The sequence below is a fragment of the Equus caballus genome, chromosome 3 (assembly GCF_041296265.1).
Source record: "Equus caballus isolate H_3958 breed thoroughbred chromosome 3, TB-T2T, whole genome shotgun sequence".
Classification (NCBI taxonomy): domain Eukaryota; kingdom Metazoa; phylum Chordata; class Mammalia; order Perissodactyla; family Equidae; genus Equus; species Equus caballus.
This window is the reverse complement of record NC_091686.1, coordinates 55873860-55945948: the sequence shown is the minus strand read 5'-3', so window position 1 is coordinate 55945948 and position 72089 is coordinate 55873860. Positions and strand designations below refer to the sequence as shown.

Below are 72089 nucleotides of genomic sequence, written 5' to 3'. Positions count from 1 at the left end.
CTCCTCTGCCACCTGAAGCATTTCTAGGTTTCTATCTTCAAGGTCCCTAATTCTCTCCTCCATAAAGTCTACTCTACTTTTTTATCCTTTCTACATTATTTTTTACCTCATTAATTGTGTTCTTCATATACAGAATTTCTATTTGTTTTTCTTTTTAGAGCTTCAATCTCTTTGGTAAAGTATTCCTTCTGTTCATTAATTTTATTCTTGAGCTCCTTGAACTGTCTTTCTGAGTTTTCTTGTAACTCGTGGAGTTTCTCTGTCATTCTCATTGAATTCTCTGTCATTTAGATTGTAATCTTCTCTGACTTCAGGTTTGGTTTCTGGAGAGTTGTCATCTTCCTTCTGTTCTGCAGTGTTATTGCAATTCTTCATGGTGTTTGATGAATTGATCCTCTGCTGGTGCATTTGTGGTAGTAACCACCTTTTCTTATTTTGGTACGTCTTTGGTTACTTTGGTTCTGGTCACCTGGGTCTTGTGTTCCTCCAGTGGCTCTTCTTGGGTTCATTCTGCTGTCCCATGCACCACCCACACTGCTGTTCTAAGGCTGTCTTGGGGTGCTGGTTGCACTGCTGCCAGGGGTGCAGAGTTCACGGGTGTCACTGTCACTTCTGAGGTCCTGGAGACCCAGGAACTTGTATACAGCCCCCATTGCTGGTGGAGCTGGTGTTGGTGTTGCTACCACTGGGGGTAGGGTCACTGGTTCTGTTGTGATTCCTGTTGCTTCTGGTCACAGATTCCACCTGCCATAGCTTGAGGTGGAAAGGGGCTGTTTTTGTTGTTCCTGCCCCATCTGCTCATAGTTGTGCTGGTAAAGCCACTGTACGTTTGCATGGGCCAGAGCTGCACTCACTGAAGCACCTTCATGCAGTCTGAACCTTCACCATGCACCATCAGCAAGCTGTTTCTGTGGGCAAGGCCACTGTGGCACAGTGGGAGTTCCCATGGGCCAGGCTACTGCCACTCCACAAGTGTTCGTGCGTGGGCTGGGCTGCCCCCACCTCCACTCAGTCATGCTGGCTGCTGTGTGAGGATCTGTGACCTGGATCACTGCCACTGGGGAGGGAGAGGGAGCCACTCCCCTAGTTCCACTGGTTCCTGGGCATCCATTCCACTCACCTTCAGATGTATAGCTGCATGGATCTCTCAGGCATCCTGTTTTGCTGTGTAGGGAATCCTCTGTTGGTTAATGGATGTCCATTTAGTTGTAACTTAGAGAATAGAGACAAAGGGAACAACTCTCCCCACCGTGATGCTGATTTGGATCCTTGGGAATTATTTTATAAATGAGAAGACTGAGGCTCAGAGTGGTCAATTAATTTATCTTAAGTTACTGAGCCAAAACTTAACCAAAGTACACCTGGCTTGAAGTATGTTTTTCCACAGTACAGTTCTAACAGATGTCTACTCACTCCCATGACAGCTCCCAGTGCAATTGGGTTGAAGTGCTTGTAGCAGATGTGAGAGCACTGCATATGGAGCCTTTGGTGTGTTCTGGAGTTTCCCCTGGTTATAGACCCTATTAAATGCATTGCACTGGCCCTTGTCCATCTCCTTTATGCTCTGATTCTACTCAAGGTAGCCACATAATTAAAGTTTAAGTATCAATGGTCTAACTTCATTACAGTTTAAATTTAAAATTAAACTTATCATATATCCATAAAAAGATGGGTACACCAATGTTCACTGCAACTTTTTTCATGATAGGAAAAAAATGTAAATAAACCAAATGTCCATCAACAGTAGTATAAATACCCAAATTACAGTATATTTGTATAATGGAATATTACTTATCAATAAAACAATGAGCTACTGATACATGCCTCAAAATGGATGGTTATAAAAAGTATTATGCTTGGTGAAAGAAGTCAGACACAAAAGATTAGTTATGATTCCATTTCTATAAAGTTCAAGAGAAAGCAAAACTAACCTATGGGATAAAAATCAGAATAGTAGTTGTCTCTGGCAGACAGAGGGGAATATACCAGAAAAGGATATGAAGGAACTTTCTACAGTAATGGAAATTGGGGTATAAACATTTATCAAAACTTATTGAACTGTGAACTTAAGATCTATGTATTTTACTATATGTATTTATACCTAAATTTAACAAATAAGTTTGCTAAAGGCCCTAAGGTTTATCTATATTCTAATGCTACTTTAAGCCCTAACAGCTGTGAAACCATGCTAAGTGAATCTCAGCAAGTAGGTTTCATTTACTGCACCAACTCTGCCTTACCTGAATGCAACCACAGAATCATTGGCCAAAGTGTTGTATAATTCTGAGGGAAAACAAAATGAAAAAGTACTCTTCTGAGTTAGATGGTCTACAGCATTCAATTTGAAATGACCCCATAGTTGTCCATACAGTGCTGTCTGGCAGGTTGGATGCTGCAGTCAGCCACTGCTCTCCTTATATTTAAGGGTGTCTGAAAGCTTGAAGTGGACCACAGGTTTTTTCCTTGCTGTGCGTGATAAAAGAAGTAATTTGTAGAGCTTGGAACTTTGTTCTGGTTCTAAAGAATAAGGTGAATGTGAACTTGATGGTAGGATAATAGAAGAAAATCTGTAGTAAGAGGAAGGAAAATTGATTTCCAGTGCTCTGAAAATGAAACATATTTGTGTATTTTGGAGTTGGTGAGAACATTTTTCATAAGTCCGAAACAGTGAAAATGTATCTGTCATGTGAACTAATTCTCACTTAACGCCTACTCTGGAATCTTACAGAATTTTCCTGAGAATGTATTTAGTTTTGATCAGTTTGCTGCCTGCTCTTTGAGAAAGCAAAAAAATGTTAAGTGAAGAAATAGTGTAAAAGGCATTGTTTGATGGTTTGTTTAGGCATCTTAGAAGATAGATATCAAAATGTCACTAATAAGCTTACTTTAGTCTCTTCACAAAGAAATCATGGACAAAGTTCTTGTCTTAATTACCTTTGTATCCCCAGCATTCATTTGGCACTGTGCCTGGTACATAGTAGGTGTTGAAAACAATGGCTGGCTGGATGGATCGATGAATAACAAACTTTAGAGAGTCTATTCCTTGCAACATCACAGACTTACACTTAAGTTCTTAAGAAGAACCTAAGCATGGAAGAACTGGCTTCTATTACTACTGACTCATAGAAATGTCAATATTGACCTTATGATAAGGCTGAAATTAAGAGGCTACAAATATCTTACTTCAACGGTGCCTTTGCAGCCGTTAGGTAGATAAATAAGTCTGCAGGCTGTTGGTGTGTGGAATATTATTGCTTGGCAAGAATATGTTACTGAGAATTGTAATCTTTCTTTCTTCAAATGTTGGTACAAATGAATAGATTGTGTTAATAAAATTCTCTCTTGAAATATGAATTTAAACTTTTAGGAAACAAATGGGGCAAAAAATTTTCTCCCACTAGTGTCATGGACAAGCTTTATCAAGCTTTGAATTTTTTGTGCCTTTCTTGTGATTAGGCACAGTAAGGCGTTTAGTTTCCCCATTAGAACCATCTTTTTCTGCCACCATCTTTACCCCCACCTCCCACCCCCACCTCTGCTACCCCAGCTATTGTTGGTATTATGCTTGTAACTTTTCCATGGGCCCCTGAGCTGGACAGTGATCCCTTGCAATTCAATGCCTCATTCGACACACTCTGCAGCCTTCTTCGTAGTGTCATACATTTGGTTGTTCTCAAATAACCTGTTCTTTTGTGAGGCCCCCTCTAGTTCTGAACAGAATCTACTACCAAATTTAAAACATCCAAATCCATAGGAAACTTCTGTCTCTCATGGTGGCCAACACTTGTTCTACCACGAAAACCAATTCTGGTCTCTATGGGTGGCAGCTTCTCACTGTTTGACACCGTAGCACCAACAAAAGCAAAGTCTCTGCCCATTTACTTTCATAAAGTATGAACTTGAATATGGAGCAGGAGCTTTTGAGCTATTACAGGAAAACATAATTACAAGGAGGACTTGGCTCTGGTTTTGAATCAGCCTGAAATTGTAGGCAAATCCCCGACCCTAGACATAAAGCCACAAGACCAAGGGAGGCCATCATGTCTTCATGCCAGCTCATCAGATTTAAGGAAAAATAAGGAATTCCACGTGCTCTAAAAGATTTTATATCTTTGTTGAATTTGATCACAAAACTTGAATTTTAATGGGCTCTCAAGTCCACCGTCCCATATTTGTACTTACCATTATCCTTATACTATGGGAATATTGAATCCGGCCTATTTTGGCAGTTACTTAATTTTATATTTCTATCAAGGAATGACTATTTCTAGGTTTTTAGATATTTCTATCTAAAAGTGCAAGAAAAAACCCACCGTATTTTACATATAGAGATTACTTTTCCAAAAGAGAGACTTTGCAGGCATCGGGTGAAAATAGGCATGTCAACATTTTTGATAGCGATAGTGATGATAGTGACAAAAGATCATGTTTTCCTTTAGATTTTAAAAATTGTGGGAAAACATGTCATCTCATCTTTTGCCTCTGAGCATAGCTGTGCCTGAAGAATACAAAGATATAGGTAACCACCTTAAGTTTAAAAATTCCTCTAAGAAATGCATTTCTCAGGCATTTAAAACTTTGAATATAAATAGCTGATATTTATTCTTGGAGGTGGTGGGTAGGATTAGGAGGAAGGAGAAACTTATGTCCCTAGCTTCAATTCTGGTATAGTAGGAAGATTTCATCCTCAGTAACAAGGGTCACATACAAGAAAATCGTTTAGTCAGTATCCAATATTTAACAATTCTTTCTAAATGTGCAGTAACACAACAGCAATACAGAGAGTTATTTGGGAATAGAAAAAAACAATGAGTTAACTAGAAAATATCAAAAGAGAAATTAAAAACCTAAAACTAGAAATTTTTAGGACAGAGAATTGAGATGAAAGCTCAGGTAGGAGAAAAAAATCAGCTGCAAGAAAATGAGACTTACATATAGACATTATTCTTCTAAAAGAAAAAAACTTGTTGGGAATACGCTAGGCCAGAGGCATCCCTAAGAATCCACACTGGACACATTCAAGCAAAAAATACCAAAGTAAATCCCAATAAATGTCCACTAAGTGACCAGCTGGCCTCAGATGTCCAACGGGTGTTGTAATCTTTACAGTTGATGCAATAGAGTGAGCTGTATCATATAAAAGTACAACTGACCACAACTAAAGACTGGCAGGGATTTGTTTTTGTGGAATCACAAACTGTTATTATTGCAGATCATTGCAGAAGGTCCAACGCAATGGAAAACCTAAGGACTCCAAAAATAGAACCTCAGCTAGAAACTAAAAACTGTATTTGTCAATTGTGGAATCCCTGAAATGATGATTTCTGAGAACATATTTCTCAGTTCTTCACTAAAGAATGTGCTGATTTGACAAAAATATTAGGCATTTTAACATCACAAAACAAACATTCGTGAAACGTTCAGGTAATTCACAAAGTAACTGAATAATTGGGTAACAGCATGAAACAGAAGGTTCTCTGTTACTCTGGTAAGTAAAAATTTGTTTCTAGCTGAAAACACAAAAAGGGTTAAAGAAAATTATTAAATAAAGAGTAAGGTTATTCCTCAGTCTGTCCATATGAAGAAAAGAGTTCTTGTTTCCTTGATCTTTCCTTAACTCTGGCTGGTATAGATAAAGACAGGACAACCTTCTAGAAATCATTATAGATTTCCTTCCTCATTCTTAGATATTGCAATGGATTGTGGCCCTTCGAAGCTCAACTCTGTCCAACAAAATGTTATTCCTCAGTATTTAATTTCTCTCCTTAGAGGAGACATTAAATTAAATTCAATTTTTCTCCTTAGTGGGTAATAATGAAAAAGAAAGTTGAGAAACACTGACATAGATGGTCTTCCATTCATTCATTCTTAGTCAGTCAGCCATTATTTCAAGAATATTTCTTGAATAAATGCCCTACTTCAGGCAGTGTGATGAGATGTTAGAGATATAATGGTAAATAGGACTCCTCCCCTATACTCCACAACTCCTAATGTATCCAGAGGGCATGAAAGATAAGCAGGCAGCCATGATAGAAAAGGATCAGTCCTGTCATAAGAATGCTTTGGAAACACATAGAAGAGGGATCCAACCCAGCCAACGTGGGGATAGGAATCAGGACAGGCTTCCTGAAGGATGTGACTTCAGAACTGAGTCCTGAGTGACACATCAGAGTTAGACAGACAAAGATAGTACGTACAAAGACTCTAGGGAAAAGACATAGTGTGCAGGGAGGGAAATGAGATATTTCAGTACGACTTGAGCTTAGTGCGAGGCAGGATAGTGTAAGAGGTGGGGCTGGAGTCATACATAAGACCCAGATCCTGAAGGACTTCTGTGCAACTCTGAGAAGTTTAAGTTTTATCCTGAAACTATTAGAGCCATGGAGGGTTTTAAGTAGAGATTGAAAACATATTATTGGTGTTTTAGAAAGTTTATTTTGGCCATAGTGTGAAAGACAGATTGGAGAGAAAGATAGTAAAGAAGTTCTCATAAATAACCCAGGTGAGACAAGTGGTCTCAAGTAAGACAACAGTGGTACTGGAGGTGTATGGAAGCAAGATCTGAGGGGTGTAGAATTAACAGTAATTAATAGGGCTACATTGATGTGGGAGGGGTAAGAAACAGATAGGTGATAAGGATGACATCCGATTTCTAGCTTGAATAACTGGTCAAACAACAGGAGGTAGGGCAATTGAGAATTTGAGGAAATTTTGGCCCTTCCAGGTAGAGATTCCCATTAGAAGTTTGATAGAGGACCTTGAAGCACAGGAGGAAAATCCATAATAAAAAAACAGATGGGTAAGTGAAGCCATGGGAATAAAAGAGATCACCCAGAGAGACTCTGGAGCATGAGAAGAGGAAATGCACAAGCACAGAACCCTGAAAGCATAAACATCTGACAGCTAGAGTAGCCCATAAGAGCAGTTGAGAAATAGCAGGCAGGGAGGGAAGAGAAAACCAGAGAATGCAGTACCATGCATACCATGCTTGTGGTAGGTAGGTAGGTAGAGCTTTTGAAAGAGGAGGAAAAGTGGCATCAATGGCTATCCACACCACCTCGGAAAGTGACTGCAAAGTGTTCGTTCCAGTTAACAAGCAAGAACTCATTGGTTAACGAGAATGAAGTCATTGGGAACATTTATGAGACAAGTTTCCAAAAAGTTGTGGGGGCAAAGGTCATGTTGTCGTGGGTTGAAAAATGAGTAGAAGATGAAGAAATTGGGTCATTAAATGTTGACAACTCTTAAACTTGGTTGTGAAAGGAAGAGAGAAATATATGAGTAGCTGGGTGGGAATATGTATGGATGAAGAAGTGTTTTTGTTTCTTTGTTTTATGAAAGAGACTTGAAAATTACATGCCAATGAAAGAGAGCCACTAGGGAGAAGCAGATGATACAGTAGGGAGAGAAAGTACCAGGGAAGGCTATAGAGAGATCCACCAGATTGAACCTTCGTTTTCTCTTCCCAAAGCTTGAATAAAGAAGACTTGGAAAGAGATAAACAAGTTCAGAACCTTTCTTTGGAGAAAGGAAACACATCACAGAGAAGAGTCTAGATGTAATCTTCCCTTAAATCTACTACCTGGTAACAGCTATCTGTGTGTTATCCTTTGCCTTCTTTTTGAGAAAGGGCAAGGAATTAATTGATACATCTCGCTAATGTTTACCTGATGTCAGACTCTGTGAGAACTTCCAGTCTTGTGTAAATATCCATAGATGTGGTTTCCCTCACTCCATATACAGCAAGTTAAGTAGAAACAGTCCTTGCCCTCCAGAAACTCACAATAAAAAACAGATGACATGGACATACGCATCCACCACCACCATTACAACACAAGGGCAAATATTATAGTAAGAGAGTATGATGGTTCTTAAACAAGAAATTATATTAGGTACAAGTTCAGTATTTGTTTTTCAAATTCATTTCAAATTCATTTTCAAATTCATTAGGGTTTAGTAATGAATGTTGGCACAGTCAAGATTTGAGCATTTTTCTGATGAAGGGGAGGAAATTTTTCATTTATTCCCGAAAATTCTAGGTTATTAAGCTTTCAATTAAGAGCTACCAAGAGACTTAATGTGAAAATATATTTTTTAAGTAGTTATCTACTTTTTAAACTTGGCTATTTATAAGTCTTATATAGAGCATCTTGAAAGGTATTCTGGCAGGCAAGAAGTAATAAACACATCGGAAAGGAAAGTTGAGATCAGACTTTTTCAGGTTGACAGTTTTACCAGAGGTCAAAAGCTAGCAAGAGACAGCACCAGGACTCACCTCAGTCTTTGATTCTAAATCCTGTTGTCACAGAATTGTTCGGAAGGGGAAATAGACAACATGCCCATGATTAGAATATTACTACTATAACCCTACAGGAAGTAATGGAGATGTGAACAAAGACACAGGCACCAAGGAAGGAGAAAGAAGGTTGGATTCCAAAGAAACTGTGTAGGTGGTGTTACCAGGATTTGAAAACAGTTTACGTGGCAGGTAAGAAAGAGGGACACATCACAATGAGTGTGAGTTTTCCCAGAAATGACTCCTTACACAGCGTAACTGTGGTATGCCAATGAGACGAAGGTGTGTTCATATGCTAAGAGAATCCATTTATAACAAATACTTAAATGAAGAAGAGTATTATAATAATAAGATTGCATCAAAAAATGTTATTGGGATAGCCCTGATTATAGAAAAAGCAGAATTTGTAAGGGTTTGTGATTTTTTTCCTCCAGCACTACTCCTTAGCAAGAATATTCCAATGAACATACATGAATAAATCTAGTCAGTGTATAGGTAGAGCTTGACTGGATTAACCAGAGGGCTATTGGAAAGGATATATTAGGCTTAGATAACATTGAAAATGAGAGATTATGGAATAGTCAAAATTTTAAAAATCTTAGAGATCACTTAGTTCAATCATTTCCATTAAAAAAACTGTTTATAGACTATTTCAAATATATATGCAAAAGTGAAGAGAATAGTATCACGAATTGCCATTGATCTATCACCAAATCAACAATTTTCAGTTTACGGCCAAACTTGTTTTATCTTAATCCCATCCCCAAATAACGTTTCATCCATAAATATTTTAGTATGAATCCCTAAAAGATAAGAATTCTTTTTTAGAACATAATAATAATAATATCATCACACCTAAAAAATTAATAACAATTTCTTAATACCATAAAATATCCAGTCAGCATTGAACATTTCTCCAATTGTTTCAGGATTTCTTTAGATATATCTCTGAAGTCTTTTTAATCTATAGTTTCCCTTTCTTTCTTTTTTATTTTTCCTGCTAATAAAATAGAAGCTAGGTACTATGTCTTAATAAGATTCCTGCATTCTGGATTTTGCTGAATGTGTAACCACAGGCCCATTTAGAGCCAGTTCAAACAGATCCCAACTCTTATTAACAAAGAGATTAAGAATTTTCTTTCAGAAAATTTGCAAAGTCGTGTAGCCAGAGCATGCACGGAAGAAAAAGTCTTGACTTAGAATGACCTCAGAACAAAAGATTCTCCTCCCCGTAAAACCAAAGGACCGGGACATGACCAGCACTTAAAAATCAGACTCTTATTAGAAGTGAGGAGTTCATTGTTCAGAAAGATTCAGTGTGAAAATTCCTTCTCTACCTTACCATAAAGGTTTAGAACCTCTTCATAAATGTTTAGAACCTTATCATAAATGTTTAGAGCCTCATCATAAATGCTTGAAGCCCACAAATCAAAACCAGTCCTGCCAGCACTTCCACATGCAGCCTGTTCTCACTAACCTCTTAAATTTCACCCCAAATCCTGAATCTGGGAGACAGATCTGAGGGCACATGCCCCCTGTCTCCCTGCAGAACAATCTTGCAGAATAAAGCTGATTTCTCTCCCACAAGCTGATGCAATAATTAATTGACTTTTTTAAGCACATCAAGTAGGGGAACCCCATTTTTGTGTGGTAATAAATGCATCTCAATGGTGTCATTTTACATATTCTTCTGTACCCTGTATTTCCTCTAACCTGGTAAATATAGAGGCTTCATCAGATTCAAGTTAGATTGTTTGGCAAGAATACTTCACAGGTGATCGAGGCACACAATGCTGGTTCTTTTTTGTTTTGAAAACCTCCTTATTTTTCAAAGATGGATTAAATTGAACTCTCAGTGTGGTTAAGTGGTTCATATAATGGTAGAAACAAGAACAAAACCCCAGTTTTTGGTTCTCAGTTCTCTACTCCCTTCATTATATCATATACTGTTAACAACTTGCCGAGTGATTATAATATACCAGTTACTCTGCTAGATATCTCATGAGATATGGTCCCACCACTCACAAAATTAACCAAAGCCATAAATCCAGAAGTCATCCTAGGCTTCTGCACTTCTCTTTTACTAAGTCCTATTAATTTTACCCACTTAACTTATCTTTCATTTGTTCCATCCTTCCCATCCCCACTGCTACTGCTTTAGTTCAGACCTTTCAGTGCTGTACCACTAAAATAGCTTGTTGAAGCTCCCATTCTCTGTAATAACATTGCCTTCTTCAACCTAGCTCTGCCTTGTCAATAAAAGATTTTTCCAAAGTGCAAACCTAAGTATATTATTTTTCTGCTTTAACCCTGTGGTAGTCTCTCATTTCTATCATGGAGTCCCTCCTCCTTAGTACAACCTACAGCCTACTCCGTCGTCTAGTCTTTGCCTATCTGACCACCCTCATCTGTCACTACTTCTACTCACTATATTCCAATCTATTGAATCATTGAAATTTTCTGAATGTGCCAGCAAGGATATATAGTGATTAAAAGCAGGCTCTAGAAAATTGACCATTCTTTTTCACCATTCACAAAAATAAATGCAAAATGGATCAAAGACCTAAAGATTAAACCTGAAACAATAAGTCTTCTAGAAAAGAATATAGGCAGTGCACTCTGTGACATCAATTTCAAAAGAATCTTTTCGGACACCATAACTCCTCAGACAAGGGAAACAATAGAAAGAATAAACAAATGGGACTTAATCAGACTAAAGAGCTTCTTCAAGGCAAGGGAAAACAGGATTGAAACAAAAAAATCCCACTAATTGGGAAAAAATATTTACAAGTTATATATCCGACAAAGGGTTAATCTCCATAATATATAAAGAGCTCACATAGCTCAACAAGAAAAATCAAACAAGCAATCAAAAAATGGGCAGGGGACGTGAACAGACATTTCTCCGAAGAAGATATACGGATGGCCAATAGACACATGAAAAGATGCTTATCATCACTAATCATCAGGGAAATGCAAATCAAAACTACACTGAGATTTCACCTTACACCTGTTAGAATGGCACAAATATCCAAAACAAAAAGTGACAAATGTTGGAGAGGTTGTGGAGAAAAAGGAACCCTCATACACTGTTGGTGGGAATGCAAACTGGTGCAGCCACTATGGAAAACAGTATGGAGATTCCTCAAAAAGTTAAAAATAGAAATACCTTATGAACCAGCCATCCCACTACTGGGTATCTATCCAAAGAACTTGAAATCAGCAATTCCAAAAGTCCCATGCACCCCTATGTCCGTTGCAGCATTATTTACAATAGCCAAGACATGGAAGCAACCTAAGTGTCCATCAACTGATGATTGGATAAAGAAGATGTGGTATATATATAAAATGGAATACTACTCAGCCTTAAAAAAGGATAAAATTGTCCCATTCACAACAACATGGATGGACCTTGAGGGTATTATGTTAAGTGAAATAAGCCAGAGGGAGAAAGATGAACTCTGTATGACTCCGCTCATAGGTGGAAGTTAAACATATGGACAAAGAGAAGTGATTGGTGGCTAGCAGGGGAAAGGAGAGGTGGAGGGAGGGCACAAAGGGTGAAGTGGTGCACTTACAACATGACTGACAATAATGTACAAGTGAAATTTCACCGGGTTGTAAACTATCATAATCTTAATAAAAAGTTAAGAAAAAAAAAAAAAAGCAGGCTCTGGAATTAGATAGACTTGACTTTGACCCCTAGATTCCCCTGTTTATTAGCTCTGCAACCCAGGTCATACTTCCATCACTGTGCTTCACTTACCTCACCTGTAGAATGGGAATGACCTCATATTTTCCGTGTGTGAGGAATGAGTGAAACAGCACAAGTCAAGGACTAGCATGAGAGGACTCAACACATCCTAGATGGTGTTGTCACGTTGTTCATATATTTCTGTATTCTATAAACCCGTTCCCAGGGAAGGTTTCCTGCTCCTTCTAGATAAGTTCTTCCCTATTGATACTGTAGCCGATTCCTATTCTGATGTAAGGGCGCAGCTGCGCTGCTCTTTCGTCATTTAGAATTAAACCTCCCTACTTCCACAGCACCTCTAAACCTTGTAGATATCTGATTGCTGTGCCCTGGGGCCATAAGTCTGTCTCTTTACACAACTGTGAAATTACTAAAGAGGGGGACCAGATCTTTCTTATATTTGGCTCTCCGTTGTTCTGGTTCACTGGAAACCTCAATCTTTCGAGGTTTGGTAAATTGAACTAAATTGATGGGGTTAAATTGAATCCAAAGAGCCTCTCCAGCTTCTCTTTTTATGAGCCTATATTTTCGAAACAACTTTTCTGAAATAAAAGATGATTTATCCAAAACATCTAACAGAGTGACTGGCACACACGCTTAAAAATGATATTTATTAATTTTTGATTTCTCGGGTAGACTTTACACCTAGGGGAAGAATAAAATTACTGGACAAGGAGAAATGCTGGCTATTAAGCTAAATTTCCCTTTTCTAATTAAAAAATTAGTACTTTAGTTTGTCAATCAATTCCTTGTGGATTTGGTTTTCGTGAATCATTTCAATAACAACAGATCACCCTTGCCAGCTCTAATCATTTTTTTCTATAACATAGAGAAAAAACGAAATATGAAAATGAACAGAAAAGAGGTATACAGTGACCCCAGAAAATAAAATGAGGTGACATCACCTACACAACCGGAAGGAAACATTTAATAGATACTCTAAAGAGGTTTATTTCACAAATTGAAAAGTGAAACCTACCTCTCAGTAGCATGATGCTCAAAACTTCTAACTTTGATACTCAGCAATATGTTTTAGCAAATATGCCTTATAAATCCTGACATTTAATTATATCAATTTTAATTTATGAGCTACTGACACATATTTCAGGAAAAAATATAAAATAATTGATATTCAAATATTAATTGTTCATCAGCTTTCTTCTTTTATTGTTTAGTTTCTTTATATTTTTTTACTAAACTAATAATGTAGGATTGTGTCTGATGACATAGTGAAAACTTGGATAATTATGAAATTTTTAAGTGGTTAAATCTTTGCTGTTTATTTTAATTCGGATTCGGTATATTATTATATATATTCAGATCTCAAGCCATTCATCTACATCTCACCCTTCAATTAAGTTCCACAATGCAAACCTCTTGGCACTAGAACCACATTTCATGTTTACTCAACTGAGCCTGTGTCTTGAAAAAGTGTTGAAGCTTGAGGTTTTCCTGGTGAGAATCCACGGTCTGACATCACCTTGGCCATGACAGTGATTGGCTGTTGGAAGGCAAAGAAGAGTTTATAGGCAGCAAGAGCAAGTGAATGAGTGAGTGAGCGAGCAGAGGAAATAGTCAATCTGTGTCCCTCACTCCTGTGAGCCTGCCTCCTCCCTCCGGGACTGCACACGGGTAAGATCTAATACGACAGCTTCATTACCTGAAAAAAATGCTCCACGTCTTACATCTCTGAACATGGCTTTGAATTTTTTATTTAAATGTTGATATCATTGCCTTGTATAGAATGGCTCTGAAATTTAATACTTGTTTACCATTAAACTAGTATCTCAGATTTTAGATTCTTTCTAAAAGGCTATTTCTTAACCTATGCATGTAAATAAGTTCTTAATATTCTGCACATAAACTAGGAAATTATGCTTCCTATTTTCTGTCTCTGCACCTCATAGATAACTATTTGTTTCCTCATCCTGGTGCATTCAAAATAACCTATTGAAATACTGTTTTGCATTTGCAAATCTGCCTTGATGTAAGCAGACTTCTCCATAAATTATGCTTAATCTGTAGTTCAGTTATACACAATATCTTTTCAGTACATTGTACATTCGGTTTCAAAGTGTTCATATCCTATAGCTTTAAAATCAGTACAGAGGAAAATATGTAGAAGTAGAGAAAGAAATAATGTTGGCAGTTTATCAGACTCTTCCCCGAAAAACTTGCAATTAGATTCTCAAGGCTATCCTTTAAGAATGTTTGACTTGTTGTCTGGGTTAGCAGTGGTCACTATAGAGGTCTTTGCTTTTGGTGAATCACAAAGTAAATAAAATGACATTTATGCAGGCAGCCAATTGCTGCTTACGTGCACCACTTGGTTCTTTTAATATTATCCCTGCTATGATTGCATCTAGTTGTTTTTATGGTTTGTTATGAGAAATTTATGTAATCAGAACTCTTTCTACAGTTCTATATATTTAAGTTTTTAGCTCTTTAAGATATTATAGGGGCTGGACAGTGGCACAGTGGTTAAGTTCTCACATTCTGCTTCTCGGCGGCCCAGGGTTCGCCGGTTGGGATCCTGGGTATGGACATGGCACCACTTGGCAAGCCATGCTGTGGTAGGCGTCCCACATATAACACAGAGGAAGATGGGCATGGATGTTAGCTCAGGGCCAGTCTTCCTCAGCAAAATGAGGAGGACTGGCAGTAGTTAGCTCAGGGTTAATCTTCCTCAAAAAAAAAAAGATATTATAAATACTTCACATATTCCAACTCCTTTCATAAGGTTGCAGAGCAATTATCTTCCTCCTGAGTTGATGAGCTTGACCATGGGCAGCAGAGTTCAAAGTATTATTCTGAGCACCTCAATAGCAATGGAACTTCTTAAACAGATGGGCCCCCTTCAGGAGCAAAGCTGCTTTGTCCCATGTGGCCGTCAAGAACTTTTACCAAAGTAGAGAGGACTGTGAGGAAGTGTGTGGCATCAAAATCAAAAGACCCACTCTGCCACACATAGTGTGTGACTTAGGACCCAGGACAGCTTCTCCAGTCCTCAAGTCTTACTCTATGTAATACTTATTTTAGTGTCAGATACTCAATAAGGATGCAGGAAATCTTGGCTAATGATGACAAAATGCAGAATCAACCTTCAGGGTACAGTATACGACATGGGTCTTATACATTTAATATATTACTTTTCCAAGTGTGTGTATGGGGAAATTGCCACCACCATTACACACTGCTTCTAGAATGTTACCGAAGCTGTCACTCTGCACGAGAAAGCACTCTCAGTTAACCATGTATGTCAGTGCAAGTAGGTGGCTGTCAAGTTTTCAGCTAAGTTTGTTTAACCTCTATTAAAATGGAATTTTATCAAATAGAATAAAATTAAAATAGGATAGGATTTCAATCTCCCTCCTTTTAGTTATGAGAAGTCTACGTGGAACTGAGATCTTCGCATGGCTGCAAACCCCAGGACTGTTCGGGAACTATTTGCACTCTGAGAGTTGCATCTTCAATTCTCCTATAGAATTGAAGTGTCCTTCATGCCTATTGCCCTGACACTGAGAGCCCCTGATCCATTCCATGAAAGTCTCCCACACCAGTGATGGAAAACTTCAGTGGAGCTGGAGAATGACCTAATTTGAGGAAATTTGCTCCTGATAACCCCAGGTGAAACTCTGATGAACTCCTCTCACAGAATTACCCTTAGACATGGCCATTCAGTGCCACATGCTAGGAGAAGAGTATTTCACATATTATGGATCATTTCACACAAAAAAAAAGCACTAAGTATTCCAAGATATTCATAGGGAAATGGCTCTTAGTCTCCATTTCGCAAGTGAATTTTTAGTTCAAAATCTATGTAGAAGCTGAAAATTGCTTGTAGGGTCATTGGTGTAAAAGCAATCGTTAAATGTAATCAATTTTGCTTAATTTTTAGTTACAAACAAAGCAAACAGGCCACATAATTACACTAACAATTCAACTCAGCCAATATTCATATGTCAATGATATTAGGAGGCCTCGTTGCCCAAGTGTGAAGGATGCTAAGCATGCAAGCTCCTTGCAGTAATGAAATGGGCTTCCAATGACAGGTCACAGCAGATAGGTTAAAGCCAAATATGGAGCTCCAGATTATCAAACAAATGGGTAAAGTCAGTCTTCTAGCACTTAAATAGAAGAATTTTAAAGCAAAAGTAGAAATTTGGGCTTAATTAGTCAAAACTATAATTGAATAGAGATATAAACAAATTAAATACTTAATCTAATATGAGCAAGAAAATTACACTCAGTTTTAATATTTCTTAACTTTACCACTTCTTTAATTCCAGAAACAATCACCAAAATGAAGACTGCTTTCATTTTGCTCAGCATTTTGGGAATGACCTGTGCTCTCTCAGTAAGTTCTTTATTAAAAACCTGTAGTTCTTTCCATTTTCTTTTTCTGTAAGAGAGAGAATATATGATAACTAAATGTTCTTTCAAACAGATGAAAAATTTGCATCGAAGAGCCAAATTAGAGGATTCTGAAGAAAATGGGGTAATTAATTTTAGTACATTTCCTTGGCCTGACTGTACTTACTCTGGATTTATTGCACATTAAACATGGATATACCATTTATTTTGTTTATGCAGGTCTATAAGTACAGGCCACGATATTCTCTTTACAAGCATGCCTACTTTTATCCTCCTCTAAAACGATTTCCAGTTCAGGTAAGTAGAAAAATTAATTTTCCTTCTCATCTACTACAACTTAAAGGGAATAAAATTTAACTACAAAACACCTCAATTCAACTCTCACTGAAATTCAGCCAGAAAGACCACTTACTACAAAATGTTTGTTTTTACTCTAATAAAATAAAATTTATTCCTAATTTATCTTTTAAAGCAGGTACACACACACACAGTAAACTCATTTGAGCCCGGTCAAGAATGATATAATAAAAGCAAACACCTTGGCACATTGAGTTCAGGTATTTTCACTAACTCTGACAAAAGTAGACAATTTTATCAGTTGTTGACAATTGAGTCAGTGCTAAGGCCACTAATAGTCATGTTATGGCTGGCTCAATGCTGTCATACAGCTGTTTTACATCCAATAATTTTGAATCCTTTAATTGGTAGGAAAGGAAATTGACTTTATACACAGCAAAGACCACTAGAAAAAATATTCTTGATAATCAATGGTAATTGCTGAAGGTTTTCTGAACCTTTGACCTGTGTGGGTCACTACAGCAATATGTTAGAGCATAGTTGTAATGGAAGTGTGGCTCAAGAACCGCAGAGGAAAGAGAGAAATTCATGAGGTGAACTAAAAAGCTTGTGAGAAAAGCAAAACGTCCTTAAAATTTGTAAACAAAAAGGAAAATAACTAAACACTAAAAATAAGAGTTTCTCTTTTTACTGGATTACCTGTGAAGAGGGCCTTTGAAAACTGGAGGGTGTGGTGTTGATTTTAAATATACAACAGACTAGATCTGTGCTATTTTTATTACTACACAGTTTGGGTTCAGAGCACCAATTATGCACCATTTGACCCAGGACTCCTGAGACACTAAAAACAGTCAGGATGCTGAAAACGATGCCTCAGCACAGTGGCTTGGCATACCATCCTACCATATGTTGGGCTAACCCATTTCCAACTCATACAATGATAGGAAATGGTAATCTTAAAGTATTTCTAGCACCATAATCATTATGGGAAATGTGTGCAGCCACAGAAATATGAGCACAAATGATACAAGAGTTGTGGGTTTTCAGAATTGTCTTCCATTCTTTGGTTCACCTCAGGCCCATAGATAAACAGTGCTCATTTGAAACTTCACTTTGTTTTCTTTCTTAAACTAAATGGAAATGATAATCACTTTAAGTCTTGAGTAGCTCCTCGACTTTTCTAAAATACAAGGTACTTACAGATATTCCTATCTAGAAATTTTTGTAGATACATATGTGTGGTCCGTTTTAAATGTCCATAGTGAAAAGATATTAGGAGAGATTATATTTTTCATCACTCATAGACTCAAAGTTCATATATCTTTAATATATAAAATTTCCTCAAATTATATGCAGATAGGTCCATCTCAACCAATATAGAATTTGCAAGAGAGTTGTTTTAAAATAGAATCCAGCAAAATATATCTCCTGATCCAGCAGTCTGACCTAGTATTTATGATCTCTCCTCTTACTCTACAAAGTTTGATTTCCAAGATTTTCCCCCTTTCATGTCTACTAATACATTTTCCATGGCTCTTAATTATTATTTATTCTCTTAAGTCTATTAAGTGTTTAGTGCCCACATTGCCACCCAAAAAGGCATATTGGCTTTGAAATTCATAGTGTGTTCAAACAAGTCTGTGTTTATGTATAATCATTTCTAAAATACCAACTTGCACTAAATGTGTTAAATTGATTGCAAAACCATCAATAGTCTACCACAGCTTATTTATGTACTTGGCTATAGAAATCGAAGTATAAATCAGCTTAACACCTTCAGCATTTCTAATTGAGGAAATTGCTTTTTTATGATTCAAATGATACTTGATTAGTGTGTGAACTCTTAGAAGGCAGGAACTTTATTTTATATTCCTTTTATTAGACTCATCTCAGCTATCACAATGCTTGACATGGGGAAACTGCCAATATTTCCAGTTTCATTTCTTACTACAACCCTCACTCCCAGTACAATACCTGGAATGTATATTTTGGGATTGAATAAATGGAGTGATAGAAGTTGGAAGGAATAATGGTAAAAATATCTATATCTATATGAAAGGCTCCCGGAAGAATCAATAAGACTTAGTGAGAAATTAGTAATAAGGCATAAATGACAGAAAAGAAAATAAGAAAATGCCAAGGCTTCAAGGCATTTCACGCAGTTTTAAAGTTGTTCTCACTGCAGATACTAATTGAAGAGTAATGTGGTTGGGGCAGGAAGAAGGCTAGAGGTGAGGAGGCTTGTAAAATGACTAAAACACTCCCACTGAGACAAAATATGCTGCATAAATATGCTTTCCTCTATATATAATTTAACTAACAAATAGAAATAGTTCAAATATAATATGATGGTTTATTCACCCTCTGAGCTGAATAGGGACGACTCAACCATGAAGGTCATGGCAGTGGAAAAGCAGGTCTAATTATTCTCTTTTCCACCCAAGGTTATTCTTGGCTCAAGGGGACAAGCATTCCCTTTTCTTCAGTGCATGGTGTGGCCACCTGAAGAATGAGCCCAACAGGGACAGCCCTGAGCAGGACTGGGGCATGATGTTTCCTCGTATCTGATCTCTAATCCCGAGGTTCCCCTGCAGCTATATTTTCTAAGACCCCAGGTACTTAACTGGGTCATCAGAATCAAAACCAAAATTTGCAGAGCAGAAAATGACAGAATCTTAAGTTGGGTATCCATTTGTATACCTGGTGCCATTATGAGTGGTTGCAGAAAAAGAAGGAAAATTCAATTTGGGTTACCATTGGGAGAAAGATGAGGAATCTCCTCTACTGTCTTCGAGGCTCTGATAACAGATGTTCAGAGTGACATTTCCTTTAAAAAAGCAGCAAGGCTCATTAACCTATAATTATATTTTTATATACAGATTCCTTGGTTTAATTCATTCTCATCCAATATTGAGAACTTTAGAGCGATGGTACTCTGTAAATCTCCTAAATGAGTAAATGAATTAAGTTTTATCCTATCTAATTTTTACTTTATATATATATATAAAACCTTATTTATATATATACATAAGACCTTATATATATATATATATATATATATATACACATATCTCCTTATCTTAGGGATTAGCTTTATCTAGATTGAAAGATACTAAAAATTATACACAAATTTAATTTCAAGTCAAATTCTAATTTAAATTCACCAGGAGAGCTGATTATTTAAGAGAATCATCCAGTAACAACTTACATTTTGTAGTAAGCCTAATCATCGTTTCATTTATATTTTATAAAGAAAATAAAACAGCGTGATCTATGTCTTAGCCCAAGATTTGCCTTGAATTGCTTAAAGTCACAACTGTTCTGGGCTTCAGGTTCCTTCTCTGTAAAATAAATTGGACCAGAGAATCTTCTCGTGCTCTCAGAGTTAAGCAATTCTGTGATTCGTTACTCTGATTTTTACATACAAAATGTTTCAACATGCCATCTATGCTTTGAGGGTTGAAAATGGAGTATGTCACTTCATATCTGGATTATCGTAAAATTCCTGTTTCTCTCTAATCTCCTTTTACGTATGCCCAATCTCCTCATATCTTTCTCACATTTGCATGAGAATTTTTCTAAGTACATAAATCAATCAAGATGGTAATACTAATTAGTTTGAGTAAATATTTGTGTGTATTTTATCTTATTTCAGTCAGAAGGAAATTTTCTTTGGTGTTGAATATATGTGTACATATATATGTATGTATACGTGTATATATATGTGCGTATACACAAACATGCATATATGTTTGTATATATGTATATGGACATGTATATATGTACACCTATATGCATGTTTACATTATATACATATAGGTGTACATATATATATATATTCATATGTGTATGAATTCATATTTTTTTTTCAGACCAGTAGTGATTCCTCTGAAGAAAATGGAGATGGTGATAGCTCAGAAGAGGAGGAGGAAGAAGAGGTAAGGAAATTTCTGCAGGCTTTTTCATGACAAACCAGGCAGCACAAAAAACAAATAGGAAAGCAGTCTTCTGCAGTCTGGACTCAGCACATAGCTATTGCCAGTTTACCAACTGCCCACAGTCTTCTATTTTGGACGAATGAAATGTTATTTAAATTAGAATCAACTAAAATGACTTGTTTAAAACACTGTTGCAGTTTGGGATTAAAGTTACCTGTAAGTGGTACACAAAAACAAAAGTGTCTCCATTTTAAGTAGAAGACATGTGAATTCTGATAAAAAGAAAAGGAAGTATTATTTATATTTAGGTGGATAGAACACGATGGTAAAAGACAAATACGTAACAATCCTAAACTCAGTGCAATACTTGTTTTAAGGACTGAACTTAAAAAACTCAGTTTACTAAATAGGTAGTATGTGAAAGCTAATCTTGTATCCTTATCATCTGCCCTTATTGACCCACAAAGTAGGGTTTTTTTTTTAAATAGGAATTTCATATGTCTTTTTGTCTAATAGTAAAATTCGTGTTCTTAAAGAAATGTAAATACTCAAGGTGTATAAATATCATCCTATGTAGTACTACAAATTAGTGTCATTCACGGCTAAAATTCATTTATACCTCTTGGAAATTGTGCTAACATGTTTGTAACTGACACTCTTGCCCAAGAAAACGTACTAATTAGGTACATTTTCCTGGATAGTCAATTATAGCTATCCACTGGTTTGGGAACTTTCTAAATTCAGGTATTCTTAGGTGCTATTTACGAATGGGGCAATGACAGTCAAAAATGGATCATGGGTAAACATCTGCTATCTTGAAAACAAAATGGTGTGGGAACTTTAAAAGCGACAAATCATTAGTTTGATTTTTTTAACCATAAAAGTAACATTTCCAGTACCATAATTTACCCTAATAGCTTAAAGGAAGGCCTTACAGGAACATTAAGCCAGTACCAGGAAAAATGCCACCTACCAAATCTCACAAAATTTTGCCTGGAGTTTCACATAATAATTTTACATAACAAGTAAGCTAGGATAATCCATTTCATTACAGCTATTTGCTGTACAGTGATTGTAAAATTGCCTTGCCAGCTAGATTTCCCAATTAGAATGGGTAACTTTTGCAATGAGTCTTCATTTGTTGTGATGCTGGTTGGGGATGGAGGAAGATTAGGATTCCTATAGGACTCTAGTGAAATCACACACCCACCATTTTGCCAACAATCTCTGAACATATATGGTCCTCCCAAAACTTATCTGCCAACTCCCCATGACCCAGGGGACTAGACAGTGCAGTTGCCATCCCTGCTTTGGGGAGGAAGTGTGCTGCACCCTCTTTTGCATGTCCTCACACTGCCTAGCACAGAGTCTTACACATACATGGTGCCCAGTCAATATTTGGTGGTTTGGTTATGAAACTTCAGAAGAATAAATGCTCCAAAAATCATCCACTAAAAGTGATCATGGAAAAGTAGATAAATAAAACTGGGAGTCTTCCATACTGAAGAGATTTTAGAACCTCTTTTTTTTCCTCATTTCTTCCCTAAAATTTCACTGGCAATTCAGGTTCATTGCAGAGTCCCCAGGAACTGTATTCACATGAGAAGGTGCTTAGACGTATTTTTTATTTGGTAATTATACATTTTTTTCTCACTCCTGAACTATTTAGCTTCACTTTTAAAAAACTTTTATTGGAATATGATATACATAGCACAATTATCATAAGTATATAGATCATTGAAATTTCAAAAACCGAACACACAAGTGTAACCAGCACCCATGTGGAAAAGCAGCACATGCTTTGTGCTCCATTCCACTCATTCATTAAGCTCCACCAAGGGCAACTGCTATTTTGACTCCTAAAAGATAGATTGCTTTTGCATCTTTTTATGTATTATATACATTAAATCATAGAGAATATACTCTTTTGTATGTGGCCTCTTCCACCCCCAACTTCAGAGATTGATCCATATTGTTCTGTAGTTGTAAATTGTTCATTCTCATTTGGGTAGTTTCCGAGTTTGGGCTATTACAAATTGTGCTGCTACGAACATTCCAGCAGTACTCCTTCTCGTGAACACATGCATTCTTTTTTGGAGGCCATTTTACCTAGAAGTGAAATTTCTAAGTGAAAGGTGTGAATATGTTCAAGCTGAGTAGATGCAACCAAACAACTCCCCAAAGCAGATGTCCTGGTGCAAACTCCCACTATAGGTACAGGAGAGTGCCACATTCTCTCTAATACTTGTTTCTTTTAGTCATTTTAGCCTAGATTCTAGTAGGTTAATAACACATTTTTTTTTTTAAAGATTTTATTTTTTTCCTTTTTCCCCCCAAAGGCCCCCGGTACATAGTTGTATATTCTTCGTTGTGGGTCCTTCTAGTTGTGGCATGCGGGATGCTGCCTCAGCGTGGTTTGATGAGCGGTGCCATGTCCGCGCCCAGGATTCGAACCAACGAAACACTGGGCCGCCTGCAGCGGAGTGCACGAACTTAACCACTCGGCCACGGGGCCAGCCCCTAATAATACATTTTTAAGCACAAATTATTGCTAATTTTTCTATTCAATAAGATATTTGAGGTCTAATAGTCATCAACAGACTGACCTATTTTCATTGTTAACTCATTCCAGCAAGATATCCTTAAATAAAGTATCTAGGAACAGAAAGGGTGTTTCAGGAGACAATGTAGAAGTCTATGAGTTGGGGGCTGGCCCCGTGGCCGAGTGGTTAAGTTCGCGCGCTCCGCTGCAGGCGGCCCAGTGTTTCGTTGGTTCGAATCCTGGGTGCGGACATGGCACCGCTCATCAGACCACGCTGAGGCAGCGTCCCACATACCACAACTAGAAGGACCCACAACAAAGAATATACAACTATGTACCGGGGGGCTTTGGGGAGAAAAAGGGAAAAAATAAAATCTTAAAAAAAAAAGAAGTCTATGAGTTGGGAGTCTGGGCCTTTAGTCATGACCCGGCCACTAATGAACTGTCCTCTATTTGACCTCATATGAGCCATTTATCCCATTAGACCTCAGATTTCTCACCTGTGACGTGAGGGTACAGGACCTAACTTGTGTGTTCTCCTACTCCAAGGGTCTTTGCTCTTTCTACCTCTGAAAGATTTAGGCTGCTGGACTAAAGCATAAACATGAAAAAAATAAATAAACAGTATGGTATTTGTGGGATATTTGACACAATTAGCTTGGAGACCATTTTGGACAGACTCTGCTAGTCCCAAGAGTTCACTGAAATAGTGAATTTACAAATTTGATGAAACAAACATATTCTTCTGTAGTCACTTTGCTTTAGTGATAAGGCAATCTAAATCTGGGTTTTGTTTGTTTTGAAGTCTTAAAATATAGGATGCCTAGTTAAAATTATGCTAACGTCACATCTTTTTAAAATTATATTGAAATGAATTCAATTTTCCAGTATTCATTTAAAGTAAATAAGTTCTATATGTTTGAAATCCTGGCTTTTAATATTAGCTATTATTTAAATTGGGATATTAACTCAATTAACAAACAATTGCCTAACAACATGGAGTAAAGGCAAAAGAATAAAATGTTAAAGATTATAATTAGCATCATTTCAGAAGTGTTAATTTTTTAAACAGTAACATAATATACCCCTAAGGATTTCTTGGAGTGTTAAGTTTCTTCATTGCACAGAAAAATGGATTGTGTGTCAAATACCTGAAATCTTTTGAATGGCAGAGAACTGACTTACATATTGGCAGATGGATTTTGAACTATTATGTCTTTTTTCTTTAAATTTGAAAGCACATGAAATATATTCACTTACATTTGGTACTAAATAAAACTTGCAATCAATTTGAAGAGAAAGTTTTCTATAAAAAATGCGTTTCTGCAAAAAAATCCTAGGTGTAGTGTGGATGATTCCTATGACTCTTAATCATCATCAAAAACTTCATGGGGGGGCCTCAGCCTGGTAGCCTAGTGGTTAAGTTCGTGTGCTCTGCTTCAGTGGCCTGGGGTTCATGGGTTCGGATCCGGGTGTGGACCTACACATTGCTTATCAAATCATGCTGTGGTGGCGTCCCATATAAAATAGATGAAGACTGGCACAGATGTTAGCTCAGGGCCAATCTTCCTCACCAAAAAAAAAAAAAACAAAAAAAAATCATGGTATGTTAGAAAGGGCTGAGCTTTTCTAGTTAGAAAGATACAGCGTCATCACTTACTATAAGATCTTAAGCAAGTTATTTAGCTTTTCTGAGCTCACTTTCCTTTTCTGAAGAGTGAGAACAATAATCCCACTTACAGAGCTGCTATAAGAAATTTAAAAAATAGGTATAAAGTCCTCAGCTTACTTGTTAGCAAATATAAGAATTAACTTACTGCCATGTTGTAGTAGTTATTAATAAGACTTTAAGAGCCTGAGCCATGTTATGGTGTGATACCACACAATCACATATGTGGAAATTATTACGCAAATATTTTTGAATTGATTAGATAGAATGTGGAAATATCTAAAACACAAGATAGCAAAGTGAATAGGATGAGATGACTTTGAGTTGAGTTTTTAGAAGTGAGAAGGGCATACAAGGAAGCATAATTGCCAACACTGGGTGATGAGCTGGCTGAGGGATACAAATGTCTTCCCAATAATGGTTCATGACTCCAACAAATCTTGAGTTATCTTCCATCTAAAATAACTTCTCTGGTTCTGGCTATTTTTACCAGGAGACTTCAAATGAAGAAGGAAACAATGGAGAGAATGAAGATTCTGAAGGAAACGAAGATGAAGAATCGGACGCTGAGAACACCACCCTGTCTACGATCACACCTGGCTATGGAGAGGAGCCCACTCCTGGAATGGGAAATATAGGTCTAGCTGCGATCCAGCTTCCAAAGAAGGTAATAATTCCTCCAAAATGATTAGTCTGATTTCATTTCTTTGCTGAAGTCTAAGGTTATCCCGACACCATAGACAAAGTATTTTATATTATCTTCATTTACTCATTGAGAAAGTGAGAGCAGATATAATTTCCCTGTTTACAAACAAGGAAAGATATTTTCCCAGGCAAATTCTCTTCCCATGTTATTACACTGACTTTCTGCATTACAACAAAATACTAAGGACGAGCATCTTAGCAGTGGATAAAAGATCTTCAGAGGGGCCATTGCATTTCAGGGAAGAGGACCAAGACAGAGAGAGTGAGTGGCAAAGCTATAGGAAGCATCTCCCACAGAGAAGGCTTATTTATTGGGTACATTTTCCCCCATCAAAACCCACTGACAAAGGTACTAATTCTGAATTTTTAAAACCCCAACCAATTCTTTAGTAAGTTAAATAGGCTTCAATTCAAAATCACGTCTAGACAAAGCTGTCAGTACAGCCTGTGTTGGATGAAACAATGACCTTAAGTTTTACATTTTTCATGCCTAAATTTGGATTCTTTCAAACTTTTCCATACAGGCTGGGGACAAAGGAAACAAAGGTACAAAAGAAGAGGAAAGTGATGAAGAAGAGGAAGAGGAAGAAGATGAAAATGAAGAAAATGAAGCAGAAGTGGATGAAAATGGGCAAGGCATCAACGGCACCAGCTCCAACAGCACGGAGGCAGAAAATGGCCATGGCAGCAGTGGTGGAGACAACGGAGAAGAGGAAGGTGAAGAAGAAGCCAATGCAGAAGGAACCGCAGTGCCTGCAGAGCAGGACAATGCTGGCTCTAAGACAACCACCTCTCCAAATGGAGGGTTTGCACCTACAACTCCACCACAGGAGGTCTACAGGACCACCGCTGCGTATGAGGGGGAGTATGAACAAACAGGCACCAATGAGTATGACAATGGATACGAAGTCTATGAAAATGAGAATGGGGAACCTCGTGGGGACAATTACCGAGCCTATGAGGATGAGTACAGCTACTATAAGGGGCGTAGCTATGACGGCTATGATGGTCAAGATTACTACCACCAATGAAGGCCCAGCCTGGGATGAATTCATCCATTCTAGTGTTTCATGTGGCTATTGTTTTCAAAGTTCAACTCAGGAAGGTGCAATATAACAAATGTGCATATTATAATGTGGAATGGTGCTACTGTTCCAAAGTGATTTTCTGTAATTGCTTCTGCAAGTAACGGGCTTCTCGTTGCTTCTCCCTGGTGTGTTATTGAAAGGTCACTGTAAATCAGGGCCATTTATCAAGTGAGTGGTAAACCAGTCCATGAAATTGAATTCGACTGAATGTTTTGAGGTCGTAGTTCTATAAATAGTATTTTTAACATGTTTGTACTATTACTAACTGCTAAAACATACTCTTTGTGCAAGAAGTGCTTCTAAGAAGAGAGTCATTGACATTAATGACACTGTATACAATAAGTGTGTAGTTCTTTAATCACACTGCCTATCCAACACTGTATATTAGATTTGTCATCCTTATGTATTTTTATGTGACCTGTATGTATATTCTATCTATGGGTTTTATCACAAATAAAATTGCAATCCTTCAAATCTTTTATAATTACAAAGAAAAATGAGAGATTCAAAATGGAAAAAAGGCGAGACCAGTGGGGGATGATTCAGCTAAGGGATAAAAGCTTATTTCTACTATGGTTTAAAATTCAGAAGAACTATAAGCATTTTCTCATGAGTAAACCAATATAACTAAGATTTTGATATGCTTGTGGGCAGGGTAAGCCATATACGTCAGGAGAATAAAAGGTTTTTTTAGAGTTGCCAGATTTAACAAATAAAAATAGAAGATGCCTAGTTAAATTTGAATTTCAGGTAAACAATGAATAATTGTTTTGTACAAGTATGCTTCATGCAATATTTGGCTTCTGTGAAATATTTGGGACATATTTATACTAAATAAATGATTCATTATTTGAAATTCAAATTTCTACCCCATTTGGTTTGGTTTTAGGTGAGGTAGGGAGTGGGATAGGGTATAAAACTCTTACACACACACCATGCACACACATGTGCACACTCACACACACCAAAGAGGGCTGCTATGCAAAGCCTTAACTGCAATTTACACTTTAATATAAAGCTGAAAGTAAATTTCAAACGGGAGTAGTGAAGGAAAGTAGATACTGAGAAGGAGTAAGAAGACAAAAATTCAAACTTTTTTTATTTATTTATTTATAAGATGTACCGAGCATCTACTATGGAGATGGACAATGTCAGACCTTGGGCTAATGAAGATGAAGAACTCTGTCCTCAGAGTGATCTTAGCCTGAGAGCTAACAGTTGTAAGGCTTTACATGCACCAACTCATTGTCTCCTAACTTTTTATTTTGAAAAATACCAAGCCTTCAGAAAAGTTGGAAGACTAGAACATGAGCACCCTTATTATACCTTTCATCTGGATTCACCAATGGCTAACATTTGCCATGTTTATGTCATCTCTTTCTGTCTATTTCTGTGTGCCTCTCTTAGTAAATATACATACTTCTTTGCCAAACCATTGAAGAGTGATTGCAGACACCATGGCATCATGACTCTTCAGCCCTAACTACTTCAGCATTTAGTATAAGAAAAAGGAATTCTCCTACATAGCCACAATACTGTTATCATTCTCATTCTCAAGAAATTTAACATAGATATGACAATATTTTCTAATATAAAGTCCATATTCACATTTTCTCAATTATTGCAATAATGTCCTTTATTACTAACTATTTAATCCTCACAAAACTCTCTCAGGGAGGTATTACTGTTATCCTCTATTTTATCGAGGGAGGGACTAAGGCACAAAGAGGTTATGCATTTTGCACAAGGTCACAAGCGGCAAAGCTGGAGTTAAAACAAAGACAGCCTGGCCTTAGAGTCTGTGCTCTTCACCATGATGCTATAGTCATTCACATATATTCATCTGTATACACACTGGACCGATGAATGGACAGGAAATCGCTAATGATGAGAACATTGCTGAAAATGAGCCTTGTCTTATATCACAATATTCTTAGAACCAGCTGTATTTTATGACTTGAGAACTAAGAATATTTTCAAAGAAAGGATCTTCTTGTATCTTTGGTATATCTTTTTATACAGGCAACTTGGTCTTGTGCAAAGTGCTTGGGCTCTGGAGTTAGATGGGCCTGAATAACGGCGTTATTGAGAGTAAACTGAGTTCCCTCCCCGGGCTTTATTGCCGCATCTCTTGCAGATGGCGTGCACTCAGTAGGCTGCGCTCAGGGTCTGACGGGGTTTTCAGGTACTCAGAATCATCACGTCTCTCCTCTCCACGACCCTTCCTTTGCCCATCTGAACACTTAGGTGCATATCATTGTAATAGAATAATCTGGCCATAAAAATTGTCTTTTAGGAACTCAGAACTTTTTTTTGTCCTAATGCATCTTTATAAACAAAAGTTTCTGATGAGATTGAGGCTTTGGGAACAGTAAACCATTACTGTTTATTAGGCAATATAAGTATGTTTACTATTTATTTGTGACTTATTGTCACAAACGATCTCAATATATCAAAGAATCATCAAATCTTAGATTTGGAAAGGATCTTTAAAACCAGTGAAGTTCATTTATTAATTTTTATTCATTTTTCTATAGCAAAATTGGTTAATCTTTTCCTTTATGGTTTCTTCCTTTGCTTTTGATTTATGTAATGTGGGTGCCACTCCCCACGATCCTGCCTCAGGGCTTTGAGCTGGCTCACTTTGATCCCTGAGGGCAGAATGGAAACTGTTACCCACCATTGCTCCAAGCATTGAGGCGTCTCCTTTAGACTAGTGGGGCTTTTTAGGAGCACTGTGGCAAGGCATTCACTTGGAGTAGGCAATGGCAGCAGAGGAAAGATACACAGCCTCGCACAACACGGACACCAGCGCAACTGGGCAGTCAGATGGTGAGGCCTGTAGACAACTAATACCCAGGGCCGAGATGGAAGCAGCGTGGAGTTCTTGGATCAAGACTGAGAGGTGGGGGGGTGAGAGCTGTAATTTAACACAGCTCCTGGGCATGCCAACGATGCCCCTTACAGCAGTTTTCTCAGCCATACCATGGAATATCTTCAGTCTGGAAGCCCCCTCTTGAAATAATTTTCCTACTTGGAACCACATGTTACAGTGCCAGCCTCTTTCTGCCATCCTAGCTAGCTAGGCTCCCTGGCCTCTTGCTCCAAATTCCCTTTGACCTTCCCCCCCAAAAGATCTATTTTCTGTATTCTCTGATGGTAGCTGTTGACGGTCCATCTGGAAGAAACTTGATGAAAACTCAAATTATTAGAAAAGAAAGAGGAACATTTTTATTGTTCCCAGAGAAAGATAATCCTTCCCCTGAGAATGAAGCAAATGACTCCTTTGAATAAAGAAAGATAAAGAGTGAAATAAGCTATGCTCATATTTGGGGGGAAGAAATGAAGTTGGATATTTATACTCTCCTGCCCATAGAAAATTCTTTTGCCGTAGTTCACATGTAGAAACCAGTCTGTAGCTGTGGCAGAGCTCCTAGATGCCCATTAATATCCGTTCTCCCTTCGCTCTCAGAGTAATAGAACTTGGTTTTCTAAGCTAGGCCTGTGGCTACAGAATAAATTCTAATTTCTTCACCTCCCTTGGAGCTACACGTGGCCATCTGATTTAAGTTCTGGCCAGATGAACATTTGACGTGTCCAATTTCCTGGTGGTCTCTGTAAAGAGAAGTATTATTCAGTTTCCCTTTCTCCAATTTCTCCCTCATACTGGCTTGAATTCAACCATGGTGGTGAGCCTTCTATGACAGTGTGCATGAAGCATCAATCTACAGGTGACAACATGATGACATAGAAAAAGTCTGGCTCCGAGGAGCACCACACCAGCCCTGGATGCCCAACCTCTAGAAATAAACTTCTATTTTCTTTAAGCCACTGTGATTGTGGGTCTCTATTATTTACACAGAAATTAATCCTAACTCAGTAGTTCTCGAAGTGTAGGCACCAGATCAGCAGCATCCGCATCATCTGAGAACTTGTTAGAAATGCAAATTCTGGAGTGCCACCGAAGCTCGGGGTGGACTGGTGATTCCAACGCACCTTAAAGTTTGAGAACCACTATTTTCGTTAGTATAATAGCTAAAGCTAATTATACACTTACTGTGTGCCAGTTCCATTCTAAGCATCTCACATACATCACATCACTTAATTCCCACAATTGCTGGAAGTTAACTCCATTTTACAGGTAAGGAAACTGAGTTGTAGAGATGATTAGCCACTTCCTGAGATAACACAGCTGGTAAAGGGAGCAAAGGAGACTGCTCTGGAGTCCACATCCTATATACCTCTCAGAGTTTCTTTCTTCATACAGAAAGGTCACTCTGTTAAAATAAGTGGATTTAACTGGGAATCAGAAGAGGAAATTTTAGATAAGAGCATATGTAACAACCCTGATGGTGTTTTACTGTTTTGTTCTTTAGAGTTAAGAAGATGTAATTTTACAGGTTTCACACCTGCTCGGGTGATCAAAGGAGGATCTCTTTGAGAACAGAGACTGCTAGCACACAAGGAAAATACTTTTTAATGCCCTTGTCAAAATAGAACAACACCTTGTCATTTGTCAAGCAGTTGAGCATTCCCTAAGCAGTGGGGTGATTTGTGACAGAGCCACTAGGACCTCCATTGTGGCTGTGAGCTTGGCGCCCCACAATTCCATTGATTCAGCCAGTAGAGAGGCAACAAACAGAGTCAAGCGGTTTATTACTTACACAGACAGCAAAAGCAGGATCAGCATGGTGTCAGCTCCCTGTATCCCCAGTCCCACAGGATGACACTGAACCTGAAGGGCCAAATGACAGATGGCACAGGTGGTAGGTCATTCTGTTGTTGAGGATCCAGCTCTCACCTATAGCCAAGCAGATAGACTTACACAGAAATCTGCAGCTGAACCCAAAGGGGGGTGAGGTTGAAAGTCCTGTGCTCAACTGAAACTGAAGATGAATGAGAAATGGCCTTGTGACCACCCCTCGTAAGATAGGGAGGCGCATGGGAAACTGTCTGTGGCATCTCTTCACCAGGCTGCTTACCCCTCCTTGTTCCAGGTGGAGTCGCAGGGCACTTTGCCAATGCTCAGGTCGGACTACAGTCAGTCCTTGTCCTCGTGGTCTATATGGAGACGTGCAAGGTTGTCCGGGCGCTGCTCCCCTACTCACCTCTTCCATACAAGGTTTGGGAGGCTTATGAGTGTCCTGGAGTTTCTAGGGAAAGCTGGCCACGCAGGGGAGTTAGGATGGGCTAAGGAAGGTCTTAGGGCAGAGAGGATTGCTTCTGAGAGATGATCCATAACAGACCTTCAGGCCCTCACCGGGCAATGGTCTGCTAAAAGGCTTCCCAACACAGGCCACAGCGTTGCGGGGGAAGGGGGAGATGGTGTGTGGGTATTAGTGTCACCACAGGGCAGCTGCTTCTCAGAGATGACTCTGCCCCTCTCCCTGTGGTCACCCTAGGTCCCATCCCCTCATTTCCAGTTCCTCTCATATCCTTCAACATGATGCCTTGATTAAGATCCTCCCCAGCTGGCAGCCAAGTGACCCATATTTAACCTGTGGGGAGTCCCCTCTTTTCAATTCATTATTGTGGCATATACTCTATACCCTGCTTCTTTCATACCTGACCCTGTTGATTTTCTACCACTTTTTTTTCTCTTAACAAAATTTTCACCTTGTAAAACTAAAAGCTTTGGCTTTCAAAATGATTGCTTCCGCTAAGAACTTCAAGAACAGCTTTCAGAACTGAGAAACCAAACATTGACTTTCTTTCCATTTGGATTCCTCTTATTAAAAAAAAATACTCTCAGGCCGGCCCAGTGGTGCAGTGTTTAAGTTCGCATGTTCTGCCTCAGTGGCCTGGGGTTCGCCAGTTCAGATCCCAGGTGCGGACCTATGCACCACTTGTCAAGCCATGCTGTGGCGGGCGTCTCACATATAAGGTAGAGGAAGATGGGCATGGATCTTAGCTCAGGGCCAGTCTTCCTCAGCAAAAAGAGGAGGATTGGTGGCAGATGTTAGCTCAGGGCCAATCTTCCTTAAAACAAAACAAAACAACAACAAAAACAAAAAAAAAATACCCCAAATCATCTCCAGGCAAAGTGAATCCCTCTGAATGACAAGGAGAAGAAATAATGAAAGAGTGAGAATAGCAGAAAAATGTAAATAGACTCTCCTGAAAGCAACAATCTAACGTCAAGAAAGAAAAGTCTCACTTTAGAAAAAGGATCAATATCAGTGAAAAGGAAACCATGAAGCAATCATTCGGACCTTTTGCTTATCTAAGTGCCAATATCTGTAAATATTTTCTGCCCTTAGATCTTTACAATACTCAGTGGGTTAGAAACTCATTGACTTGATTTGTGGGTCTAAGAATCAAAGTTCCCATGCACCTTACATTCTCTTGTATTTGGTTCTTTCTCAGGAGGCCTCCCGCCTTGTTTTTCATGACTCTCAGGGTCCAAGAAGATAAGACCTCCATCAATGTGTACAAAACTTGTCTTATCTCTTTTCAAAATACCAATTAATCCTTCACTGTTTTAGTCAGGGGGCAGCAAACTTTCTCTGTAAAGGACTAGACAGTAAATAGTTTCAGCTTTGCTGGTCTTGTGGTTTCTGTCACAACTACTCAAATCTGTCACCGTAGCAAAAGCAGCCATACACATATGTCAACAAACAAGCATGGCTGTGCTCCAATAAAACTTTATTTGCCAAAACAGGTGAGGGGCCAGATTTGGCCCACAGGCCACAGTTTTCTGACTCCTGTTTTAGATGATTGTATAAAGTCTCCACGAAGACAGTACAGAACATAAAGTACAACCATGAAGGAACTGATTAATTAAAAAAAATCTAGCTATTGTTAGTCACTTAGGAAATAAACTATTAGCGAACTCACTACCTTTTTCTTGTCTTTTCTTTTCCAACTTGAAGCTTGGTCTTTTGTTTCAAACTCTTCAAAAAATTCGGTAAAATTTCCAGTGTTTGCTATAATAATAATCTGTGAGTTGTCTCCTTTCTGCAGGTGCTTAATATAATGCTTCTGACAATTACCGGACCTAAACACATCAAGAAGTATTATCTTTATAAATAATATTTAAAGATAATTTTTTCAGTATACTAATTTCCTTTTGAAATTTTGTGACCGAGATTATCAGGTAGGTCTCATCCGTTAGCCAGCTGAGGCAAAGGTTGATCTTGATTCTGTCTCTAAGATAGTGATATGAAGTCAACAGCACAACATAAACCATTACTTACGCTGTGTAGAATGGGTTACAAACACAGTACTGTGATGGTTAATTCTGTTTCAACTTGACTGGGCCAACAGGTACACAAATTAAACGTTGTTTCTGGATGTGTCTGTGAGGATGTTTCCAAATGAGATTAGTGTTTGAGTAGGTGGACTTGGTAAAGTAAATTGCCCTCCTCAACATGGATGGGCATCATCCAATCCACTGAGGACCTGAAAAGAACAAAAGGCAGACGAAGGAGGAACTCATCCCTTTGCTTCCTGCCTGCCTATTTGAGCTGAGACATCTGTCTTCTCCTGCCCTTGGATTGGGATTTACACCATCCACTCCACTGGTCCTCAGGCCTTCAGACTCAGACTGGATTTAGACCACTGGCTTTGTTGGGTCTCCAGCTTGCAGATGGCAGTGAGACTTAGCCTCCCAAAATCATGTGAGCCAATTTCTCACATAAATCTCTTGATATATCTTTCTGGTTCTGTTTCTGTGGAGAACTCTTACTAACACAAGTACACCAAACAGTTGAGAGTAATTTTCAGTGAATGATCGATATCTGCATTTCTGTCAGGGACTGACCCAGGCACATTTATTCTCCAGAGATCACTCCAATACGATCTCCCATTCCACAAGGTCTTCTGCAATATACCATTGCCATTTCTCCATCAAGGCATGAAACCTGTTTCTGGACTCCTTTGAATCGGATGCTTGATCAATGTAGTGACAACGACTCCATAACAATTCCAGGCTTAGCTCTCAAAACTGGCCTACCAATTTCTGCCTTCTGCTCTGGAGTCCCAGTAGGGTCTCAGGAGTGGGGAGCCCTCCTGAGAAAGAACAGAACATAACAGAACGTAATATGCATCGGAACTTTAATTCTTAAACCAACAAATTCTGTTAATGAGTTTTTAACCCACTGAGTATTTTAAGTACTGAGACACCAAATAAGAAGTCCAACCTATTCTGTCACAGAGAGAGGTCATGTGGAGAAGCACCATGACGCCATCTTGGACATGCAGCCAAGTCAAGTCTTCAGATAACTCTTGCACTTGCCCCCCTCTTAATGTCCCAAATGTGAGATCCCAAATGAGGGCCTCCCAGCTGAGTCAAGTCAACCCATAGAACTTTGAGAGAAAATAATAAATTGGTGTTTAAAACCACTAAGTTTTGAGGTAGTTTGTTTACACAACAATAGACAACTGGCACAGGAACTGATAAGCAGAGAGAAAATCTGGGTCCATGAGAATTAAGAAAGTCATGAGAGAGGAGCTAAAATAAAATGATAACACAATGCAGATACACACAAAGTTAAAAGCTGAGAAGGCTAGATAGCCCCCAATTTATTAAGAAAATATTAGTATGTGTCCAATACAATGAATAACGAGCTGGTAAACGTCATCCTGTTCTGTCTCCAAAAGAGAAGATTCTTGGTCCTGAAAAACAAAACAGCAACCTCTGAAAAAGACTATTTTGAGAATGAGAGATATTTCCCCTTGAGGTCACACAACAAAGTTTTGCAGCCACTTCCAGCAATGTCGCCATGTCCTGAAGGAAAGGACTGGTATCACTATAATTACATTTTAACTACATCCTCTGAGTTACATTTTAAGGTGTAATAAGACATCTTTCTAATATAAAAATAAAAGCAAATTATATTGACATGTCTTCTCTTTGCTGGTAATAGCTGAATGAGTAAATAAATAGCCGAGAGAAATGAACACAGCTAGCTTCAAGCTGTTCCATGACCCTTCGTGGTTCCGTATCTGGCTGACATTTTTATGAACATCTGTTGAAATTCCCAAACACTGAGAGAAAAAAATAATAAAAATAGTTTTGGGGTAGATGAAAAAGTTGCTTGTAAGTGACATTTTAGAAAAAGTGATATTTTTAAAACTGAGGATGAATATTGATGCTCGTGAATGAACATATTTAAAACAGAAACATTTTCTTCTGCTAAAAACAGAGCGAGACTCTCAGCACATTCATTCCAGACTCTCGTCTGGAGAACAACAGGGAAAGAACACTTATAAAATGCCTACAGCCTTGACAAAGCTTGAAAAGTCTGTATGGTAAAGAGGAGATTGCTCACCATGGGCCTCTCTTGTCCATTCACAACACTATAAAGAAGCCCCCACTGATTCAGGAGGGGAACTACTGTCTATTTGTTGGGTACAGAAATTGGAACATAGAGTTATTTCAGTTAGTCAGAACACATGGAAATATGTGTAGGATGTGTTTACCTCTGTCTAAGATGAGACAGAGAATGTGTTACATACTAGTCTTAAGAATAATTTGGTGACCAAGATCCCAGAGGATAAAAGGTCTCCTCCATTTTGAAAATGTCTATCAAAGCAATTGGGCCTAGAGCATGAGTACAGAGAAGACGAGTGGGAGGTTCCAGAAATAAATGGGAAAACGAAACAAAACAAAACCTTACTCCTGGAGGAGTGTCCAATAGCTGGAACTAATAGTGTAGGTGCCTAGTTTGCTAACATTTTATAGGATTGTCCTCACTCAAGTGAAAAGTAAGAAATGAAAAAGCCACCACATGATGGAACATGTTCCGTGGACTACTTTCATCTAAAGATCTCTACAAAGAGCATCTCTACTTGTCAGCCTGGCCGGGGAAAACCGAGCTAGGTGCATCCTCGGGGAGGTGGTCCTTCTTGAACCGTGAACCAAGAACCGAGTGTCCATTTCTTGCCCTTCTCTATTGCTTCCTAGTTTGGTTTAATTTCATTTTGGTTTCCAGTTAAATCGAGATTGTGTGAGGATAAATAACCTTTTTTACAGAACCCTGGTCTTTATCTTTGGTTATTGGTAGTTAAGAAATGTTACGGCAAAACTGTTCATTACACAAAAGTATTTAGGCAAGTTATGTGGAGTTTCTGAAGTTGAAGCTCAACCCGGGGGTCAAGTTTCAAGAGGGTAGAAATAACACCTCTGCTTCACAGAGCTTCAGCAAATGATCTTTCTCGTTTTTTTCTGCAGAGTTTCTTCTCTGCAACCTTCCAGCCAGAGCACACTCTTTTTTTTTCTTTTCGTTTCTTTTTGTGTTTGTCAATTGTAGGTTCTAAATTTAACGCTCACATCCAAAATTTTTTTTTTGAGCTTTGAATTCATTTTAGCTTTGGGAGCATATATATTTAGCTGCCGCTGGTTTACTCCTAGGTAAGACTAATAGCTAAGTCAATTTTTTCTCTTAAAAGTCTATTAATTTTCTTTCATAGAACACGTTTTCTAGATAGAGTTAAACTTTCTCATCATTTAAATGAAGAGGAAATCTCTTACACACTAAAATTCTGTGGAAAGAAGGAAAAACAAAGAAAAAGCACATGTGAGAACTATCTGAAACTACAAAATAAGATCAGTGAGAAAACCAAGCCTGCACCATATGCAAGGCATACGCCAAATGCTTACTCTTTTCCCTGCACCACTCAAAAGTATAAAGTTAATATTATAGAACAGTGTGCAACCTTAACACTACAAAGTTGCTCATTGTTATAGAAATGCCTGAATTATTCATCGCCTTAATGGAATATTAAAATGACCATTTTTGTAGTGTTCACCTCCATCTACTGTTTCTGTGGCTTTGTATCTCTGTGCAGCCTTGTAGTTGACTGAGCACTCTTGCTTGTCGTCTCCTTTCCTTGTTAGCCTCTTTCTGTATCACCCCAATCCTTTGCACCTTGCTGAAACTCTGGTCATTAATGTCTATGACAACTAGAGAAACAGCCCGCCATATGCTCTTAAACTTCAGCTCTATTATTTTTTTCAATATTTCATTGCTTTTTCCCCCCTTATCAAATAAGTCATAGAAAAATTCATGGTAGGAAAATAAACAGAGGACAGAAAGGAGATACAAAAGGATGTCATCTGATACCCGATTATTATTTAACAATGGGAGGAATGGGGAGAATGGGCCTGTATTATTTTATCACTTAGTTTAGAATTAGGCACTGGGCTAAGACCTTTGTAGATATTTGTTAAGCTAAGGTTTATGCTGACTTAATGAGACAGTATATATACTATAGTGGTTTTCAAACTTTGCTTTGGAGTCAGATTGCCTAATTACAAATTCTGGCTTTTTTTTTTTTTTTTTTTTTTTTGAGGAAGATTACCCCTGAGCTAACATCTGCTGCCAATCCTCCTCTTTTTGCTGAGGAAGACGGGCCCTGAGCTAACATCCATGCCCATCTTCCTCTACTTTATGTGTGGGACACCTGCCACAGGATGGCTTGACAAGCAGTGAGTAGGTCCACACCCGGGATCCCAACCAGCAAATCCTGGGCCACGGAAGCGGAACGTACAAACTTAACCTCTGCACCACTGGGCCGGCCCCTACAAATTCTGACTTTTTATATGTGGTAGATATGTGACCCTAAACAAGTCACTTAACTGCTTTATGTTTCAGCGCTAAAATCAGGATGATAGTAACAGTGCCTACATCATAGAGCTGTTGTAAACATTAAATGAGTTAATGCACCACGCTTAGCTTATAACTATGCTCCCCATTTTCAGATGGAAAAATTGAGGCTCACAGAAGTTCAATTTAGTTGCTCAAGCCGCTGACCACGCAAACAAGTGGTAGAGTCAGTATTTGAACTAAGGTCTGTTTGACTCCAAAGCTTCTAGAGTTAAGCATCTCCATGTCAACGACAATGTTCAAATATTCTAAAATCCATGGTTGAAGGGTTGTGAATCAACAGTGGCCTCGGCCCAATAGCTCGAATTCTGGTCCTGGCGAGTGCGTTAGAAAGCTCGAGACACGCAGAAGAGGATCTGCAGAATCTGGCTGAAGCGAAAACAGGGATTCAGCCTGAACTAGAAAAGACGCCATTCTCTCCGCTAAAGCCGTGCAAGGGCCGTTTTGTTTGTTTTATTTTGGTTTTTGTCTGTTTCAGAAGTTAGGAGAAATTAGGATTTTACACTTAAATCTCATCCTATACTATTTAGTTTGTTAAAATTGTGTTTAGCTATAGGTAGTTCTTATCACTTGGTATGGGTTAAACAATACTTACGTTATCTTTTATTGATGTCTCACATGTAGTTTTACTGTAAATTACCCCTCCAGGCACTGTAATATTTTCAGACTGAATGAAACCTGCTGAACTATTGCAATCACAATTTTGGCATCCAGATGGGGTATAACAAGAGAGCAGGAATTGCCCTAAAAAGGCTTATTCAGATATGGCTGTGCTACTTGTTTCATGAGAAAGCCAATGTCCTAAATTGACCCATTTTATACCATTCATATCGAAACCCAAACCCTCAATATTTCCCCCAAAACCACTTCTTCCACAATTTCCCCTGTATCTATAAAAGGCAGCTTCCTTCTTTCAGTTGCTCAAAGCAAAAACTTAGTGTCATCCTTAATTCTTGATTTTCTCTCATAACCCACATCGGGTACATCAGCAAATCTTATTGGCTTTACTTTCAAAATATCTTCAGAACATGACCACTTTTCCGCACACCTCCTGCCACCACCCTGGTTCAAGTCCTAGCCATATCTTCCTGGGATTATCGCAAGAGCTTCCTAGCCGGTCTCTGCCTTGTCCTACTTCAGTCACTCCTTCAGATCCTCCTCTGCCCAAAACCTCCAAGGGCTTCCTTCTCACTCAGGGTAAAATCAAGAGCTTTGCAATGGGCCTACATCATCTACCATCTAACACCCTTCTGACCTCATTTCCTTGTTCAGTCCCTCCAGCCAAACTGACCTCTGTTTCTGGAACAAGCCAGCAGGCTCTTGTCTCTGGGCTCTCCTCTTCCTCTTCCTTCTGCCTAGAATGGTCTTCGCCTAGATAGTCATATGTCTACAGGTCTTTACTCAGAAGTCACCTCCTCAGTGAGGCCTCCCTAGGACTCCCTACCTAAAATTTCAACCCAGAGTCCCTGCTCTCGCCATCCCCCCTCCCTGGAATACACTTACTTCTTAGACTTAGTCTGTGTCACTATCTAACACGATATATGTTACTTATTTTTCTTGTTGATTGTCCATTTCTGCACCAGATTATAAACTCCTTGAAGACGAGGATTTTTTTTGGTCTGTTTTGTTCACTGCTGTTTCCCTGTCACAAAATAGGCACTCGACACATTTGTGTTAAATGTTGCTGAATTTAATTCAGACAAAATTGAAGTTATAAACTTCCTACATGAAAGGATACCTGAAATGTTTTCTGTTTATAAACTTGTTAGTTATTCAGTCGGTCCTAATTAATAGTTCTGAAATCAGTTTTAATTATCTGACAACACAATACACCAAACTGAGGTATTTATATTTTCTGTTTATCCCAGTTTCTGGAACATTTGATAGCAGCTTTCCACCACAAAAACATTTTTAGATTAAAATTACTTTGCCCCCTATGGTTATCTGTGGGCGCTGGTAACAAATTGTTTGCCTGTGCTAGGTGAGCCACTGCTGATTGGCCATCGGGAACTCTGACAAACTTTAAATTTCAGCAAAATGCCAGAGACTGCGAATCCTGCAGAAGCAGCCAGGTATTCCGAGTGTAAACGACCCCAGGTAACTGGTTCTCTTCATGTTCTTGATAGCAAACAGCTTCATAACGTAGTTGTTTACATTTTCAAGATGCTCTCCATCCAGGTAAGGAGACTGCTTTTGAAAATAAATGCAAATTAAAAGTATTCACTACTGAGCACAGCTGTGTAATATTTAGTGCTTTGTTTCATAAAACAGAAAGTATGCACCAAGCTCTAGAAATTATCAACTGAAATTGATGGCTTGGTAGCAACTTTCTCTTTGATTTAACTATTAGCATTATGAAGATGCACAATAACTCAAAGACTGACTTTACTCTATACCTTCACTTACAAACCAGAATAAGGGTAATGTGATCCTATTTTACTTTCAAATCTCATCTGTGCAGATATTTCTATTGATGAGCGTTTAGTCATTTGATAAATGACTTGTGCTGTCCCGATCTCTAAAATGCTTGGATGGCTAACTTATAGTTAAAATTAAGGTCCTCAAAATTGCATTAATTTATAAGAGAATAGCCAAGAATTTTAGAATATATTTAATGGTTATATTTGTTTATCCAAATGAAAGTTTTTACTTTGAAATGTTTAAAGATTATAACAGTATTTAGATTATTTTTCCCATTAAAAGTCCTTTTCCCCAAGTAATCTCAAAAAAGGGTGTAAATTTTTTTATTCTCATACTGGTTGCTATATATCTGTGTGGCAGTTGGTAAAATATTTAGTGTTCATCAAAACCAACAGATTAGTGGTTCAAGGTTATGCTGAAGATTTTTTTCAATCTAGTGGCTACTTGACTTAAAAGGAGCTCAATGGTTCATCTTAGTATAGTTACCAAAGTATAAACATGACATTTGTCCATAGCTAAATGTTAATGTTTTAAACATAATTTTGTTGAGCCCGATGTAAAACATGATTTGCCTTTTTATCAACCACATGTAGATTTTTCTGTAATAAGATAGAAGAACAGAAACTTATTCAAGGTGGCATATTCTTGATTAGAACACTGGCTGAATAGCTACATTGCCTGCACACCAATCCCAGTTCTGCCCCTGAATACCTGGGAATTCTGGGGCAAGGTAACTGACTTTCTGTGTTTATTTCCTAACCTCTAAAACAGGAATAATAAGACCATGTAACTCATAGGGTTTTGTGAGGCTCAATTAATTGAACGCATGTAAAATTTTTAGAACAGTGCTTGGCTCGTTCCAGTATTCAATAAATGTTAGCTATTGATATAAGCATTCCATAAATTGTTTCACTCTCCAGCCCACTGAAGCTTCTAGATACACTGCTAATTAAAATAAGGACACATATTGGGGCACCAGCGTGGGAGTTGACAAGATTTCATTCCTCGGTCTAGAGCCTGCTACCCTGGCAGACTTGTCTAAAGAGTCTGTTATGAGTTGCTGTACTAACTTCATGTTATTATGAATTATATAAATAATTAAATGAAACGATCTCTCTCTAAAGACAAAAGGGAAAAAGTCTGAGCTGACAATAGAGTAGATAAGTGTGTCTATAAAATTCATTTCTATCAACTGACTTCATTATTTTAATAATATTGGACAACTTTCATTTTCACATTGGAATAATTAGACATATGAAAGTTCTTAGATTAACAAAGCTACACCTGGATATAAATTATACATAATTTTTTTTAAAAAAACGAAAGGAAATGGACTGCTAGCGGGAAGAATTTTTGTGTATGCTTTTGTGTTTTATTTATTCCTATGGCTGCAGTTTATAATTGGCAATGCTTAAGGGTAAAATATTCCTGTCTTTTTACAGAGATTCTCAAAGATGCAGATTGTCTGTTGGGGACTGCTCCTTCTCAGTGTGACCTGGGCAGCACCAGTAAGCATTTACGAATTCCATTATACATCATATAATCTCTTGCTCTCTTTACCTACTTTTCTTTTAAGCAATGTCTTTTTAAATTAGAAGCACTTACCAAGTTCAGGTACAGTAAAGTACCAAGGAAAAAGAAAGCATCCAGCACTTGACACAAATGCCTGTCACCAGGAGGCCCTCCAAAAACATGTGCTCAATTACAAGATGTCATCACGTTGCCCTTTAAGAAACACCAAAAAGAGTATTTTAAGAAAACCAGCAGCCAGCCACAGTGTTTCAAATCAGCTAACGTTAACGAGTAAGTGCTCAGAGACTCAAATTATAACATGTCACAGAGCTTTCCAATATTTTATTAAAAACTGAAAGAATTTGACTTGAATGTTTTAAGGCTAACCAACTAGATTTTATAAACAGATGGTAACAGAAAGGTACAAGGATTGAGGTCAGCCTAGTGGCACAGCAGTTAAGTGCACATGTTCCACTTCGGTGGCCCAGGGTTCGCCAGTTCAGATCCCAAGTATGGACATGGCACTGCTTGCCGAGCCATGCTGTGGCAGGCGTCCCACATATAAAGTAGAGGAAGATGGGTACAGACGTTAGCTCAGGGCCAGTCTTCCTCAGCAAAAAAGAGGAGGATTGGCAACAGATGTTAGCTCAGGGCTAATCGTCCTCAAAAAAAAAAAAAGAAAAGAAAAGAAAGGGACAAGAAATTTTCTGTAATTTTTGCAATATCCTAACACTGTAGGCTCCTGCTAATAATTTTCTCTTCATCAGCGGAGCTAAAGATGGGAAGAAGTACCTCTAAGCTTAACCTAAATCAAGCTCCAATTTCCTTTTGCATATTTTCTTCCCTCTGATTCACTGAGATGAGTACTCAGGATACAACCAAATTATCTTGTGAAAGCGCTGAATGTTACAGATATTTTCTGCAGGCAGATGCAGTGCTAATTAGATAACGTCTGAAAAGTATCCTAACTTCTCAGCACTCTCTGACCTTTTCAGTTGGAGAACTATGGAAATGAGCGGTCATTTTGCTGCCAGAAGTACTTGAATATAGGCCCTGAGCGAGTGGGTGACCAGTTGAGTAACTCACTGACAGGCATGAGCCACGCCACCCCGTGAGGACAGCAGAAGCTGAGAAGAGCTTGTCCCCTCTCAGCAGAAATCAAACAGTCCTGTGGGCCCGGACTGCTTGAAATAGACATCTGCCAGGCCCAGGCCACACGACTTAGCTCAGTCAGGGCCGCAGAGGTACGTGCTTAGGCAAGATGGGGGTGGAGTGGGTCTTGCTGAGCCAGCTCCATCCCACTAGCTGAGGATGAGTCTATTTTGAGCAACATATTCTAAGGAACGGCTGGGGTGGCACTCTGACCATCTTCCAGTAAATGTGCTATGTCAACATCAACCCAGTGACCGCTGGTCAAAAGCGGGTGCCAGCGTTCCTCCCAGAGGGAGACAACGCCGTCTCCATTACAGGACCACATTCAAACGTGGAGAACAGCCCAGTGGGTGTGGGGGGAGAATGAAAGAGGCTCAGCAAGGACATAGAGACAAAATTTGGAATTATGAATGGTTAAATGTGATGTTTTCTCCCAGATATATAGATGCTATTTGAGCACTTAGCTAAATTATTTAAAAATAGATGGGTAGTATCAGAAATGAGTATATACTGAGTCACTTACCGATGTTTTGGAATTATAGTCCAAATTGAGACTGTAAGGGAGAAAAAAGTTTTCCTCAATCTTGTTTGGATCTGAGGGTGGGTCTGAAAATTAAACCGGCAAAGACAGATTACTAGGAGAAAAGCAAGTAAATTTTATTAAATTTTTACATGGATGTGGGAGCCTTCACAAGAGAATGAAGACCCGAAGAAGTGACCAGAGCAGGAAACTTTCATACCTTTGTGACAAAGAAACAATACATCTGTGAAGAATAGACAAGACAGAGGGGCTTGGGCTGGGGGGAGTCCAGCCAGGGCTGGGTGGTCCTTCTCTTCCGTGTCTAGGAAGATCAGGGTTAATTGGCCAAGGTTCATGTGTAGATTCCTCTGCTGTGTCTTTGTGCTGCTAAGACTCTGTCTAGTAAAAGGAGAATTTCTTTCCTGCCTTTTGGCAGAAAAGGGGGAGCTTTTTCTGCATTTACTATTTCTTAATTGCCTTCAGCTCAAACTAATTTTTATGTCAAAGAGGCATATTTTGGGGTGACATTCTGGTTCCCTTTAAAAATGGAAGAAAATAAAAGATGATTATTGAACCATGCCATTCAATTAATAGTCATCAATATGGCATTAGACTACAAAGACTTTGCTATAAGTTACTTTGTTATAAGCTCATGATTCGTTATCCTAAACTACATTAAGGTACTCTAGACTATCAAGTATGGTTTTAATACACGTGTGTGTGCATATTCTGTAAGACAGTGAACACCCCAAACTTACATTTCCTTCTTTTGCTTAATATCTATCCATCTCTTTTATATGTTTTCTTTTTCCCATAGCCCCACTTCCAGAACTATTTTCACTCTTTTGATATTTTATTTTTTAAAGATTTTATCTTTCCTTTTTCTCCCCAAAGCCTCCCAGTACATAGTTGTATATTTTTAGCTGTGGGGCCCTCTAGTTGTGGCATGTGGGATGCTGCCTCGGCTTGGCTTGATGAGCGGTGCGATATCCGCCCCCAGGATCGGAACCAGTGAAACCCTGGGCCGCCGAAGCAGAGTGCGCAAACTTAACCGCTCGGCCACGGGGCTGGCCCCTCTTTTAATATTTTTGGACTGATGCAATGGTCTAAATTTATATGCACAAGATCATATAAGAACTGATATAAGAAAGAAATATAATAAAGGAGAAAATTATAAAATATGCCATGAAGTTACTTAATATAAACTTCAGGAACATTTCCTCTTATTACTAAATATCTTTTGTTAATCTATCAGGCCATTTAAAATTTGATTATTTTACCCTTGGGACTTTGAGATTGAGAATTTAGGTTAAAATATCTCCTTTACTTCTCCTGCTGCTCCCAGCTGTGTGAATGTGAGCAATTCCGTTTCTTCTTCTGCCTGTCTCACGGGGGTTATTATGGGAATCTGATGAGATTACGTATACGAAAGCAATTTACAAATGGTAAAAAGCTATATAAATATAAGGTGTGATTGTGAAACTGGGTTTGTTTCTAGAATGGAATGAACAGTTAGGCAGATATACCTTGGAGCCCAGCCAATAGGGTACTTTCATCAAAGTTTTGAGTTTATTTCTAAGACGATTTTATCAGTCAGAGTCCAGGCAGGAAAACAAAATCCAGGACAGGGAGCTCACTGCAGGGATTTTATTTAGAGAATAGTTATAAAGCGTAGGCCGAATAGAAAGGGCAAGTTAAGGGTGATAAGACAACCCAAAGATGGACTCACCCTTGGGCTGGTGGACGAGGAAGGAAGGGGTGTTCCCAGTGCCCCGGGGGAGCCGGCGGTGAGGGGAGGAGCAGATGGGGGGTGGGGGGGACGGTGCAGCAGGAAGTAGGAGCACAAAGGAGATGCATCCAATTCTAGAGATGGAGCCCCAAACCCAGAGCAGTGGGGACATACCTCGGCCACCCTCTCCTTCCACCCTCCAGTCTCCAGACTGGCCCCCCCATCAGCCAAACTCAGACTGAAGCCAGATGGCAAAGAAGCTCGGGAAATATAGTTTGTAGGGGGACAACTACGAAGAGAGCAGGAGAAGCACAGTATCTGAAAGCCAGCAGGATAGTTACCCATATCTTATTACAAGGAAATACAGGACTTGAAGGTTTATTCAGGCAGAATGCTCTCTAGACCGACAGGGCCTTTTAATCTAATCTTTCCCTTGAGGGTATCTCTCTCTTATATGACTGATATCACCATGAAGCCTGTTTCCACTTCAGCACCCTCACTCAGACACGAACCAGGCCCACCCGCAAGTCCTCTTGCCACATCTGAGATAAGCTAGGAGTTTCAAAAATAAATAGGGAAGTAGAAATACTGAGAATAAAAGAATCCTTATGTCTGTCCTTCTACGGCAAGCTTGCTCCGGGATTCTCCCATACTCTTCTTCATGCTCTCCTGTGACACCTAAATTTTAGCCCAAAAGCCTGGGACAAGCTGACTGGGTCCATTCCTTTCTAGTTTCTGGCTTTCCTCTACCTCAGTAGTTGCCTGTTGTCCCTAGGTACCCTCAAGATATTTTGATACTTTCATGTCAGATCAAAAGAAAGGATTTGTCCCAACCAGCCGGCCACCGCATTTTTCTTTCCCAGGAAGAAATATCTGCCCAGGTGACTGGCAACCATAAAGGCCCATCCTTAGGTTGATCCTTCCCCTTAAATGCAGGGCTGTGGTTTTACTCTTGCTGGACCATCAGCAGCACCATATCTGAGCTCATATAGCAACTACCAAACGTATACAGTCAGTGCACATACAATGCACATCACTGAACTCTCATTTGGGTTCACTGATGCTAAACAACTCCCAGTGTGCCTGTAGAAACTTCTTTTCCAGTGGATGCCAATGACCTCCAAGCTTTTTCACCTGGAGTACCACCCTTCCCCATCTTGGCAGTTCTCGTGCTTGAGTGTGGTTCTGTGATGGAGATGGCATTGTCTCCCTCTGGCGGAGGAACACCGGCACTCTCTTGTAACACCCAAACAAATATTAATGTGCTAAGTGTGTCCGTCTTCCTCCGTCAGAATGATTTTCCACATTACAACCTAGTGAGAGAAAATGAAATGAAACGTGTGTTGTTTGAAGAAATGAATGAAAGAATGAATGTTTGGTGAAGTTTCATTTCTTGTTTCCTTGCAGGCATTGCAACCACAGACTGAGAAAACTGAGCAAGACTGTGTGGAAGAACAGAGGGTAAACAGACTTCTCAAATAAATCCGTTTCAACTCCGTAAAGAAAGAAAGTCAATAAGAGGAAAATTTTAATGATCAAAAGACTCTTTTGTACTTAAAATGGAAAGACAAAATTATACAATGCAATTTTGGCACTTTAGTTCACACAATGTGTGGTAGAAAAGAGAAGCATTCTGAATGGAGATTCGTTTCTCTTCAATATGATTTCTTCCTTCAAAGGGATAAGTGAGGAAAAATTCTGGGATGTTGTTATTAGCAAACAATACGTTCCCACCCATGTGCTTGAGAACAAAGCAATAAATGAGGGAGAAAACAAAGGGAAAGGAATTAACAAGTCTTAATAGGGAATTCTGTTTACATGGCGTTGGTTTTCCATACGCATCCAGAAAGTTAAACAAGAATTGTCAGCTTTCACGTCACCAAATTGCAGCTTCCTTCTGCCCACCACGGTTTCTCCTGGCAGTCTCAGAAAGTTCTGTTCTAAGAACTAACAATCTTCTGTTCTCTATCTCAACTGAAAATTACAAAGGCAAAAACTGCAAACTTAAGGGCTGAACGTTCATGCTGTTTTGCCAATTTGACATCAGACATGACGTAAAATCTGCCTTTCTCCTAATCCCCCAGCACCGTCCCATCTAAAAATATTTCCAAGTGCTCCATTTCCTTTAAAACTTGGTAATAAAAACGATACACCCTGGGAGAGAGAGCAGTTGATAGTCATCCTTAGGGAAAACATTCAGAAATGTGGAGAAAGGAAAGGAAAGCATTGCTGTCTTCAGGAGCTGGCTGACGCACGCCCTCCTGTGGTTATAAGAAGTACTACCATTTGTCAGATGCAGAATTAGACTTGACCCAAGATAAAAAATATGTTGTACTATCAAAAGGAGAGCCAGAAAACTTCTTAGAAAGAGATAAACCCATCTTAATATAATGTTGTATTTTTGTAGATAACGTACAAGGGCCACCATGAGAAACATGGGTATTATATTTTTAAGTATGTTTACACATCATCTGGGAGGAAAAATCAAACTGACATAAAGGTAAGCTGAATCTCTGAGTGATGATCCTTATCATGAGCAAACTCTGGCCTGATGCTAGGCGAGGCTCTAGGGGAGACAAAGGTTACTTTTGCCTGCTCTGGGGTTTCTGTCTGTGGCTGGCACCTTTGTCCTTTTCCCATGGTCCCAGGCTCCTGCTGACACAGATGGGTGACTCCACCCCTGGCCCAAATCCTGCCCTGCTTCAGGCCCTGCCACTGCAGGTGTGGTACCAGTGGACCCCAGATGCCCAGGAGTTTTTCATGGTATTGCTTCTGGGTGATGTTTGGTCTTTTATAAAGAGGTTTTCTGGGCATACTCTACCATTTATTGTAAGGGTGGGGATTAGGAGAAGTCGTTTTGGCCTAAAGAGTGACACGTTTTAGGGCCCCTGAAATTCATTCACTGATGACTCCATCTGTGTCACGATCCTCAGAAGAGAAAGAACAAGGGCCTTGTCACTGAAATGCAACAATTCTTTTCATTCAGTCCCTTCTTGCAGATTCATTGGCCAAAGAGCTGGAAACAGCTTAAAATGCCCTCAGCAAAAGGACTATTTACTTTTCCCAAATCTGGTTTCATTTCCCATGAAAGTAGTAGTTTCCCTTCAGAGTGTTATTTTCTTCTGCTCAATATTCTTTAGCTGCATCTCTAAGACTCAGCATCTCTAAGACTAATAGCCTGTTAAACTTATTTGTTGTAACAAACACGTTGATTCTTCCTATTGTGCAAGATACTATATGAGACAAAATGTTTGAGAAAACTTAATTCTTTGCCTCCAGGATCTTAGAGTTGGAAAAGAAATAAGAGTCACTTACGAAAATCATTATAAACCAAGACAGTACGTGCAAAGCGCTTTGTGAGTGGTACCCAAAAAATCATGCTTTAGGGCTTGGAGCAGAAAAGGATTAGGTCCTAGTCTGGTGTTCAGAGAAAGCTACACAATGGAAATAATTGAGCTGGGCGTTGGAGGATGAGTAGGATTTGAGCAAACAAGTGGGTGGGAGAGGCCGTTCTCCATGAAAATAATAATATGAGCCAAGGCATGGGGAGAAAAAAGCAGAGCACAGGAAAGCAGACCAGCCAGCTGATACATAGACCATCACACGGTCAACAGTGCAATCAGAAATCATTTAACAAGAGCAAATGCAAGAATGATTGACCATCACCTACCACAATTTAAAACTTGTATCGTGTTTTCATTTATACAAGGAGCTCATTCAGTCTTTAATGAAATGCACACAGTTCCTTAGTATACATGCTACTGTTTTAAAGGAGTAAAAGTACCAAATGCAAAATAAAACCTCCCACTTCAGCTTAGGGAGGGAGATAAATTAAGAAAGGCTTATTATAATCTACTGATTTTCTAATGCACCTGTTTAACGCAAAAGGATATATTAGCAAAGAGCAAGTAAACTTGATTGCAAACGAAAATATAAATGTCCATGTGCAACTTTCTAAGATTAAATGTCTTAAAATAAGTCAAACATTTAAAATATTTTTCATTCAGTAATAACTCACCATAAGACTTTTTCCTATCATATACTTTTCTCATAGCAAAATCTTATCTATTTTCAGAACAGACCTGCCAACATAAAAAGATTAGTGAATGATGATGTCGTAACTCCCACATATAAATTATTTCAAATTATGTCTTAAAAATACTGCAAGGTGGAACTTTGTATGTTGCATATTAGCCAGCTTCGTAAGAATAGAAGGTACTTGCACAAATCATTTTTATCTTGAGATTCAAGTGTGAGCGAACTCAACAGTTTCCCCACTGCTTCTAACGTTAATAAGATGCCTGTACGAAAGCAGGCAGTCCTCCAAGTAGAATATTACTTCTATTTAGGGACCAAAAAAGAGGAAGAGAGAGAGAGAAATTTCAATCAAAATCCATTTTAGATAACATGGTTTCAGGAGCCACAAGCTCTGTAGAACCCACAGCCAGAGGGTGGCATTCAGGAAGGACAGGGCCAGAGGGGTCCAGAAGCAGTGTTCTCCCCCTGCCACTACACCCAGTTACACAAGAGCAGAGACTGGAGAGCAGCTTCTAGTAGCTGTTTGCCTGGCCATAGCCCTGTTTTTTCCAATCCAACTTAATTGAATAATCAAATGACTATCATTAACAGTAGGTAGGAAAGCAAACTACCATTTGATAAAGGGCTATGTGCAGTTCTGGAAGAAATGATAGTTACCATCATTTACATAGAACTTGGTTGACCATGGACATTGTGCTAGATGCCTTACACGCATTTAACAGAGTCCTTTAATTCTCCCAACAATCCTGAAAGCAAAGTATCACCTTTCTTATTTTACAACTAAGGAAGCTGAGCCTCAGAGAAGCAAAGGAAGGCCTCCAAGGTCACACCGTACATAAGCAGCAGAGTTGGGCATGTTCTTATACTGTGTTCTTTCCATAGTTACACCTGCTTTCAGGCAGCACTTGATGGAGGGCTCAAGACAGACCATTTGCCACCTCCAGCCTGTTATTTCCCCGCCACCCTGGCCTCCCTGAATGTGGGCTTTCTCCCTTGTTACCTTCCCTACATGCTTGCCTCCGAAGCACAAGCTTCCAGCTAACTGCACTTTTCTTCCATCTGGGAGCTTTCATATGTTTTCGTATATTTAATGAATACATCCAAGGGGATGTCCACATGCTCAACAATGGCCAACAGATTGAGGGGGTGGCCAAAAAAACAGGACAAAATTAAACTGCATTAGTAAAAACAGGGCTGTGGCCAGGGCCAGGAAGCCACTAGATGCCGCATGCTCAGGGCCAATCAGGCCACATCAGAGTCTGGGGCTGGTTTGGGACCCCACCAGCTAGGGAGATCCATAGTCGGGTGTTGGGTCTGAACATAGTGACCCAATAAGGGAGAATTACCAGTGTCAAGCTGGAGAAGAGAAGGCATTCAATGAGTTTGGAGGAAATCTTAACTTTTCCAAATATCAGAAGGGTTGAATATGGAATAGGACATTTCCTTAGTAATTGTTGCTTCAGGAAAAAAGAGATACTAGCTACGAGTTGCAGGTTAAAAAGAAACAACTTGAAAAAAGTAGAATTTCCATAAATGAAAAGATCTGACAGGAAAAATAGCAAACAATTTGCCCATAAAATGTCCAAAGAGGGAAGAGCTGACCACAGGTCGTGGGAACTGGGAAGGACTTGTCCTGAGAGCATCTATATCCTCTCAACATCAATATGGCTCCTATTAAAGTTATCTTTGTCTCTTGTCTTCATTTTTGCATGTCAACATCCCAGTTCATTTTAGCTTTGCTTATTCTATTTGGGCATCAATAGAAGGGTTTTCTTTGTAATTTTTTCTTTGGCATAATCTTAATCCAAGGGATTACCTCTCGCTCCTGGATCCTGCAGCATCCTCCTAACTGTGCTTTGTTACCACTATTCCTCCTGAACCCCTGCTTCTCGTTTCGTTAATCTCTTGCTCGTAAACCTTTACTAGCTTTTCATCCCCTGCAAAATAAAACCCAATTCTTATGCGTGGCGTCCCAGGTTCTACAAATCTCTGGCACTCTGTGTATCTGTGCCAACTGCAGTTAGCTATGAGGTCTCTGCCTCCCCGCCCTGCCCCCACTCCCGTCCCCTGCAGGAGTATTCCCTCTGCCATTCATAAGTCTTCGGGTATTGCTTGGAACAGCCGAATTTCTAACATGTCCCAGTCCCTCAATAAACATCTCTTATTTTGATTTCATATTACTCACCAGTTCAAAGGCCTGTGTGGCGGTGTTGTAAATTTTAACTAGCCCTACAATTTTGAGGTGGATAGAAATGGTATTTATTCTGTTTCTAACTGTTCTGTTGCTCAAGAGCTCCTACCCGCAGGTTAATGGAGGGGGTGGGGGAGGGTGTGTGCAGAAATTAATTTAAATTCAACCTGTTTAAACTTAAGGTTACCTAATAGTTTTTAAAGTAAATCCTTCCGTCTCTTTTGGATAAAAATGCTCAGATCCTCATTCTCCTTCCTTCCCTCTCTCAGATGGCATGCAGGTGTATGAGAGAGTAGGGTGTGGCTTACACCATTCACTACATACCATATACCATAGGTACAAACATGGCTTATGCCATAGTAAAGAGGAAGACATGGAATCCTCAGACATACATGGGGCAACGTTGCTGGACCACTTGTGTGCTCCTTGCCCTGCTGGAGCCTAAGATGAAGTCACTGGCTACCATTGCTTAAGATGCAAACAGTACGGTCTTGCTTGGCATCCAGTGGTGATTCAGCCTCTCCGGGCTCTCATGCACAATTTAGACCCCTCTTTGTTTGAATATGACTCACATTTGTCTCTAGTGCACATGTCCCGTGGACATTGCTCGTTTTAGAACCACTTCATTCCCTCCACTATGACACCCTCTGGAAAGTTCCTGACCAGACTCTCACACACTCCCATATCTAGCCTGTGTCACAAGGAAACATTGAGTAGCATGGGCAAAGTCGATCTCAGTCCCTCTTTCCTCTTGACCACATTTTTCTGCCAAGCTTATTGCAACTTGGTTGCACCCCAGGTTGGTCAAGTGCAGCCTATGAAGCAGCATCTTTACAGATCATCCTCCCACAAAAAAAAGACAAATTAAGACGCATGCATAAACACTTTACTCTCCTCCTCCACTTTCTCTTTTTCATCCCGATAATCTTCCAAGGACTTTTCTCATCTGGACCTCCAGTACGTAACCTTATTGTCTAGAACAGTAGATCTCCAAATGTGGCCACAGACCAGCAGCATCAACATCAGCAGGACCTTGTTTTAAATGCAAATTCTAGAGCCCCATCTCAGACCTGCTGAATCAGAAACTCTGGCCACTGGGTCCAAGAATCTTTGTTTTAGCCAGCCTTCCAAATAGTTCTGATAAATGCTAAATTTGAGGACTATTGATCTAAACTACCAAATTTGGTTTATTATCTGACAAAAGGGGAAGGAAAGAAAATTAATGAATCCTTTTTCAGACCATAGCTGGGATTTCAACACTTGCTGCAAAATCCTTTGTTTGAATGTCAGAAACTGAGTTACCCAGTTTCTTCTGTTTGTATATTTCTGTAATAAAAGAAAAGAAGAAGAAGAAAGGAAAAGAAAAAGAAAATCTTCCTTTAGGCAGATGAACACCTCTGAAAACCAGGGCAAAAGGGAAGAGAGAAAAAGAGACAATGATTGTTTTAAAGATATGAATCCCACTTCACCTGCCGAGACTCCCTTGTCACAAGATGGGGACCACAATGTCTTTCTTAAATTCAGGTCCTCCTCCAGGTCCTCCTACATTTCCATATTTATTTCTTATTCTCTTCTTTAGGATTCTTCTACTCCAACCTTAAAGTTTTACTCATATTATTTTTCAAGTGTTTCCTGTTTCCAAACATTTGAATATGCCATGTATTCTTAGAATATTCTCACTGCTTCCTTCCATGTATCTGAATCTTACCCATCCTTCAAGCCTCGCTCATTCTTCTTTCTCTGTGAAACCTGCTTTGGCCCTTCCAGAATTATCTCCACCAACAAACCTCTACTGAGTTAATGGACTCTTTTTATTAAGTATTTGATGGTTGTTGTTCTTTTGTATTGCCTAAGAATTATTAGATTTTTAAAATTTAACATAAAATAATCACTTTCTGTTGGAAATTACACTTTAGAAGGAAGAAAAAAACAAAGACAATATTGCTGTTCACGTTTCCGGCAAGGGAAGAAATCAAGAGCCAGCACCTAAAGAAAACATTGCCCAGGAAAGAGAGAAAGACTTGTCTCTTCTTGGAGCCAATGAAAATAACCAAAGTAGTAAATCTCAAACTCTTTTTGAAGATAGACAGACAGTGAAGGAAGACTATCGTATTAGCAAAAAGGAAAATGCCCGCAATGACCTAAAGATGTCCACATATCCTGAATCCACTGGGAATAATGGAGCCAAGGATGGAGATGATGCTGTCAGCAAACTCCATGACCAAGAAGAATACAGTGCCCCTCTCATCAGAAAGAATATGCAGCACATAATGGAGCCAGGGACGGTGGTTGAACTCTTGGGGGAAGAAAACAAAGAGAACAAACCCAGGAAAGTTGTAAGCAAAATTCCAGCAGGAGCGAGCTATGCTAAAGGCCCCTCAAAAGATAAAAAGAGTCATCAAAAAGATCCCCAAGCCCAGAATATTCCAGTAAAAAGCAAAAGCACCTACCGTATCCAACACAACACTGACTATCTAAAACAGCTCCCAAAAGTCAAAAAAATCCCCAGTGATGTTGAAGGCAGTGGTTACCCAGATCTTCAAGAGAGGGGGGACAATGATATCTCTCCTTTCAGTGGAGATGGGCAACCTTTTAAGGACATATCTGGTAAAGGAGAAGCTATTGGTCCTGACCCAGAAGGTGCAGATGTTCAAACAGAGTTCTCCGGCCCAAGTGAAGCTGAGACGAGTCATCCTGACGCAAGAGGGCCAGGTTATAACGAGATCCCAGAGGAAGAAGAAAATGGCGGAAATGCCATCGGAACCAGGGATGGAACAGCAAAAGAGGCAAATGCTGCTGGTGTGAGCCTAGTGGAGGGCAGCAACGACATCATAGGCAGCACTGATTTTAAGAAGCTCCCTGGAAAAGAAGGAAACAGAGTGGATGCCGGCAGCCAAAATGCTCACCAAGGGCAAGTCGAGTTTCATTACCCTGATCCACCCTCAAAAGAGAAAAGAAAAGAAGGCACTAGTGATGTAACTGAAAGTACTAATTATAATGAAGTTCCAAAAAATGGCAAAGGTAGTGGTAGGAAAAGTCCAGAACATTCTAATAGGAATCAAGTGACCTCAAATGAAAAACAAAGATTTCCTGGTAAGAGCAAAAGTCAGGGCCGGTTCACCCCTTCTCGTGGTCTTGATCATGAAATTAAAAATGAAATTGGTTCCCATAATGTCCCCAATAATGAGGGGACTATAACACACAGCAGAAAATATCATTATGTGCCCCACGGACAAAATAACTCTTCAGGGAATAAGGGTATGGCACAAAGGAAAGGTCCCTGGGATTACAGAAAACCCCATCCCAATAGAAGCTTTAGTCACCCTAGAAAGCGTGACAGCAGTGAGTCATCTGACAGTGACAGTTCAAGTGAGAGCGATGGTGACTAGTCCACTAGACATTCCCAACAGGATAAGGGTTCGAGTACCTGTCACCTGTGGCTTGATGGTAAAGGAGAGCCACCTGACAGCAGACCAGATGAAGAAGGACAGAGCGGGGCATTGAGAACACCGAGAAACCTGGCCTCTTGGGGAGAATTTGTTGCTATTTTAATGGTCATAGTGTGAAATTCCATTCAGAGTCATGAAGCTTCTCTTTGTTTTTTTCCCTGCTTTTTTCTCCCCAAATCCCCCCAGTACATAGTTGTATATTTTTTCAGTTGTGGATCCTTTCAGCTGTGGCATGTGGGACGCTGCCTCAACATGGCCCAACGAGCGGTGCCATGTCTGCTCCCAGGGTGCGAACCCTGGGCCGCCGAAGCAGAGCACACGAACCCAACCACTCGGCCACAGGGCTGGCCCATGAAGCTTTTCTTAAGGAAAAAAAAAATTCCTTAAAGATTTATGGAATATATAACAGTTGAATAGGTGTCATTTAAAAATAGTTTGTGAATGTCACAAAAGCATTCCCTTGTTGTTTGTTCTGTAGACATGAAAATAAACAGTATCTCTCATATGATAATCTGTAATTAAACGATCCATAAGAAAGTCTGTTGTCTGCGGTGCTCCATTTGCAACAAGTTTAGTTCTGCCTCTCGAAGGCAGTGCTGTGGCATTAATCCACTGAATACAGCATGAACACATCCCCTCATCCAGCTCTGCTTGATCCAGTGTTTCCTTTGTCCTCTGACCTCCCGCTGCTCCGGTAAAGTGCCCTGCTTCATATCCTTCTATGCTCTTTCCTCTGTTGCACATTGATAACTTCTTATAAGGCAAATTTTGTTTCCTGAAACCAATCTCCATGTTATCCCTTTTCTCAGTTCTACCTCCTTCCAGACAAAGAGGGGAATGGGGTGGAGGGAGGGAAACAGGGAGAATTTGAGAAAAAGAAGCCCAAACGCAAAGCCAAGACAAAAACTTACTTTGGCAGATATTATTCATTGGCTGATCCCAAATCATTTCCAGCCTATTTCTTTTTCCTGACCTTTAGTATAGATGCTTTTCTAGCTAACGGCCTTGTGACGCCATTCTAGAAATCAGACCTAAGCCTCCTGGGAAGGGAGGACGGGAGCTCTGGAAGGCTTTTGCTTTTTCATGATAAGAGGAGCTTATTCAGCTAGTACCACCCTTTCTCCTTTCTTACCCTACTCTTCTTTGCTTATCATTTACACGATGCTTGGAGGTGCAGCAGCCATTTGTGATCATGAAGGAAAGGTGTGAGATAATAGAAAATATATATATTGGTCTCTGCCCCTGGTTCTTGGCACAGAGATCCTAAAACCCTTGTGATTTCCTACGTGCTAAGACCACTAAGGAGCATCTCTTGTTCTAATGTTTGGTCTTTGACCCCAGTTCCTGACGTAGAGTTCCCAAACCCCTTGGAGTTTCTTGGATGACAGCAGTATCTTTTGTTCTAATGAGGTGACCCTGAGTGGGCTCCTGGATGGGGGCTGGTGACCAGAAAGACCAAGCCATGATTAAAAGCTTGAAATGTTCAGCCCTACCCCCAATCTCCAGAGAGGGAAGAGGGGCTGGAAATGGAGTTAATAACTGATTATGCCTATGTAAGGAAGCCTCCAAAAAAATCCCAAAAGTATGGAGTTCAGAGTGCCTCCAGGTCGGTGAATATGTGGAGGTGCGGGGAGAGTGGCCCACCTGGAGAGGGCACGGAAGCTCTGCGCCCCTTCCCACACACCTTGCCCTATGCATCTCTTCCATCTGGCTGTTTATCTGCATCCTTTATCATACCCTTTTACAATAAACCGGTAAACAGTAAGTAAATTGTCTTCCTGAGTTCTGTGAACCCAAGGAGGGGGTTGTGGGAGCCTCTTATTTATAGCTGATAGGTCAGAGGCACAGGTGACAACCTGGACTTGCAATTGGCATCCGAATGGGGAGGGGGCAGTCTTGTGGGACTTACCCCTTAACTTGAATTAGATTAACTCAATTTAATTGAGTTAAATTGTAGGACACCCAGCTGGTGTCACAGAAGTGCTTGGTGTGGGGAAAAAAACCCCACACATCTGGTGTCAGAAATATTGTGAGTGTGATAGTAAAAGAGCAGTGTTAGGTTTTCTAACATAAAAGGACCAAATAATCATAGCGATGCCACTAGATCTGCTCCGGCAGCCCTCCTGCCTTCAGAGCGCTTGTTCTTTGAGGAAAATGATTCTCTATTTGTTAAGCAACTGCTCTGCTTTTTGGTTATTGGCAGCTGGGTTGAATTACTAATTGGTATGCCTCTCCCTTCCTGACATTCTTGTAAATGAGAAGGGCTGAGACAAGAAGAAAGAGAGAGAGACAGGATAGAGAAAGAAAGGCGCATATGATTTCTCTTGTCTCTGTAAGACGTAAGTTCCCAAACAGCTGAAACCATGACTGGCATGTTCCATACACACCTAGATTACTGAGTTGAATAATACATATAACACAAGTGAATACAAGTCAGTGTCAACATTGTGGCGTCTTCAAGAGATCCAAGCTCCCACAGTGGATAGATAGAAGGCGCTTTTCTTACGAAATAAACGTTGCGATATAAGCTGTGGAATAAATCAGTTTCTCCAGACATGCACAAATAATGGTTAACACGTGCCACACCCTATTAAATCCTTCAACCTGCACTGCCAGCCTATTACATGGGTACCATTCTTATCCCCATTTTACAAATGAGGAAACTGAGGCAGACGACTGTTAGTAAGTGTTCCAACTAGTAAGCTAGGATTTGTATCCAGGAAGTCAGGCTCCAGAGTCTTCACTCCTAAACACTCACTGTGCTGCCATATATCATATAAAGAGACATACACAATATATAATAGACATTATATCTATGAATGTACATCTGCAGACATGTACGTTGAGAGAGTGTGTACATATTCACACACATTCATATAGTATGTGTGTGTATGTATATGTGTATAGCAAGAGAGAGAATCTGAAAAGAATGCTAAGTAGAACATGAAAACAAGGAATATCTTTTTTCCCTTATTTATTCTCCGTCGGCTAGGTTTGACAGAAATCAGTATCAATGGAAAGACCTAACACATCACCTAATAAATTAGTCACCATGAGAATTCCAGAATAAACTATTCTTAGTACTTTGCTTTTTTTTTTTAATAAAAGACAATTTTGGCGCACACACACATAAAACTGGAGGCAATTAATGAAGTGAAGAAAACTATATCAGAATTTAAATTGCAGATAAATGAACTGAACTCACTCTGCTACTTATATCCCAGATTATACCAAACCTTTACATGTGAACGGTCTAATGACATGAAAAATACTTGGTGTTGTAAAGGGAAAAAAGTCAGCTGACAGAGAAAACCAACGTTTTAGTTGGGTGATTAGAGGCGGGACCTTCCAAAGGTCATCTGTCTTGGTCTGCTATCTAGTGGAGAAACTACATTTCAATTCTCTGGTTGGATTTTGTTTCCTCTCTCCAAGCTTGAGTGTTCACGCATATTTATTCAAATACTGACAATGTTCAGATTTTCTTCATCCATTTCAGGGAAACTCAAAACGTTTCAACATGTGCGATGCATTGTTTGGGAGGCAGCCATGGAGGAGTGAGTTTAAAACAGAAGGACCAGAGGCCCGGAAGCACCACCCGCAGTCAGGCAGCGGGTCTGTGCTTTATACAAACCTAGGTTTCAGCCATCAAGCTACACTAGCTTTGCTTTTTTTTTTTTATAAACATAGTTTTCCAAAATAGGGCAGAAAATTCCAGCCTCACAAAGCTGCCTTGCATGCAATAATTGAAATGAGCATGGTCTGCCACCTTGTGCCCAAAAAGAAAAGATCTTTCCAGGCTCCGGAGTTTATTTCCACGCCCACTCCTCCTTCCAACCTCGCTCTCCTAGATTTCTCTGCTTGTAAAACCTGCTTTGATTTTGCAGTCCTAATTAATCTGTTCTTAGCAACTTCAGCCAGTCAGTGCAAGATATCTTGATTCTGTTTGGCATAATGTTCAGCTCAGTTGAAAAACATCTACGAATGATCGTATTTTACAAAATTCCATGGGGATCAAAAGAAGAAGAGAAGAGATGCTCCTGGCCCTTATCAAGACTACAAGTCAAGGAGAACACATACAAAAGATACAAGGCAGACTGTGGTAAGTTCAATAGCAGAAATATAAACGAACGGATTATAGGAGTTCCGAGGAAAGAGATGAACTCTAGCTGAATGAAAAAGCAAAGATACAGTAAAATCTCTTTTCCTTGAGGTATAACACATTCAGAGGGGCGCAGACAGTAAGTTCCAACAGCAATTGAGGGCTTGACAGTCGACCTTAAACGCTACTATATGTATTGTAGAGCTTAGGAAAGATCAGTCCAACCATCGGATGGGGAAGTGGTGGTGAGTGAGATGGGTGAGGGGAGTTGGAAGGCAGAAGACTAGCAGTAAGGATGCTCAAAGGGCCACTGGTATAATCTAGAAGAAACGTACCATTGTCTCCTCACTCAGTCTTTAGGATCTGCTTTGAACTAAGCAGGCACTCAAGGTGGCGTTAGTTTCAAAGACACTATGAGGCTTTCACAGAAGCCCAAGCTTCAAAAACAACTTCTAATAAGGTAACCTCTGCCAGTCAAGATATTGATACCCAGAATCATAGGTGTTATAAGGTAGTATTGGACAGCTCAGAGAAAAAGGGAAGAAATAGATAGATATGGAGGAAAGTCATGAAAGGGGAATTGGGACAGAAGGGGAAGAGGGAGGAACAAAGGCTTAGAAAAATTTAATGAGGAAATCTGGAGAGAAAGAGCAAAGCTCCAGTGCACTCTCAAGGCCAGAAACCCAGATGAGAAAAAAGTCGAAAGGATGAGTGGATTCACACGATACCTGCAAGAAAATCCACATGAACATGCATGGTTTAGACTTTAAATAATAAGGGCAAGAAGAGCTGTGAGTAGACACTTTTATTCAATGAACAATACTCTATAAATTCATGGGGAAAGTTTAGAAGAGCGTATATGCTCCCTATTTAGAAATATGGTTATTACTATATTTGAATTTTAAGTAGATTTTTACTGTTTTTAGATTAATAGATTAGTAATGGAACTTAAACAATTTGAATTTAACAAGTTTTACTTAAAACAATAAGATAGAGAAGCCTCTGAAGGATCTCACAGAGACGAAGAAAGGATAAAGAATTTAAAGGAAACTGCTAATGAAAATACAAATATATTGGGGCTGCCCTGTGGCTGAGTGGTTAAGTTTGTGGGCTCCGCTTTGCCAGCCCAGGGTTTTGCTGGTTCAGATCCGGGGCGTGGACATGGCCCTGCTCATCAAGCCATGCTGAGGCGGCGTCCCACATAGCACAACCAGAGGGACCCGCAACTAGAGCATACAAGTAGGTACTGGGGGGCTTTTGGGAGAAGAAGAAGGGAAAAAAAGAAGATTGGCAACAGATGCTAGCTCGGGTGCCAATCTTTAAAAAAAGAAGAAAAGAAGAATATAACACCAGATAAAGAGACATTTAAAATATAAGATAATAACAAAAACAATTTTATGATTATAAATTAGCACATTTCTATGAAGCAGTCTTTTCTGGAAACATATAAATCCTGAAAAATCTTAAAACCTGAATATACCGTTAACCATGAAAGAAACTGGAAAACGTCATCAAAGAATTGCCTCTCAGAAAGTCCTCAGAACCAAATGGCTTTATTAGTGTGTTCTCTCACACGTCAGCAAATAGATAATTCTCATGAATCATGCACTGTGCACTCTTTTGGAAATAGTGGGAAAGATGGAAAGCTGCCCCCTCCATTTTATGAAGCTAAGATGACCTTGACATCAAATCCTTAAAAAAACAGAACAAAATACGAAAACCGTAAGACAACATCGCTTTTGAACATAGATTGGAAAAATCCAAGCAAATTTAATTGCAAAATTACTTTTAAAGAGTCATTCAGAACAACAAAAAAACAGCTCAATTAACAAATGGGCAGAGGAACTAAACAGACATTTTTCCAAAGAAGACATACAAATGGCCAAGGGACATATGATAAGATGTTCAGCATCACTAATTGTTAGGGAAATGCAAATCAAAACCGCAATGAGATATTACCTCACCCCTGTTAGGATGGCTATCATCAAAAAGACAAGAAATAACAAGTGTTGGACAGGATGTTGAGACAAGGGAACCTTTGTACACTGTGAGTGGGAATGTAAATTGGAACAGCCACTATGGAAAATAGCATGGAGATTCCTCAAACAATTAAGAATAGCACTACCATATGATCCAATTATTCTACTCCTAGGTATTTATCCTAAGAATACAAAAACATGAATTCAAAAATATATGTGCACCCCTATGTTAATTGCAGCATTATTCACAATAGCCAAGATATGGAAACAACCTAAGTGTCCACTGATGGATAATGGATAAAGAAGATGTGATCCGTATATGCATATATATATATATATATATATGTACACACACACACATATACACACAACGGAATACTATTCAGCCATAAAAAATGATAAAATCTTGCTATTTATGACAATACAAGTGGACCTTGAGGGTATTACACTGAGTGAAATATCAAAGGGAGAAAGACAAATATTGTATGATTTCACTCCTATGTGGAAACTAAACAAAACAAAAACAAACTCATAGTTAGAAAACAAATTGGTGGTTATCAGAGGGGAAGGGGGTCAGGGGGTGGACGAAATCAGTCAAGGGGATCAATTGTATGCGATGGATGGAAACCAGACTTTTGGTGGTGAGCACACTGTAGTGTATACAGATGTTGAACTATACTGTTGTACACCTGAAACTTGTGTAATGTTATATACCAATTTTGCCTCAATAAAAAGAGTCATTCAGTATGACCAAAAAGAAGTCATCCTAGAAGTATGAAAGCAGTTCAATATTACGAAATCTAGTCCTAAAATACATCACATCAGTAGCTCCATTCCCATCAAAAAATGACAGTGTCATTCATTGAACAAATATTTGAGTTGAGTTGAGTTCAGCTCAATTCAGTTGAGTTCAGTTGACCGTCTACTGTGTGCCAGATACTGTCTTAGGTGCTGAAGATGCCCTCATGGAACTTACATTCCAATGGAAGAAAGACAGGCAGTATAATAAAAAGGAAGAGTATGTTAGATGGTGATAAATGTTGTGGAAAAAATAAAGCAGGGAAGGGTGATGGAAATTGCTGTTTTAAACAGGATGATCAGAAAAGGCTGCACTGGAATGACATTCGAACAGAATTCTGAGGAAGATGAGGGAGCTAGCTATGTGCATATGAAGGAAAAAAGTGTTCTAGGCAGGATCAACAGCATGTGTAGAGGCCCTGAGGCAGTATCCTGTCTGGCATACTGAGGACAGCAGGGAAACCAACATGGTTGGAGTGGATGTGCAAACGGGGAGTGGGAGGAGATCAAGTCCACGCAATGGAAGCATAGAAGACAGAGACTTGTAGACTAAGGAGTGAGATGGAAATTCAACAGAAGATTGTGAACAAAAAGTGGATGGCCCAACTTATCTTAGAAAGATAACTCTGGCTACTGTGGCGAAGAACAGAATGTCGTCGGCTAAAGGTGAAAGCAGGGGAGGGTCTGGAGGCTGTTGTAACAATCTAGATGAGGGGGATGGCAGGAAGGGGTCAGATTCTGTGTGTGTGATGAAGCACGAGCGGACAAGATTTACTGATGATTTGGATATGAAGCTTTAAAAGAAAGAAAAGGGACATAAATGACTTTAAATTTTTGGACTGAGAAATTGGAAGGATGCAAAAAGTCATTCTCGAATACTCAACACTTATTTCTGATTTTCAAATTATCACTAAACAGGGAATACCAGGAAGTGGTACGCTCCTAAATATGATAAAGAATGTATATATTAAAAACAGCTAATATTATGAACAATGGTGAAAAACCAGTAGCATTCAGATTTAATTTTAAAAAAGCAAACAGGAGTTTATGGTGGAGAAAAATTGGGAAACCACTAAATATCCTTCAAGAGTAGATTGTACAAATTGTGGTCGAGTTATATAATGAAATTTTTTAATGATTTCAAAATATTTAGTAATGTGGTAAAATGATACAGAACAGGATACCAAACAGAATATAAAGTGTGATACCAGTTTTCTTAAAGTGTTTTTAAACATAGACGTAGAAAAAAGACCGGAAGGGATAATGTGATGCATCTGTAAGTGATTTTTTCCTTTACGTGTTTCTTTATCCTTCGTAAATTTGTACACTGAATTTTTCTTTTCTTTCATGATCAGAAAAGCTGTAAACATTATTTTGAAAAAGGATTACGTGCAAACTGGCTCAAGGCTCACACTCACATGCTTTGAGTGTGCAATAGGTGAACAAGCAGGAGTAAGCTGGAGCAATGAAGCCTCCTCATTTACTCAAAATTGTGTCCTCCCTGTGAGACCACAGTTGGCGAGTCCGAGTGGAGACTCGTTTCCATGGGTACAGGGAGGCTCGGGGAGGTCTGAGGGGCCTTTCACTCCCAGATTCTCCATCTTCTTTGGTCCCTCCGGTCTCCCGCACCTGGTTATAAAACACGCAGGCCGAGCTGGGGGTCCTTCCCTGGGAGGGGCTCATTCCTTTCAGCAGTCTGGGTCTCTGTGAAGAGAGAACTCCAACACTGAACAGGTCACATTGGCCAACTTTGTATGAGGACACCGCAGACTCATGGATTATTGCTCATAAATTCTACCAACTGAAAAGTCTATTAACGGAGGACAGTCTCCCAGAACCCAAACCTTTGGGAAACATAGGCAGCAAACTCATCTCAAATCAGCCCCTTGGGACCTTTTGCTCCTTTTACACTTTCAACTTTTGCTCCTTCGGTTCCTTCTTTGTTTCCTTGTCATACTTTCTGTTCTGTCTTTTACAGAGACAGGCATTGCAGTCATATCCTGTCAGAATGACCAATTTGTACGTGACCTGAAGGCTTGCCTCAGTGTCAGCCACCAGATGATTTTCCGCATGGCGGTGAACTGGGGCAGCCACCTCTCCTCACTGGAAACAAGTTCTGTTTCGCAAGAGCCTGTCTAAAGGTTCAAGTTTGAAGTGTGTCTTGTAAGTTCCCTTTAAATCATATTTTCATTATTTGTAGATAGAGATAACCAGCAAGAACACGTTATCTCTTCATCATAGACTGAAAGCATTCCCACAATGCCAGGTGAATACAGAGGTAGGTCTGGACTGGCCAGACACCTAGAAGAGACCTGGGACACCGATTTGGTGGTCTCTGGGAAGATGCCGAAGCTAGCAATTTCAAATTTTGGTTTGTATGAAAATCAGCTGAGGAACCTGATAAAAATTGAAATCTCTGGGCCCCCTTCATGGTCTTAGATCACAAATGTGACTCTATCTGCTCACTAATGCAGTGTTTCCGAGATCGACTGCTGACCTCCTGCACCAGAATCACCTCTTTGCTAAAAACACAGCTTGCTTTCTTCACTTAATACATCTGGGGTGTCAGCATATATCGAACTACCTCCTTCTTTTTACATGGTTGCACAGAATTTCACTGCTTGGATTTACTGTCATTTTTTAGCCAAATCCTATTGAGGAACTTTTAACTCAATTTTAGTTATCATTATTAAAACCAGTGTTACAATGAACATCTTTGATTGTGTACCTTTGGGCATAGCAGTAGGGCAAATTCCAGCAGCGTCAAGCCTGGTTTAAGTATCAGAGATACAAAGATGCAACACCAAGTTGCATATACTTGAAACCAGGTTGTTAGAACAAGTTGGAAAATACTGCACTTTACATAAATTTGCCTCTGTGACACTTTATCTCACAGGCAGCATGCCCCAGGGCAGTTAATTCCAAGCACTGTGGCAGGCTAGGTCCAAGAGAGTCATCTGAAGATCCTTAAAATAAAGCAGAACCTCTGGAGATCTCCATCTCTGAAGATTCTGGCCTCGGGGTGGGGGTGGGGGTCCCAGGAATCTGTGGTTTAGGGAACCTTCCAGGGGAGGCTAATGATCAGCCAGGTTTGAGGATCTGTGCCGCGGAGACCCATGCTCAAGAGCCTCTAAAGCTGAAAACCAGAAAACATCACTAGATGGCAACCTCGCTCACTTATCTCTTTAGACTTTGCGATAAAATTAAGCAGAGCGCTTGAGAGAGAGAGTCTTTTGTCTTCTGATTCATGATTAAATTTGGAGGAGATGTATCCCTATAGGAAGTTGGTTTTTCTTTAATATACAAGCAGATGCCTCTCTTTCATAATGCCCATAGCGTATTTCCTCCGAACTCCACAATCAAAAACAAGGGTTCTTTTGTTTGAATAATAGTCCCCCTGGAAACTTTTAATCCAGCTTTTGTTTGCACACATCTCTCCTATAAAACTCCTAAGATAATAGCCGGAATTTATTGTAACTAAAAATATCTCTTTTCTCTCTCACCAATGTCTGGATCTCATTAAAGCCAGAGACCAGCTGTGCTGTTTGTGAGGCGAAACCCCCTGACATTAACACTTTGCCACTGTTTTTCTAACTCAGCCCATAGAGATGGTGGATTCTTGGAAGGAACCTCAGAGGTCTTCTAGTCCAGCGCTCACCTAAAGCAGGATCACTTTCTTTTACCCCTAATAGCTAGTCATTTTGCCACTGCTTAAATACTTACACTAACAGGAAACTCGCTACCTTATACTTCTGATTCTAGACAGAATGATTCATTCTTTTTCCACATGACATCTTTCATGTTCTCTGCCTTTCTCCTCATCAAATTAAATATTTTTCAATGACCTTTCATGTGACCCATCACCATGCTTGTCGCCTCCAATTATCTGGGCACAACGGCCACATATCGCCCACACATCCCAGCACACAGAGTGACAGTTACCTCCCTTATTCTGGCCACTCACTCCTGGATTGTGTCAGATTCCTTGGCCTCTACAATACATCTGCGCCAGTGCTTGGCAACAAGTACAGGCTGCATGAATACCGGTTGCCTTTGCTTGTTATCTAATTTCTAATTATATAAGCACTGCCCTCCTTCTGATTTTTGTTTGCTTGTTGCTGGCTCCACGAGAACCAATGTTAGGCCGGCTTTGCCCTTTATAGCATATTATATAATTTATTTTCTGAATCAAAATGCATAATGTAATATTTGAGAATACTATTTCATCAAGGATTTTTGAATCTTGATGTTATGATCCTCTATATTAACTATCACTCCCAGTTTTTTGAGATGCAAATATATTATTAGCTTTTAGGCATTCATCTTAGCTATTTGTAAGAATTGTGAACAATGCAGAGGGTAGAACTGTGCCCTGTTGCATGCTGATGTTGTCTCCTCTGCACGCTTCAGCATTTCTAAATCTATAAGACCAGTAATACTGTTAAAATCAGAAGAATGAAATAAGAATAGTGACACAACTATACAAAAATTATGATAATGTAACTTGAAAAAAGTAATATCCCCTCTCACCATTCCTTTTCAACATCATACTAGAAGTCCTTAATGCAAGGAGGCAAGAGAGAAAAAAATGTGTACATATTGGGAAGGAAGACATAAAACTATTATTCACAGATGACATGATCGTCTATATAGGAAACCCCAAAGAATCAACCAAAAAACTCCTGGAACTAATAAATTATGATAGCAAGTTTGCAGGATACAAGTTAATATACAAAAATCAATTGCTTTCCAATATACCAACAGTGAACAAGTGGAATTTGAAATCAAAAACACAATACCATTTACATTAGTATTCTTCCAAATTAAATACTTAGGTGTAAATCTAACAAAATATGTCCAAGATCTATATGAGGAAAACTACAAAACCGATTAACAAAACAGAGAAGAACGAAATAAATGGAGAGATACTCCATGTTCATGGATAGAGAGACTCAATGCTGTCAAGATGTCAGTTCTTCTCAACTTGATCTCAAGATAAACTCATAAACTCGTAGATTCAATGCAATCTCAATCAAAATCCCAGCAAGTTATTTTATGGATATCAACAAAGTGATCCTAAAGTTTATACGGAGAAGCAAAAGACTCAGAGTAGCCAACACAATATCGTAGGAGAACAAAGCTGGAAAACTAAAGCTACCCAACTTCAAGACTTACTACAAAACTACGGTAATCAAGACAGTGTGGTACTGGCAAAAAAAATAGACAAGTAGATCAATGGAACAGAGTAGAGAGCCCAGAAACAGACTCACATAAATTTTGTCAACTGATCTTTGACGTAAGAGCAAAGACAATACAAGGGGGCAAAGTTAGTCTCTTTAACAAATGGTGCTAGAACAACTGGACACCCACATGCAAAAAAGTGAATCTAGAAACAGAGCTTACACCCTTTACAAAAATTAATTTAAAATGGATTATAGACATAAATGTAAAACGCAAAACTATAAAACTCCTAGAAGATAACAAAGGAAAAAACCTAGATGACCTTGGGTCTGGTGATGACTTTTTAGATATAAAACCAAAGACATGATCCATGAGAGAGATAATTGATAAGCTGGACTTCGATAAAATTCAAAACTTCTGCTCTATAAAAGACAATGTCAAGAATATTAGAAGACAAGCCATAGACTGGGAGAAATTATTTACAAAAGACACATCTGATAAAGAACTATTATCCAAAATATACAAAGAAATCTTAAAAGTCAACATAAGGAAACAAACGACCTAATTTAAAAATGGGTCAATGACCTTAACAGGCCCCTCACCAAAGAAGAAAACCAGATGGCAAATAAACATATGGAAAGATGCTTCTCACCATATGTTATCCAGAAATGCAAATTAAAACAATGAGATACCACTACACACCCATTAGAATGGCCAAAATCTGGAACACTGACAACAACGAATGCTGGCCAGGATGTGGAGCAACAAGAACTCTCATATATTGCCAGTGGGAATGCAAAATGGTACAGCCTCTTTGGAAGACAGTGTGACAGTATCTTATAAAACTAAACCTACTCTTATTACATGATCCAGCAATTGTTCTCCTTGGTATTTACCCAAAGGAGTTGAAAACACATCCACACAAACACCTGCACAATGATGATTACAGCAGCTTTTATTCATAATTGCCAAAACTTAGAAGCAATCAAGATGTCCTTCAGTAGGTGAATGGATAAATAAATGGTGATACATCCAGACAATGAAATATTATTGACCACTACAAAGAAATGAGCTATCAAGCCATGAAAAGATGTGGACAAAACTTAAGTTTATATAACTAAGTCAAAGAAGCCAATCTGAAAAAGCTTCATACTGTGTGATCCCAACTGTATGACATTCTAAAAAAGGCAAAACTATGGAAACAATAAGAAGATCAATTGAGGGGGGAGAATGAATAGGCAGAGCAAAGAGGATTTTTAGGGTAGTGAAAATACTCTGTATGATATTATAATTATGGATATATGTCATTATACATTTGTCCAAGCCCACAGAATGTACAACACCAAGGATGAACCCTAAGGTAAACTATGGACTTTGAGTGATTATGGTGTGCCAATGTAGGTTCATCCTTGGTAACAAATGTACCATTCTGGTGAATGATGTTGATAATGGGGGAGGCTATGCATGTGTGGGGGCAGGGGACATATGGGAAATTTCTGTATCTTCCTCTCAATTTTGTTGTGAACCTAAAACTGCTCTTAGAAAAATGTTTTAAAATATAATAATAATACATGACTTTCCCACTTCTGGGAAGATGGAGTAGAGATACTTTTCCCTATTCCTCCAGCTGAGTACAACTAAAATCCCTGAACATACATAGTCATGTATTGCATAATGATGGGGACACATTCTTAAAAATGTGTCATTAGGCAATTCTGTCATTGTGTGAACATCACAGAGTGTACTTACACAAACCTAGATGGTATAGCCTGCTACACACTTAGGTACTAATCTTACGACACCGCTATCCTATATGCAGTTCGTCATTGACTGAAACATCGTTATGTGGCACATGACTACATTGAAAACAAACCGAAGAAAACTCTGAAAGGTGGAGAGGAAGACAGACTGGCCAGGGACCATAGGACCCAAGGAATGACAAGGAGTTAAGTTCGCTGAGTTTTCTTTTTGCCTCGTATATCTCAGACTTGGGGCTGAAGACATCGGCAACCCCGAAATGCCAACTGAAGTAGACAAAAAAGCCCCAACAAAAGCCTGTACTCTAATCAAAGGAACAGGAATGAGGCAGTGTAGCAAGATAGAAAATTTTAGACAATAATGGCTCTACTTCTGCCAAACACCACAGAAAAATCTCTGGCCCCACTCCCACTATGCACACCAGGGTTGAGTGTGGAGCCTAGACGTCCACACTGGAGAGGCTGTAACAAGGTGCCCCACCTCCACTTTCGGGGTGGTGTCAGAGAAGGCTAAGAGGGGAGCCAAGACTTTCATCTCAGCCAGCCTATAAGGAGCTGACCCTGTGCTATCAACAGAGACCACGTGGGGAGCCTGGATCCACTCTTACTTAGCCCCTCCCTGCTGAGATGATGTCAGAGGAGGTCTAGCGGAAAGTTAGGACTTTCATCACTACCTAGTGGTAATGATGCCAGTCACCCACGATGCCAGAGGAGGCCACATGGGGAGCCAGAAATCTCGCTTCTGGAATAAAGGGAAGCCACAGACACACACACTCAAGGTCAACAGAGCCCATGTGGGAAAGCTGGGCTTCTGCATCCACCTGGCCCTGAGGAGGCAGGGCACACCCCTCCCCTGCTGGAGTGGAGTCGTAGAAAGTCAGCTAAGACAGAAGTTAAATGAGATCCAGAGTCTCATAATATGTTATAAAAATATTCAAGACTCAACTGAAAATCACTCATCATTCAAAGAAACGGAAGATCTTGAATTGAACGACAAAAGGCAATCAACAGATGCCAACACTGAGATCACAGAGATGTTAGAATTGTCTAACAAATAATTTTAAAGCAACCATCATTAAGTGCTTCAATGAGCAATTTATGAACATACTTTCAATAAATGAAAAAAAGAGTTTCAGAAAAGAAATTGAAGATATAAAGAACTGAACGAAAATTTTAGAACTGAAAAATAAAATAACATAAATAAAAAACTCAGTGGATGAGCTCAGTAGAAGAATGGAGAGGACAGAGGAAAGAATCAGTGAACTGGAAGAGACAACAATAGAAATTACTCCATCTAAACACAGAGAAAAAATGGACTGGAAAAAAAATGAACAGAGCGTCAGGGATCAGTAGGACTACAATAAAAGCACTAACATTTGTGTCATGGAAATCCAAGGAGAGGAAAAAGAGGGCAAGGCTGGTAAGGTACTTGAAGAAATAATGGATGAAAACTTTCCAAATTTGGCAAAAGACAAAACCTACAGATTCAAAATACTGAGTGAACCCCAGACAAGATAAACTGCTAGAAAGAGTGTACAAGAAACTCTTTTTCTGAACAGAGTAAAAGAATCTGATGCACCCACTAGCCTAATTCTTGTAGAGTAAGGTCACCTAAACCTCCTAATTAATGGAGGATTCTGTTTCCTAACCTAACTGGAAGGTTAGCTGAGCCTGTCATCAGAATGTTACTGCATTTGTGGAAGAATGAATTTTTCATACAGGCTGCCTGTTGGGGAGCCTAAAGAGATGGAGAGTAAGGTCTTCTCGTGCCTTGGTGGTTTCTGTCTGTTTGCTAATAAATGCATAAACATGTAACAGATTCTGTCTGAGACTGTTTTCACCATGGTAGCAATGTTGTGAAGGAGTCCTGTAGTTCCCAGCCTCCCCTAATTATTGGAGGATACAAATACTTAGAAGAGCTTGAAAATTCTGAGTAGATGAATTGAGTTAGGTCATTCATAACAATACGGTACCAAGCATTCCTATTATAACAAGCAGCCTCAATAATTGGGCTATTTTTTTTATAGGTTATATACTGGGAATAAATTAAGCCAATCTTCTTTATTTAATGATAATATATGCTGTCAGGAAATCCTTAAATAAGGAAGGTTAAATCATATGGTTTAGATGGGGAGGGATAGGATATATACATCAAATTCTAAGAGTAGGACTTAATTCTAAAATACTTGGATAGGAATTAGGGCAATTCGCATATGCCCTTAAGTAGAGGCACTTCTACAGACTTGAAATAGATACAGTAAACGATAGGAACCGAGGGACAACTGAAAAATGTGAAAACCAATGTAGATTTGAGTTATCAAGAAACATACATATAAATATTTCAAACTTAGGGCCTTAAAATGATGACTACTTTATTTAGTTTATAGGCCTTTTGGGTGGGTGGTTCTTCCAGACTAGACTTCTCAGCTCATCTCTCCTGGGCTCTCAGGTCACTGTGGTCAGCCGGCTGGCTCGCTGAGGGTTGGATAGTCTAGCACAGCCTCCCTCACATGTCTGGTGTTTGGCAGGCTGTTGCCTCAGTTCTCTTCCTCATGGCTCTGCATCCTCCAGAGGTCAGCTCCGGTTCATTCTCTGATAGTCTCATGCGTAAGCCCTTTCCGGTGCCCTGCTTGCCTCGTAGTTGCTAATGACCCATTGGCAAAAGCAAATCACAAAGTCAAGCCCTGGGACACACAACTACCTAAGTAATAACTACCTCGCTAACGAAGGCTGTGGTTAGAGAAGGGGAAACATTGAGACATTTTTTCATCACCTATGGAAGAATGCACCAACTTGAGCCACCACGCATATTATACCAATTTAGGTCAATCTCTGTCCACTCTCTTGCTGAATCATTTTCTTGCCAAGGAGAAATGGGCTTGTTAAACTTTAGTCTGATACCACATGTAAATTAATTTGGGAACGCTTTATGATTCAGATTTGAATGAGCTCAAAAAAGTATAATAGTGTGAATTTCATTCTTTTATTCAA

The 72089-nt window shown here is 39.3% G+C and overlaps 2 protein-coding genes across 2 annotated transcripts; both read left to right on the top strand.

Annotated features, from left to right (window-relative positions):
- Positions 1–13561: 13561 nt before the first annotated feature.
- On the top strand, positions 13562–27137 carry IBSP (integrin binding sialoprotein). Its single transcript, XM_001496125.6, has 7 exons — positions 13562–13682; positions 16340–16407; positions 16498–16548; positions 16644–16721; positions 20594–20659; positions 25364–25537; positions 26100–27137. Exons 2-7 carry the CDS (start codon positions 16354–16356, stop codon positions 26604–26606), a joined length of 930 nt encoding a protein of 309 aa, XP_001496175.2. The 5' UTR covers positions 13562–13682; positions 16340–16353; the 3' UTR covers positions 26607–27137.
- Positions 27138–38562: 11425 nt separating this feature from the next.
- MEPE (matrix extracellular phosphoglycoprotein) lies at positions 38563–55361 on the top strand. Its single transcript, XM_023637749.2, has 5 exons — positions 38563–40369; positions 42136–42201; positions 47014–47067; positions 48014–48106; positions 53752–55361. Exons 1-5 carry the CDS (start codon positions 40310–40312, stop codon positions 55222–55224), a joined length of 1746 nt encoding a protein of 581 aa, XP_023493517.2. The 5' UTR covers positions 38563–40309; the 3' UTR covers positions 55225–55361.
- Positions 55362–72089: the final 16728 nt, after the last annotated feature.

Coding starts and splice junctions, on each gene's coding strand:
- IBSP (XM_001496125.6), top strand. CDS start 16,354: ATGAAGACTGCTTTCATTTTGCTCAGCATTTTGGGAATGACCTGTGCT. Junction 16,408..16,497: donor GAATGACCTGTGCTCTCTCA/GTAAGTTCTTTA, acceptor TCTTTCAAACAG/ATGAAAAATTTGCATCGAAG. Junction 16,722..20,593: donor TAAAACGATTTCCAGTTCAG/GTAAGTAGAAAA, acceptor TTTTTTTTTCAG/ACCAGTAGTGATTCCTCTGA.
- MEPE (XM_023637749.2), top strand. CDS start 40,310: ATGCCAGAGACTGCGAATCCTGCAGAAGCAGCCAGGTATTCCGAGTGT. Junction 40,370..42,135: donor CCGAGTGTAAACGACCCCAG/GTAACTGGTTCT, acceptor GTCTTTTTACAG/AGATTCTCAAAGATGCAGAT. Junction 47,068..48,013: donor ACTGTGTGGAAGAACAGAGG/GTAAACAGACTT, acceptor GTATTTTTGTAG/ATAACGTACAAGGGCCACCA.